The 58467-nt window shown below is 35.2% G+C and overlaps 2 protein-coding genes and 1 non-coding gene across 6 annotated transcripts; 2 read left to right on the forward strand and 1 right to left on the reverse strand.

Moving 5' to 3' along the window:
• Positions 1-806: 806 nt before the first annotated feature.
• Positions 807-23126, reverse strand: LOC149069241 (uncharacterized). Its single transcript, XM_089250559.1, has 7 exons — positions 22658-23126; positions 17445-17577; positions 12269-12384; positions 10529-10726; positions 9707-9876; positions 7998-8075; positions 807-4447 (listed from the first exon to the last, which is right to left on the reverse strand). The coding sequence occupies exons 1-7, from the start codon at positions 22925-22927 to the stop codon at positions 4393-4395; spliced, it is 1020 nt and encodes a 339-aa protein (XP_089106685.1). The 5' UTR covers positions 22928-23126; the 3' UTR covers positions 807-4392.
• A 7921-nt stretch (positions 23127-31047) lies between these two features.
• On the forward strand, positions 31048-53321 carry LOC149069242 (WD repeat and SOCS box-containing protein 1-like). Of its 4 annotated transcripts, XR_016195152.1 has the most exons (11): positions 31048-31173; positions 33700-33775; positions 34758-34929; positions 35681-35725; positions 35877-36100; positions 40555-40787; positions 40991-41163; positions 41707-41820; positions 42402-42512; positions 45074-45317; positions 50391-51520. XR_016195152.1 is itself a non-coding variant. In XM_089251366.1 (10 exons), the coding sequence occupies exons 2-10, from the start codon at positions 33739-33741 to the stop codon at positions 50557-50559; spliced, it is 1278 nt and encodes a 425-aa protein (XP_089107492.1). In that variant the 5' UTR covers positions 31054-31173; positions 33700-33738; the 3' UTR covers positions 50560-53314. The 4 variants fall into 4 exon arrangements, 3 of the variants coding, with proteins under 3 accessions (XP_089107492.1, XP_089107493.1, XP_089107494.1); XM_089251366.1 differs by lacking the exon at positions 45074-45317 and having other exon boundaries at positions 31054-31173; positions 50391-53314; XM_089251367.1 differs by lacking the exon at positions 45074-45317 and having other exon boundaries at positions 31057-31186; positions 50391-53312.
• LOC149069243 (U6 spliceosomal RNA) lies at positions 33433-33540 on the forward strand. Its single transcript, XR_016195165.1, has one exon. It is a non-coding gene; the product is annotated as a U6 spliceosomal RNA (small nuclear RNA).
• Positions 53322-58467: the final 5146 nt, after the last annotated feature.

Genomic DNA, 58467 nt, shown 5'->3' on the forward strand with positions numbered 1-58467 from the left:
ATGTAAATGCTTGTTATAGTGCTGACATCTACTACATATTTTTCGAACTATGAGTGAAGTGTGATGTTTGAAGATATCATCGTTTTAGACCGGTTGCAATCTGCAGCGGACTTTTTAATGGGGAGATCAGCTTGCATTCGCACCTTGAAGTTGGGAACCACAGAAAACCACCACTGTAGCGACGGTGCTGTTCGAACCCGGGACCTCGCGATGCGAGTCCGTCACTATGACCACTCGACCACCACAGCGGCAGTTTAAGAAACCCCTGGTATAACTTGTCAAATCTGTTCCCATTGTGAAATTAGTTTTTTTGGCAATATTAGGTTGTGTTCCCAAGGCCAGTTTGGCTTGTTCGCAGTCTTGCCTGCCATATCCAGCTGTAAGGGAAAATTGCTTGTAATTGATTAAAAAAAATAGCAGACAACATCCATATCAGATAAAGGGCTGTATTCACCGCCATGGTTTAAACTGTAGTCACAATTTTTGGATAAGAGATGAACATAGATTGGTTAAAACCTGAATTTAACCAATCTGTATTGATCTCTTATCAAAAAATTGTGACTGCTATAAACCAGTTTCCCAACCTTTTATGCCCCATCGCCCCCTTCTTCAGAAATGCTTTTCTCCCATCACCTCCAACTCAATCTAACCCATAGAATCCTATGTTATACCCGTAGCTTCTACCACCCCCCAGGGAACATTGGGCCGCCCCCATTGGGAATCACTGCTATAAACCATGTCTGTGAATACTGCCCTTAGACACTTTGATTTAATTCTTATTTTAGAAAAACAACTCATGAACCTCATTTATTTTAATTTTTGTGTTTAAAACTTTTTATTTTTAAAAAATCATCATATACAACAAAAATACAAAATTTTCAGTTTCAGTAAAATATGCAATATATGCATGTATCATATGTATTTTATCCATACAAAATCATTTAAAGAGGGACAATATCAGAAAAACTACTGAAAGAACAAAAGAAATCTGGAACCATGTATGTGCAGTTCTGTCATTGCCTAATAGCTAATTCATACTTGAACTTTGGTCTTAGAAGAAACTCGCAATTGCAACAAATGTTTCAAATGTTGTTAACTACTTACAGAGATGGATTAAGGATCGCTAAGGCCCCAAAAGCAAAAGGTAATATTGGGCCCCTAAAATTTTGAGAAGCCTTTTGGAAGTCGGCACCTGGTGTGCCTGCCATTAAATTTGCCTCTATCTATTTGGGATGATGCACAAAAAAACTTGATACATTTTTGTAATTGGATGTTTCCTCGAGGAATAGGCGATACAGATCCTCTGGCTCCAAAAGTTGTTGATACAAAAATGTATCTATCCAAAGAAATACAAAAATACAGAAGTTTGTGGCCAGCTAGCAGTAATTATGTTGTACATCTGGCTCGCAGACAGAAAATATAGTGCATCCCTGTTCTAGTGTTTAGGAATTAGCTAATGGAAAACATATATATGATCAAACGCTTATATAATGATACTCAAGGGAAACGAAGGAACATATTGTTATAAAGGAATCATCTTTATAAAAGGAATATATTAACACTGTGGAAAGTTAGAATATCAAAATTTGCACATACCAAGACTACTACCATTACTTGACTGTACATGCACCTCACACACATTCCTCTATGAAATGTCTAACGAACTGGTGCATGCCAGAATGTGCATGTATATGGTGTGAACCTAACGTTAAGTTTGTTTCTGTATAATGGTTGTTGTATGTAGTGCTGCCATCTGCAATCAATTTTTCTACCTATAAGTGAAGTGTAATTGTATCGTTTTAGGCCTGATGCTCTCTGCAGCAAGACTTTTTAACAGGGAGATCTCACGCACACATACATAGAAAGACTAAAAAAATTCCTTATATCAAGCAAACGTTTAACTGAGCCCTCAAGAAAAGGATGCAAGTTTCAATGCAATCAAATGCCCAATTAAACACGGTTCATTGTTCCACAAATGTTCGCATTAAGCGAGTTCAACTGAATGTTATAAAAAATTCATTAGAAAAAAACAAATATTGAACCAAAACACGGGCTAAAAAAATTAATTAACACACTATAAAATGATATTGAAACAATAATTCTAAAAAATGAAAGACAATAGTAGAAGCAAAACATATTCATAAAAAGTTCAACAATCTGGCACACAATATATATGTTTCTAATTATCAAAAAGTACAAATAAGTTCATGAAAAAATAGACGATTTCAATTATCGTCTTTTCTTCTAGATATCACATCACCAATTATCATCATATCAAAATATGAAAAACGTCAATTTCTGTTCGTGGGTGTATACGTCATACTATCAAAATTCACAATATTTTTTCAAATGATGGTGAAAAATTACATACATATTTTAGGAACAATAAAATTATTTGATTAGGAAAATTCAAAAATATTTATTTACTGTCATTGATTGAAAGAGTTTCTTGGGGGCACACAAAAAGCGGTTAATTTTTTTTCTCAATGTTTCTCCAATGCTAATAGTTTGCATCATCAAGAGTTGTTGACCTCCTCAATTCCTGTTATTGGACAGAGAAGGTGGTGAATCTGAAGATGTCACTCTCCATTGTTCATAAGGTTTTAACTGACTGATGCAAAGATGAATTTAGGAAAGAAAATACAACTGCCTTTATGGAGAATTGGACCACCGTCTCCTTGCAATCCCAGTAAGTATGCTAGGCCACTATGCTACAGTAGCGATGAACCTCTTTCTTTAGAGCACATACACGCTGAACGAGACTGTACATTAGTGTTTCCCAAAGTGGGCAACATCTGCCTCTGATGGACAAGTGAACTGTCCGGGGGGGGGGAGTAACAGGTTCACTTGAGTTGGGGGAGGGGAATGAGAGAAAAAAATTCTGATGAAAGGGACGCTGGAACAAAAACTTTGGAAAACTATGTTGTACATGCACAATCAGGCCAAACTCAGCTAATACTGTAGTTGATATATACTGACATTTGCCACCAGATAGCAACTTATCTGAAGATGTGTGTTGTGATGTCACTCTCCACCGTTTATGTGAACTCCGACTTTAAAGAACTTGACACCCTCCTCATTCTGTGACTGCCAACAAAATGAGCGAGACAACCAATATAATTTGGTGGCTCATGTCCAACTACAGCTTTCTAGACACACAGATGAAGATCACAAGATTCAGTCGTTCAAGTCCAGAATGTCCAATTAGAGCAAAGCAGCAGTTGACAAAAAACTATAAGCAAACACTACAATCTTTGGAAAATCAGACAAGTAAAGATGTCAAAAAGTCTTACACCGAAAAGGATAGACAAATTGCAAAAAAATAGTCTAACCACCAGAAAGCTTTTTTTAAGGAGCCAAATAACTTTAATTTTTATAGAAAACAGGAGAGCCAAAGAATAATATTTCTTTCAAATTTTCTAGGGCAGCAATCCCCCCCCCCCTTAAAATTTTTTGTGTATTTTTGTGCTCAATGTACTAAATTAAACTAACCTCAATGTAACTGAATAGTCCAATTTCGTAACCACATTTTGAATAATTTTAGGCACCAATACCAATTTTTTTGGTTCCCATGGTGACCTGACACCTGGGATATGTCAAGCCCTGCTAGCAACTAATCTTCTCGTATTTAGTAATGCAATTCGGACATCTCCAGGTGATGCTAACCATGGTTAATCCATAACCAATTATCCAGATGATGCATTGGGAGAAGCATTCAAAAAATGAACTCATACCAACAACAGCGCTATGCTCAAAGAAACTAAATTAAAAAAAAATAACCTTCTGTCCAAAAAGTTTCAATAAGATTAGAGTACATTCTTGGAAATTCATATCCATAATATACATAAATTATGTTATGTCATACAATCAACACCACAATTTTTATTATGGAATTAGTTTGATCATAACCAATGGACTCATAACCTGGAATAATGAGAACCAAACCTGGAATTTTATAAATTTAAGATTTTATATAATACATAATGATTCATACAGGACTGCACTTGACGAAACAAAGTCTTACCACATTAAATTAAATAAAAACTGGATATTATAAAGAGAATTACTTAATGATAACATAAGTTTGAGAAAATAGGAACACTTAGTAAAATCCAAATTGATAAAACAAAGATGAATATTCACACCCAAATGGGTGGCCAATAAACAAAACAATAGTAGAAAAAATTAGAGGTTTTTTTTTAAGAAATATGTTGTTCACATACGTAAAATATGTTGTCCATTCATTGTATTGTCTGTACATTATTTACACACATTCATGAAGATTACCTTTCAGTTAATGAAGGCCACATGAATGCTGTGTCAACACTAAAGAAGTTCTCATCTTCTCTCAACTGCGTGTCATGCATCAACACTGGAACACTTTCCCCATTTTCAGAAATAAAAAGCTGTTTGATCCATTGTGACAAATTCGAGAAAAAAACGAAAGCTGAGGAAGAAAACAAAATTGAAAATTAGTTAAAATTTTAATAACTTGAGAAGCAAATTTGTGTTTATTTCATTCAAAGCAGAAAAATACCAATTTAGTGAACATTAAAATTATCACTGAACACTAAAAGTTATTATAAACATTAAGAAACATTAATGGGGGAAACATTATTTTTTTTAGAAACATTGAATACATATACAGACAAATTCTTGAAATGAATGAAAAATTCATTCCTATGAATAAACATGGTGGGTGAAAAATGCTGCACACATTTTAAAAATTAATAAAATATAAAGAAATTGACATAAGGTGTCATTCACGCTAAAATACTTATCATGGCCTAGAGTTCTTTTTTTTCTGATGAATTAAAAAAATAGCTCAAAATTTCACTCACAGATGGCACTTTATAAGTCTGAACTGAACATACATAAAATGCAACACAAACTGTGCACAATGTTTCTTTAGATTTCTGTTGCATGAAACTACCATATACCAATATGAGCATTCTTTGTAGCTCATGCTAGATCTGAACTGATTTCCCAAACTATTTTGTTCTCCCGCCCTCTTCTTTGGAATTTTGTTTAGTTTTCATCGCCCATCAACCATTTATTTCACTTTTTATGTGTTATGTCAAGTTTCTTGTGATAGTCACCTGTGAGTGAAATCTTGAATTTTTCTTTTTTTCATTTATCAAAAAGAAATGCTGGGTATATTAGTGCAAAATACATCTTTTTATGCCAATTAGTTAATTTTCTGTTAATTTTTAAATGTGTTCAGGACTTTTTGCCCACCCTGCACCCATTTATGAAGACAAGTCAATAAATTGACTGAAACAGCATTTGAAGATGGCTTTCCCCTCCAAACAATAGGATTATATATTACAAAAATAACTTTCAAATTACTCTTCACAATGCAATGAAAAGATAAAATGGATACAGAATAAAATTTCAGTATTTCACTTAATGTAGCTTCACACTGAATTCATCTGATTTTTTCATTGCATAGTAAAGTAATTAAAAATAATTCTTTCTACAGACTGGAGATGCTTGTCTAGGCTCTGAGGTAAAAGTATTTAGCATGTGGTTTTTCTGCTACTAATTTTTTAAACCAATTTATGAAAACTCACACAGATAGGCTGAAACTAAGATAACTGAGCAGGTTGTACTGTATTTATCAAAATGAAATACAGTCTACCATCAGTATTTGCAAAGTTCAGATTCAGTCTCTTTCCCAGTTTTCTGAAAAACACTGTTGCAGTGCTAATTCTTATACTGGGACAAAATACACTTGAATCCTGTTTTCATGGATACTGTTGTAGCAATAATTTTTTGTGACAAAAAATTTTCTAATCCTTAAATAGATTTACACAGGAACAATGCGTTGCGAATTCTGATATTACAAATTGAAAAATCAGTTGTAGCAAATTCAAAAACAAGTTTCTGAAAATCAACAAAAGGATACAGAACGTTCCAAAAATGATCCTGTAAAATCGGTTTCAGAGAATTGATTTGCAGAACTGTTGGGGTAGAAGGGTTTTTCTTTTATGTCTTGTGAAGAGAAACTTTAACCAATACGGTGCATGAAAAAGAAAAAAAAAATGCTGGTAATCCAAGTGGTTACATGTTAGGAATGTTTCCTAATGATCATTTCTTCTGTTTCAAAATGAGTGGCCTCAAAAGTAAACAGTTTTCAATTAAAGAAAAACTTAAGATCATTTCTGAAATTGATGCTGTAGTGAATAAAGCAACGTGGCATCAAAATACGGCGTATCTCAATCTACTACACTTTCAACATTTTTGAAAAATTAGAATTTCAAATTCAAACAGCATTTAGAGGATCCCATATAAAAAAAGACTAGACTTTCTCAAATTTTCAAGATGTGGATGTAGTTCTATCTTCAGAGGACATTCGTTCAAGAAATTTTCCTGAAACACACATGGTTTCAGGACACTCATTACCGAAATCCGCCAACTACCAGCCCACTCATATGAGAAAAGACTTTGGAATTTGCATGTGCTTTTAGATGTAAATCTTTCAAGCATTGCATGTGTTTGAGCATGTGTATACTTTAGAGGAATTTGTTTCCTCAGTAGCTGCAATGTTTGTACAAAAAATATATTTTACAGATTATTTGCCTCAAGTATGTTAAGTAAGTAAAATTATCAAAAAAAATCAATATCTAATTGATTTGAGTTATTTTGGAAATTTAACTTCATTTTATTATCTAGAGAACTAAATCAGTAATTTTTCTTCAGAATCAAATTCACAACAATGAAATTTTTTTAAAGAATGTTAAAATTTGTGAGATTAGAAATTCCTTTATAACAAAAATTTGTTATAACGAAGTAGATTCTTTGGTCTCTTAGTGTTCATTATAATGGGACTTGACTGCATAAGTTGTAAGTGTTAGATAAAAATTTTAAAACCTCTCCTAAAAGTTATTATAATGTTTCTTCAATTGTCTGTAAAAAACTGTACTTTAAATGTTTCTGAAAGTAAAAACTTAAGAAAAATTTGAAATATTTTGATTATGATTAGCTTAATTGCTGCAGTTTTCTGTTATTACATTATCAATAAATCTGTGTTATCTAATATATCAGGGATAAAGAACATGAAATTTGATCGGGCATTGCTGTAGCTACACATGCTACTATATAGCTTTAGATCCACGTAGAAAGTGCTGTTCTTTTAAGGGTACGATTAAAAAGTTATGCAAGTTATATATTACTTAACTTGTATACTATAATGGTCATTTTTAAGCCATCTGCAAATCTACAAACATTGAAGAGAAAGAATACGTCAATATTTTAATTGATTTCATTATAATCTCCCGATATTTTGTATAAACAATAGAAAAGCTTGGGATAAGAAAACACTTTTTCTTGCAGTGGATTAAACCAGTGTTTCCCAAAGTGGGCGATGTTATTATCCAGGGGGCGATAGAAGCTATGAGTATAACATAGGATCCTATGAGTGCGCTTGAGTTGGGAGGCAATGAGAGAAAAAAAATTTCTTCTGAAGAAGGGGGCAATGGAACAAAAAGTTTAGGAAACTGGTTTAAACAATGTTTCATTATGGAAGTCATAATAATAAATCAGCACTGGATTGTTTCCATGAGATAGACCCATCTTTAGTATGTTTTTGAAGTGTGTAAAACTTGGTAGATATAAAGCCTTGTTACCATACTCTAACAAATTAACTGATGTAAAGAAGATATGGCTAACATTTATTATAATATTCTTTCAGAAAACATCCCCAAGAATCACACAATGTCCCTTTATATTTTTGCAGCAAAAATCAGGAAAAAAAAAAGATTTCTAAAAAAACAAAAGTTCATTTTTTGTGTTATTTGCAAATTTTCCGTATCTGCACACAGTCACCTTCTGAACATAACCCCTGTGAATATGAGGGATAACTAATTAGATTTTCAAAGATAATCAACAACTTATATCTCACCTGATAGTTTAATAAACCTAAGAATTAACTTCAAATGACTATGAATTTATTTAAAACCTAAATACTGTACTGGATAATTCCATGAATTACTTACAGCTGACGTATTTTCCTTGATCCATGTAAGGACCCTCGTCTAGAATCATCACAAGAGATCTGATACTTCTGCTTGTACCTTTGTAATATGAAAAAAATGCAATAAAAATTACTTGAGCATTATAGAAATAACTAAAGACAAGTTATAATAAATGCATCTTGAGAAACTACTAGCTGATGTGATGAACAAGAATTTGCTTTACCATTCACTATGGAAAGTTTCTCTTAGTGTGGCAACAGTTTGTTAAATAAAGCAAAAGCTGTAGGAGCACAAGTATACACTGAAACATTCGGATGAGGAATTTCCTACAGTTTTTCCTCATAACAACACATAATTGACCATTTTCTTTCTTGCATGTAGCTTTATCATGCAAGTTAATCTTTCTCACATATATTTCAAATAAGGAAACAAAGAACTTATCAGAATAAGAAATCCTTTCTCTCTAATCACCTTCTCTCTCACTCTTAACAGATTTGTGAAGCTAAATAAAGAGATGACGACTTGTCAAATTGCAAGCAACATCTAATTTTCATGATAGATTCTCAGCCTTCACTGCATTCTGAAATTTTTTCCTTCTTATTTTTACTGTGATTTATCATTTAGACAGCAGTGTTCTTTTACCTTTTTACAACAGCACACTGGTGAAAGTAGTTTAACAATTTCATGGACAGGTGAAAACAGTAGAAAAAATAGAGGAATGAAAACTAATAGAGATGGTATATAACATTTATTAAATGTAAAACTATGTAGCAGTTATTTGAATTTTTTGAAATATTTTGCGAACCAGTGTTTGAAGAACACCAATTTAGAGGAAAAATTCATGTATAAAACCTTGCTACAACAATACTCCATAGGTAAATTCTGTGACAGAATTTTTTCAAGTCCCGTTCGAAAATATCCATACTCCAATACAACAATGATCTTGCCTCTCAATACAACACAATGATCCCTCTACAACTATATTTTTTCTTTGTCCGCAGAGTATCTTTATATCGAGGTTTTACAGTGTAACTAAACTTTTATAGCATACTGTGTAGTAACTAACTTTTGTCTGCACACACTGAAGTACAGGAAAAACTGGTATAGGCAATCCCATGTGAATTTCATTGAAATATCAGCTGCACATGTTTATAATCAATGGTTTAGGAAATACTCACCTGAGATCATGAATGAGTCAACATTTGTGGGGGCAACGCAGTGCACTGTAGAGCAAAGAAACCCCTACATCCAGAATACAATCCAACTGTGAACTTCTTTTCAGGATGCGAGATGCTAATTGTCTACAGCAGCGGTCTTAACCTTTTTGGATTCATGGGACCCCTTTCTGGTATACAATTTCTATGGCACAGCCTCATAGGCTATTTTTTTAATTATTCATTGAAGTTATTGATTTATTTTTAATATTCAAAAATATTTATAATTATTATTTTGAAATTTGTTTTTTGTTTTTTTATTTTCCTTGAGTGACCGGTTACCCTTGGGGAGTTCCCACAGAGCCCTGGTTGAGAACCACTGGCCTACAGAATACTTCCGTAAGCTTATGAAGCCAATTCCCTGTCATGCTCTAACACATAGTTTCCCAACCTTTTTTCTCCCATCGCCCCCCCCCCCAGAGCAATCTAACCTATAAACTATATAGCAATATCTTAATTCAGGAAAAAAATTAAAATGAATGAACTCTAAGCAAATTTTTAAAGAAATCAACTCACTCTTCAACTTCCCGCCTGGAACAATGCAGTTGCTCTTCCAAGTCAGAGATTGTGGTCAAATAGCTCTCTCTGTCATCCAATAACTTTCTCAAATAGTCTTCTGCATTCAATTGCATTGAATGTGTTTCTTCATTTAACATAGATTGGACATCTCTATTGAAACATACGGCCTGGGGAAAAAAACTAATGAGAATCATATTTTTCATAAATGCTTAGACAAAATATCTAGAAATATTGGCTGTATGAAATACTTATATCATGCTTATGTTTAAAAATCACAAAACAGTAATTATACTAAGCCTTTTGTGAGACTACGTTCATGAAAATCACTAATATTACATGGCTGCGAACTTTGGAGAATGAGAATTAGGGGAGGTTTTAGCACGGGTTCAAATTATGCACAAAAAATAAATATACAAAAGGGATATTTGAGAAGCAATGTAGGGATTTTTAATTAACTAAAGTAAAACTGTAGGGACATTTCTCCTTTGAAAAATGTGAAGTCATGCAAGCCATTGCGATTAGCACCAAGTCAGTGATTTAAATAGCATGTCATACTACTCTCAAATGAAATCATGCCAACAAAGAAATCACCATCGGGCTAGAAACAGGACATATGGTCAGGTCAATCTGCATTTTGCTCATCAATGAGAAAATTTCTCTAGTATAAATCATTTTGCTTTGTTTTTGGAAAAATAATTTTAGGTTTTTTTTTATTTAAAAAAATTCTAGTTGAAAATACTAAAAACTAAAGCGATTTTTAAAACAGCGTGGTAAATATGCAAATTTATTTTTTTTTAAAAAAGTCATTTGTAAAAATACCTCTTTAAAATATGCTTTCTGTTCATTCGCCTCTTTCAGTTCACACTGCAGTTTTCTAACCGCCTCATTCTGGAGAGAAACCTCATTCTTCAGACCTTCTTTCTCTTCCCATAGCTTGCTGATGAGTTCTTCGGACTCTTTAACTTTGTTCTTGAGGCTTTCACATAGTCGTTTTTCTTGTTCTAATGCTGCTTTCAACTTAATTTAAAAAGATATAATAATGATCGCATGATTCATTCAAATAAGCATGCTCTAAGAGTTCAAAACATAACTGAATATTTGATTATCCTGTTAACATTTACTCAATGCAATCAATTAAATATCATTTAAGAATAAACAATTTCATAAAAGAAAAATAGTAATGTCGTTTTCAATCTATGAGAAGTTCTTTGTCATACAATTTCATCAAAGAAAGGAAAATATAAGTGCTATGCACTCATTTTGAATAATAGGCTCAAAATTTGAACAATAAACTATTATCACAAAAATTATAAACTTTGCCTGGTTTTAATTTATACAAAAATTACCACGTTTTCAAGACAAATAAATTCAATTGGTCGAATGGTCGACGCATTTCGGCTCTTCAATGGAGAGCCGTCATCAGGACCTCGTGGTTAGAATTCTCACGACTCAGTCGTGGAGGGGTGATGTTTATGTCTGGTCGTCCGAAGATGTTCGCCTTTGTATTTGCTGCGTCCAAGTGGTCTTTGGATGCGAATTGGGGAGCCATCTGTTGCAAAGTGTTGAAAGTTTTGTCACGACTGTTAATAAAGTCTGTTCAAACTGACGAAATAGGTGGCGTGTTTCTTCCATCATTAACGAGGAAATTCTGGCATGTTCTGATGAATTATCCCTCGAGAAAATTCAATTCAGAATTGTGTGTTGCTTTTTTAAAAACAAAGGCTTTATCAAAATCAAAATAATGTGAACGTTGCAAACAGTGTTGGGCAATAGCCGAACTATCCGTCTGTCCCTTCTCAATATGCTTTTGGTGTTCGAGAACTCGAATATTTAGATTTCTCCTAGTTTGGCCAATATATCCACTTTCGCAATTCTTGCATGGGATGAAGTAGATACCAGATTCTTTGGAGGGTGAGATAGGATCTTTCAGATGGGAAAAGGTGAGTATATTTGTTGGCTGGAATATTGTATGGAAGTCAATGTATGGAAGAAGCGTGTCCTTTTTTATGAATAATTACCAACTATGGTTACCTTTGGCATTATTTTTGGTGATTATTGACAATTTCCCATATTTTTATTGAGGAAATATGGTCAGCCCATATATGCAACTGACATTCATTAATTCAATAGTTAAAAATATTTTGAAACTATATCTTAAGAGTAGTGTTTCGCTGTCAGGTTTTAGGCAACATCTTTTTAAGTGCAGAAATACCTTAGATATGTGTGACCATGTCTTTTTTGTGACATTGCCTCGTAACTCATCATTGTTGCTCTACACGCTTTCATCCCAGTGGAATATAGTTTAGAGGGGGGATTTAGTTGAAGGGGCGGGGGCAAAAATAGATGGAAGAAATTCACACAAAAAAAAAAAAAATTTCAAGCACTTATAAGCTGAAAATTATTGTTTTTTTTAAGGGCTGCAATGGTTTTTCCAAAGGTCTGTCATTTTCAAGAAAATGAACTTTTTTTAAAGAACTTTAAGAACTGTGCAAACCATCAATTTTATGTTTTTATAAATCAATAAACACATAGTGATCAAGCAATATCAAAGTCACTTACCCCAATTATGCATGAGATATGGCTTTCAAACAATCCATTCTTCTCTTTCAACTGAGAACTTAATGATTCTATTGACCTTCTAAGCTGCTGTATAAGGCACTGCTCCGAATTACTCTCTACAATGAAATAAAAATATGAGAGAAGAAAATTTTTAAACTTTCATGTTACATAAACGCAGATTTTTGGCACATGCATTTCTTGCTTGTAGTTTCTGTTTGTTTATTGTTCATTTCTTATTGTTTGCTAGTTTATTCATTAATGCTAAATTAAAGGGATTAGATGAAAAAATATGCATTATTAATGATTAACAAGATTTGTTTTAATTAATATAAGCAGTCAGATAGCTTGTGGCATACTCTGTGGAACACGAGGAGTTGTTTCTGAAGGACCCAATTAAAAAAAAAAGCAGTCAGATAATTTAAATTTAAAAAAATCATATTTCTTTTTATTTAAAAAAAATGGTTTTTTCATACCCTGTCAATATTTAATATAAGCAATATTATGTGCACAGAACTCATTTTCTATACTTTCTATGACAATATGCTAATGGTGATGATTGATTTCATGTGCGCAAAAGAATCCTCTTCAGCACATAACTATAACCAATAATATTTCTATAAGCTATCATTTGTCCTTTTTTTCAGTTAACTCATTGGGAAATTTACGTTTGAGCATATATTTGCACATAAATTATGAATTTCAGTGCATATATAGGTTTATATTTTCTTCTGAGACAATTTTGAACTCATATGATATTACTTTACATGATAATAGTATACATGAATCTCATATTAAACATGTTGATTCTTCCACACATATTTCCTTTCTCTCAAACTATAAAGTATTGATTTTGCCTTTATTACACTCAAACCAGATATTACTCATTGGATATTGGATCTTTCGTCTATTCATTCTGAACTTGAAAAAAAAAACAAAAAAAAAACTTTCCTGTTAAAATTATCTCTACGATGCTCACTGATCCATGAAACTACAAGACAGACAATTGTTTACTTGCTTACGTATTTTACATTTGTAATAGCTTGGGAAAAAACACAAAATAAGTAATTACAACCAAAACTTCACAAAGCATGAAAAAGATGACGCAAACTCTTTTGGTTTCCACCGAGAAGGTAATCATGTTTACATCTTTCGATGCATAAAAATTCTGGTTTCTTCCAGAGGAAGGGGAAAAAAACAACAGGAAAATGTTTTAAATGATGAAATCAAGACTGTATTTTATAGTCCTCTACAAAAATATGATACCTAATTTAAGGTTAAATATACCTTGAGAAAATTTCTAGAGATTTTTATAGTATAATTTTTCTAAAAAGGTATAGTAAAAAGGTATATCAAAACTTTTTTCTTTTTCTCATTTTATTGAAATTCATTTCACAGAGCATTTGTTGGAAATTTGGTGAAAAATTCGATTGAGAGGAATATGTTCAAGATACAACAATAATAAATAAGACAGACTGTTGCAATGCAGCCAATGTCCGAAGTCGAGGCACTTCACAAAGTAGCCAGTCCAGAGCCACTTTGGGAACTGGTCAATGTCTAAAATGCCCAAATTCCAAACTTGATCATTATATACAAACAAATGTTTTTATTTTGACCTTAGCTTTCCTCACTGCACATGAAAACGTCATTCACAATCATATTCTGATAGATTTGAATAAAATTCCTCCAGAAAAGTTAAATGGATGTGATCAACTGAAAACTTGAAGAATAGGCTTATAACAAATCTCAGACACCAGGTCCTTATGCTGCTAAAAAATTGATATTGGTACATAACTTTTTTTGTGTATTACTAAATTGCAGGCTGAGAGCAACACAAAATGTTTGGTATTCATAGCAGCATATCTGTCAACATGAAAGAGGGTCACTATGCTCTGACAGTCAAAAGCAGCATTATTTTGGACCTTTTTCTTCGAGTAAAATTTATTTTCAGCCCTATAAATGGGGACCCCCACAAAAATGTGCACACATTTTACATAATAATGACTCTTTTAGTGAGGGCCCCAAGAAAAAAGTCTGCTACAGGAAGGCTTGCTACAGCCCTAACACGGATGGATCGGGGGGGGGCGACCATGGCCCCCACAAGAGTGGACTGACAGGGCTCCAGCCCTAGGGCCTGGGACAAATACCATCTTTTTTGTCATGATATAAATTCACTATAGAAGGACCTGTGAAAAGTCTGGGTTGGGGGGGGGGGGCTACCAAAGATTCCAGCCTAGGGAAAGTGCCCCGGGATGAGGGTGACTGCCCTCCAGAGACAAAAAAAATAAAATAGGTCAAGGTTTGTTGAGTCTTCCAACTTCAACCAACCCCACCCACAAAATTACATTATCTGTCACTGGATTAGGAACCCTAGGCGGCCCCCAAGACAGACTTTACATGCCCGTCTATAGTAAATTTATAGCATGGAAAAACATCATGGTAATTGCAGTGTTTGTCCATGGACCCCTTAAAAATTACATTTAAACATATATTATATATTCACTGACTGATCTTAGTTTTGCAACTCCCCATCATGTCAAAGTCATTTGCTGGCCATAGGAGGATATAGAAGGGGTGACCGCCCCATTCATTAAAAAACCTCCTCCCTACATGGAGCCTTAATCTGCTTATGGGTTAGGATGGCATATTGCAGAACTCCCACATTCCCTTATTTTTAGTAAAATATCCTACTTGTTAGGTCTTACCTTACTTTTCCTACTTTTTTTACCAAATCTTGTCAACAAAATTTGTATAATATTTTTTAAATGAAAAGGGAAAATCACGCACACATCAAAATATTGTCAAATAATACAAATGCAATAGATTGCAATTGATGATTTCACCAAAGCAAAGGTTGTACCTTTTTTTTGGGGGGGGGGGGGTGGGACTGTGTCGGCCATGCGATTTATTAATTTTTCTTTCGCTTGGTTTGAGAGTTCAAAAACTCATTTTTTGTCAACGTCATTCTTAAAACACTTACAGGTCTTCATAATTTGCTGTGCATTGTCGAAGGGAGTTGACAGACTGGACTGTGGAAGACTTCAAAAAAGAATATAATATATATTGTAAGAAAAAACAAAAGAATTATCTGCGGTTGCTTGTACACCATTTTGGCAAGAAACTATTTTTATTACCAAGTCATTTCTGTCATTTTGCTTTGGTTCGAGTCAATCTTATACGGTACTGAAATTGTGCTTTCAAAAAAAAATTCAATTTAAAATGTTTTAAAAAAATATATATATTTTATAAAGCTATAATTATGTTGTCTTATGGGGTATGCCCCCCCCCCATCCTACTCTTTCAAATTTTTTGAGTGGAAGCCCTACATATTGATATATCATTATATCGTGATGTAAGGTTGACAATGTATCACAATATAAAATTTTTGATATCACCCAGTCCTAGTGGTCATAGTGACAGACTCACATCATGATGATCCCCACTGCTACCACAGTGGTGGTAAGTTGAAGTTGGTTTTCTAATTATTCCCAACTTTGTAACTGCAGCTGATTTCCCTGTTAAAGTCTCATCACATAGAGCAACAGACCTACAACGGTACAAATATTCAGTCATTATACTTCACTCATAGTTTGAAATATAGGTGGCAGCACTATTACAAGAATTACACAGAAACAAACTTGATATTAGGTTCAATACATACATACACACACTGCCACACTGCTTCCAGCATGGCCCAGATCTTCTCTGACCACCTTCTTATATCTCTTCACTGAGACAGTGCAGCTAGCCACAATCTGGTTAGGAGGGGAAGGGTGCTCCTTGGCTGGAGCTCTGTCAGTGACACTCATGTGTGGGCCAATTCTTAATCCAGGATGTCTATACATGTCTCAAGACAAAATAGAGGAAAGGGGGGTGAGGGGTAGAGTTCACTAATTTTTGTCATCATCAACATGACATGCAGATGTTTTGAAGATTTGTGTCAGGAGGGGGAGAGATTTTATTGTTTGCTGGGGGTGACCATGAAATGAAGATGCGTTGACAACATATAATTCACTCTTTGTGCATTATGATTGGATAAACTGGTGGTTTGAAAAATGGTATGATGCATTAGCTTATTGATAAGGCTCAGTCGAGAGTCGATCAAACTCTATTTTGGTGAACTGTTGTTTGTCCGCCTTCCTCTTCACAATGTAAACAAAACTGAAAATAATGTGCTTGACAAGGGAATGGGAAAAAAAATTGGAATGACATCGTCAAATTACATTGAGTTCTCTAATCAAAAGTCACCAAAAAATTGTTTCTGCTGCAAATGGTTCCAGCAGCGTTCCACGATCCCAAAAATATTTCAAAGTGGGATTTGGGTGGAATATTATCCTACATCAATTCATGGAAACCTAAACTTACCACAATTTTGTGATAAAGCAAGCAAAAAAAAAAGTGATTTTTTTTTTTTTTTTGGAAATCATCAATAAGACTGGTGAATGACTAACTCATTTTTTATATTATTTCATCGGCTCTCCCCTATTTATGAAGTTTTGATTTTATGACTTTATCAAGTCCACATGCGGGTTCATAAAAACGAGTGCTGACTGTAATGTTTTTTTTCATTTTACTTTTTTCTGAAAATTGATGACCCCTTTTCATGTTGGAAGACACATCATTATGAAATCTGAAAATTCATTTGTTATCCTTTTGTATCATTTTTATTGCATATTTGTTCATGTTTGTAACCACAGGTGGCGTCACTGGAATATATTTGTATGTCTATATATATCCAGTGTAACCGTGATGCTGGGCTTTTGCCTTCCAGTATACATGCCTTTCATTGTGATACTCATTTGTGTTCGTGAGCTAGTATGTTTAGCTGAACAGTTGTTTGTTATCTAATGTATTAATTGGTTCATATTTAACTCTGTAATGGATTAAATTTCCGTTGTGTTCTTCTGCATACAATGATGTCGAGTGCTTCCTTCTACTCTGTTATTCCAATTTTAGACTCTGACTTAGCAATCAAATGCAGACATTTTAGGTGCCAATACTGATTCTATAGTCGCCATGGTGACCCGGTGCCTGGGATTTGTCAAGCCCTGATTATTCTCTGAGTAATCAGAGCATGTGTATTATGAACCCACCTTTACAAATAAGGTGCAATTAACACAACTTCACAAAAAAAAGAACCTTCTTACAAAGTAGCAATCACAAGCTTGTAGAAACTTACCCTTTTCTGTTTGAGTATTTATGTGGTCATCGAGTAAACGTTGAAGCATCCGATTTTCTTCTTGAAGTTTTGATATCGTTAACTGGAGATGATCCAACTCGTTTTTCCACGTTTTTTCAACTTCCTGGATATCCTATTTTCAAAATATTCTACGTAAGCAATATTCTACGTGAGCAAATACACAAAATCTATTTCAATCTGCCATTAGTGATTCACCATTTAATCTCCGAGAACAGATTGTAACTGATTCAAATACACTGCTAGCCACCGTAAATGCAACACCCTGAAGGAAGCATGCAAATAATATGAAATTTACAACATGCATTAGCGGAGGTGAGATATGCAAATGATTAGAATTTCAGCGCAGACGCACATCACGCGCGCCTGTGGCGCCACTTCAAAGCGCTATTTAAGGCTTGGAGATTTCGACGATTTGAAGTACTGCAATTGTGTTTTTCTTGTGGTTTTTTCGAAAAAACGATCAATTATGCCTCGTAGAAAACAGCGATCATCTTTTGATCAAGTATCCGAGTTCGACAGAGGAAGGATAGTGGCCTACCGAGATTGTGGATTATCTTTCAGGAAAATCGGTACTCGTGTTGGACGAAACCAAACAACTGTAATGCTGATATGTGATCGTTGGATGCAGGAGGGTACGACGGACCAACGTGTTCGATCGCATCCACCTCAGTGCACCACTTCACGTGATGACAGGCGTATTGTGCGTATGGCAGTGACTGATCGCTCAGCCACATCACGAACCATAGCACAGCACATTCAGTCTGTACCGCATCATCCAGTGTCTGCGCGTACCATTCGACGCCGTTTACAGCAGAGTGGTCTGTCCGCAAGACGTCCATTGCTTCGTCTACCCTTGACGCAGAACCACAGACGTCTCCGCCGCCAATGGTGCGATGAAAGAAGGATGTAGACGGCACAATGGAATGAAATTGTCTTTACTGACGAGTCACGCTTCTGTCTGCAACACCACGATGGTCGGATTCGAGTCTGGAGACACCGTGGAGAGAGGATGCTGAACAGCTGCGTTATGCACCGCCACACTGGTCCTGCACCAGGTATTATGGTATGGGGCGGTATTAGATATCACTCTCGCACTCCTCTAGTACGCATTGCCGGTACTTTAAAAAGCCAGCGCTACATCTCCGAGGTGTTGGAGCCAGTTGTACTTCCTTACCTTCAGGGCTTGCCCACAGCCATATTTCAACAGGATAATGCGCGACCACACGTGGCACGCATTGTCCAAAGGTTCTTCGTGAATCGCCAGATTGAATTGCTTCCCTGGCCAGCTCGCTCTCCGGATCTTTCGCCGATAGAAAACATGTGGTCCATGGTTGCTCAACGATTGACCCAGATTACATCCCCAGCTGCCACACCAGATCAACTTTGGCAACGCGTGGAAGCTGCTTGGTCTGCTGTACCCCAAGAACACATCCAAAGTCTCTTTGAATCAATGCCGAGGCGTGTGGCAGCGGTGATCTCCAACAATGGCGGCTACACTGGCTACTGATTTTGGCAGGAACCACACTTCACAGAAGTCTATAAATTTAATCATTTGATGCTTGGTCAACATGCTATCTACAAAATAAATATTGTTGCGATATCTCTTGTCTTTCTTGGTGTTGGAATTTGGGTGGCCAGCAGTGTATGATTATATCATAGTTAATGAGGGCTCAGTAGCGCAATAATTTACTATGTCAACTTCATAGCTAACTTGAAGCATAAATTTAATGTTAAATATTGAAAATAGTGTTGATTTATATAGTCTTAAATCTGAGTTTTGTGGCTAGCGTTAAGAGACTTTGCCAGAACCATGGCTTAATAGCCCGAAGCTTCATATATTATATGATAGTTTGAATTTAGCAATAATTAAATGTGGGAGAATATTTTTGGTTCCAGCAGTAGATCAAGGGGAGTGCTCTGGTGAGTGCAAATTGAAAAAAATTAGCATCGGTCACATGTAATAGACTCATGGCGAGTCTATTACATATGGCCTGCCTAGATCTTTGGTAAAACATATACTATAGCTTAAGTAAACGGCAGTTCTCAAAATAGAGCCACCCTTAAGGGTGTGCAACAGGTGAAATTACACTGTGCCCTGTGATTACTGTAATATAAGTGGGAAAATATACATACATCCAACGACGATATTTTCCGCACACAATTCTGTAATTTATTCATCAATTCTAGATTTTCTCTCGTTAATCCAGGATTTTCATTAATTCTGTGATTTTTCTGTTCATTAATTCTGGATTTTAATAAATTTTAAGATTTTCATGAGTAGATATTTTTCAGCATTCCTGTATTCTATGATAATGCATGAATCTTTGGATGCCTGAGTACCCCCCCGAAGCAGAAATATGCCAAAATCTCTACATCGCAGAACCTGGATGAATTTTAAGAAAAGTATAGAAAACACTATTATGAGCCTTTTTACCGCAGAACATTTCTGGTCAGCCAAAGGTATAGCAGAACAATGCAAAACATTCTGCTTTGGGGCCTCCAATTCCCTCCCCCTCAAAATATATAAAATCTGGGTTAAGGAGCCCAAAAATTATTTTCACACTGGGCCATAGGCATGAAGTCATTGGAAACAATTTAAATTATTTGTTGATGTAATCCAACAATGAAAATTTCATTCACAAACAAGAACTGAAGACACTAAACATTTCAATTGTTGACAACTCAACGAAGTATCGGATTATAAAAATATAATTGAAAATGTCCTTCATTATTTTGTTTTGAAATTAAACTGGAAATTAAAAGGGTGGAAGCGGTCGGGGTATGATCTTGGGTGTTGTAAGTTGGAAGGCGGAGATTCTTGGATGAGAGACCCGTTGTCCTTGCCATTTCATTATCATTATTAATTACGTATAATATTAATTTTATAAAAATACTTTAACCAAAATAAATAGTCAGAGATCGGCGTTTGGTGTAAGGTGATGGAGTGGGTTGTGGTGAGTAGATCTCCCATACAAAAACGCTACTAAGTAATGAATTTACACTTGGGAATGGTTGGTGGTGGGAACGATGAGATATGCGTGAGAGTGGTTGGAGGGCGATCTCAGATAAGAGCCCGTCTGAGACCATTATACCCATCAGCTAAATAATATTGAAATATTAAATTAAAACATGCGGTGTTTAGTGTGGGAAGGTTTGGGAAGTGGAGAGATTGAGCTCCTAAACAACGCGTGCGAATGGCAGTTAAAAAATTTGTTATCCTTTATAATCGTGAATTGACAAAACTTTTCAAAAACAAAAATAACAATAAAAATTTCAGGTTGAGTGAATCGCAAATTACAATATGAATCCAATTTTTGAAATAAAATTGTAATGTTACTTTAACCTCCATTGTTGACCAGTTGTGCGACTAAATTTTGGAGACGACAAATCAAAGTCCTGTATAGCTAAAGAGAAATCTGACTTCTTTCTTTTCCCTCTTTGGTTTTCAAAACTTTTTTTTTTTTTCATGTGTTCTTGGGGTCTTGGATCATATTAATGTCAACCTTCTTTTCGCATTTCACTTGGTTGTTTCAACAACAACACACACAATTGTTTAAAACAAAAATTAATGGTGACTGACTTGACTCAGTTTACTTTTTATCATATCAACATTTGTAAGTAAACAATTATTACAGGACAAGACGGCAATATGGGGAGTTATACAATTATTTTAGGTCAGTACAAAAAGACATAGAATAAGTCAAATCAGAGTTGCCAGAGATTGGCAGTTTTCCCGCTAAATTTAGCTGGTTTGGAACAAGGAGATTAGAAGCTGAGAAGAGAAGTTATGGCAACCCAGTGGCATTAAACCAGCCATGGCACCTTTGGTAATCTGGATTATACTGCTTTGACAATCTGGATTATACTGCTTTGACAATCTGGATTATACTGCTTTGACAATCTGGATTATACTGCTTTGACAATCTGGATTATACTGCTTTGACAATCTGGATTATACTGCTTTGACGATCTGGATTATAATGTTTTGACGATCTGGATTATACTGCATCTGTTCCATGTTATCCAGTTTCCAAAATGCCAAGTTGTACGTTTGGTGAATTTGGAAATGACATTATCAATTTTTGAAGCATTATAACTCATTAATTATGGGTCAAAATGAAAAGACTGAAAACATTTTTCCGTATTAGTTTTTCACAAGGAGGCCACATGTGTAATTATTGGGTGATTGGTAGTTATCGCCCTCTGTGTGTGTAGCACTGCACGAAAAAAAATCACTATAAAAAGTAAATTTCTTTATTTTTTTAATGTACATGATCCTTCAAACAAATTGAGATTTCAAGTAACGCACATCATTTGAAAACTCTTTTGTAATTTAAATAATGTTTCTGAAGGAAGCCAGTGGTTCAAAAGATATCTGCTGACATACATGGAACAATTCGGGACAGCTCATACTGGCACCTGTTATCCTGTATTTCACTGCTTGTCGAAGTACTGTTTGTGTACTCTCTGGATTTATTATTTTTCTCAGAGGTTTGGTGATGAAATTGAAGGTTTCGTTGACGAGAGTGTTTCAATTAATACTTTCCTGGCATTTACAGGGAGTGTAGGGCTCCCCAATTTTAAAATTAAATAATTCGGAAAAGGTAATCAATAGCAGAACAAAACAATTGGTATGTTTATTATGAAAGACGCAAAAATCTGATACAGAAGTTTAAGAATTAGTTACAAATGTCCCTTCTTTCAAACCAAGCACAACTTCTGTCTATCACCATGGGCAATTTACCACTGAGTGAAAGTGAGTTGTGCACCTAACAGTCTGAATACGTATCTAGTGCCGTGCCTGATTTTTCAGTGCTGCCATCTATATTTCAGAATTGAAGTGTAATGACTGCTTAAGATCATTATAGATGCACGTATATAGATGCATGATCATTATACTGCTTAGATTTTTATAATTGATACAGTTTATAGGCCTGTTGCTCTCTGTGGTGAGACTTTTTAACTGGAGGATCAGCTCACATTCACGTCTCAAAGTTGGGAACCACAGAAAACCAACTTCATTCGACCATCAGTGGGGTTCAAACCCATTTCTTGTGATGCGAGTCTGTCACCTCGGCCACCACAGCGGTTAGCCTGTCATGTTTGTTAAGACTGGCCCTGTTCCAAAGGCCACATTTGGCCCACGAGACATGGGTTGATCATGTGTGTTAAAGACATCAACTGCCACTTACCATGTCCAATTTCTCAACGCTGGCATGTTTCTTACTTTGCAGCAGTTCGTTCTCCAGCTTTAGGTAGCGCATGTCTTTCTCAGCAATGTTCAATTTCAAAACCAACTCTTCCAAATGCTCTAAAATATTGATGACCCTCAGCACCACGGGCTGTAACACCTCCGCTCCACAAATCTCGGACACAGCCTCGAATTCAGAAGCTATTTCCTCGGCGAAGCTGTATACATCATTCACAGCGAGTTTAAAACTAGAATCTACAATGACATCCATGATGTACAGCAACTAATAATTTCTTGCAACAATAATCTCGTGTATTGCCAAACCTACTAATTACGCCACACAAGGAAAAATTGCAAAAAAAAAAAGGGAGAAAAACGTCTTTTTTCCTTCTTCTTTAATTTTTCACGGCTGTTTGAGGAGGGAAAAACGTCAACAAAAAAAAGATCACAATTGATACGTCTAGCGTGACGGCCTTGACCGCTTAAATATCAAATGTCAGGACGAGGATATTTTTTCGGATATTTAACACATAAATATGGAAAGATATACAGCAAACTGTATGTATGAAGATATGTTTTTTTTGGTTTTTTTTGAGATGTTGATTTTTTTAAAGAAGGAAAAAACTCAACTCTGCCTCTACTACCTGGGTCCCTCGTTTGCCGGAGGAGTGCTCTCACCACTAAGCTACAGAAGAGATGGAGATTTACCTTCATTGGAGCATATACGTATATGCCAAACGGAACCGCTCAATGGACAGTGACGATCAACTAATAGCTCATGGACGACAAGACACCAGATGGCTATACATATATATGACATGATGTCGCTCTCCACTTGTTAATGCGAAATATACAGAAAACTGGATGTTGTGAAGGTATTTATATCTCCAATAAAGAAAATCCTCTATCTCCTCTGTAGCTTAGTAAAGAGAGCATTCGTTCAGCAAACGTGGGACCTAGGTTCGACTCCCGGCAGAGATAAGTTTTCCCTTCCTTAAAAATTTTTCTGTATATCTTGCATTAACAAGTAGAGACCGACATCATGTCATATAAATAAAAATGGATCATGTAAAGATTTAAAAAAAAATCGATTTTATTGCCATTATATCTCGATTTGACATAATGATCAGCCAATCAAATAATTTTGTTCAGTCCATACCCATTTTTTCAATTTTTTGGGCAACGCAATCGCGAAACAACGGTATTGCATCCCATGTTTTTAATCCCTATGAAATATAAGAATGGAGGTAATCTCAAAGAGGTGGGAATGCTTGCATTACATAAACCGTTTGCTAATGTATACGCGAATTTGGAGACTCGTGTCATTTACCACTAATGAGCATGCGTTCTCATGAACATCATGCATATGCTGGACTCTCATCATGAATATCGGGTTTGAACCTCTTTGGCGGCACAGTGGTGATCGACTGAAGTTGGTTTTCCAACTTCGAACGTGAATGCGAGCCCGGCCACACTGTCCACTATTTGCAAAAGTCTCTCCGCAGAGTGCAAGCAGACCTTCAACATGATACAGTAGAGTCACTAATTCAGCGCATATCAGACCAGGGTGCGCCGGATCATCGAAATCATTGGATTAATAGAAGTCAACTGGAAAAGCCCTTTTAGGAATACAAACTTCTGCACACAGTCATACAGTGACAAGTTCTCCTCTTCTAAGCTGAAAGGAAAGTCACCTAAAAATATCGGATTATTGAGTCCACTGTACTTGCATCAGAATGCGGTTCGCGGACCAATTGTTGGCTACCCCTCATTTAAATAGTTTGCTGACGTTACCCAACAATGAAAATTTCTGACATGACATGAATGTCGCTCTCCACTTGTTAATATAAGATATATAGAAGACTGGATGTTGTGAAGATATTTATTATTTGAGATGTTACTTTTTTAAGGAAGGAAAAAACTCATCTCTGCCTCTACCGGGAGTCGAACCCGGGTCCCTCGATTGCCGGACGAGTGCTCTGACCACTAAGCTACAGAGGAGATAGAGATTTTCCTTCGCTAGAGCGTATATATGCCGAACGGAACCGTGCAATGGACGGTGAAACCAATCAGCTAATAGCTCATGGACGACGAGCCACCAGAAGGCTATATATATGACATGAATGTCGCTCTCCACTTGTTAATATAAGATATATAGAAGACTGGATGTTGTGAAGATATTTATTATTTGAGATGTTACTTTTTTAAGGAAGGAAAAAACTCATCTCTGCCTCTACCGGGAGTCGAACCCGGGTCCCTCGATTGCCGGACGAGTGCTCTGACCACTAAGCTACAGAGGAGATAGAGATTTTTTCCTTCGCTAGAGCGTATATATGCCGAACGGAACCGTGCAATGGACGGTGAAACCAATCAGCTAATAGCTCATGGACGACGAGCCACCAGAAGGCTATATATATGACATGAATGTCGCTCTCCACTTGTTAATATAAGATATATAGAAGACTGGATGTTGTGAAGATATTTATTATTTGAGATGTTACTTTTTTAAGGAAGGAAAAAACTCATTTTTCCTTCCTTAAAAAAGTAACATCTCAAATAATAAATATCTTCACAACATCCAGTCTTCTATATATCTTATATTAACAAGTGGAGAGCGACATTCATGTCATATATATAGCCTTCTGGTGGCTCGTCGTCCATGAGCTATTAGCTGATTGGTTTCACCGTCCATTGCACGGTTCCGTTCGGCATATATACGCTCTAGCGAAGGAAAATCTCTATCTCCTCTGTAGCTTAGTGGTCAGAGCACTCGTCCGGCAATCGAGGGACCCGGGTTCGACTCCCGGTAGAGGCAGAGATGAGTTTTTTCCTTCCTTAAAAAAGTAACATCTCAAATAATAAATATCTTCACAACATCCAGTCTTCTATATATCTTATATTAACAAGTGGAGAGCGACATTCATGTCATATATATAGCCTTCTGGTGGCTCGTCGTCCATGAGCTATTAGCTGATTGGTTTCACCGTCCATTGCACGGTTCCGTTCGGCATATATACGCTCTAGCGAAGGAAAATCTCTATCTCCTCTGTAGCTTAGTGGTCAGAGCACTCGTCCGGCAATCGAGGGACCCGGGTTCGACTCCCGGTAGAGGCAGAGATGAGTTTTTTCCTTCCTTAAAAAAGTAACATCTCAAATAATAAATATCTTCACAACATCCAGTCTTCTATATATCTTATATTAACAAGTGGAGAGCGACATTCATGTCATATATATAGCCTTCTGGTGGCTCGTCGTCCATGAGCTATTAGCTGATTGGTTTCACCGTCCATTGCACGGTTCCGTTCGGCATATATACGCTCTAGCGAAGGAAAATCTCTATCTCCTCTGTAGCTTAGTGGTCAGAGCACTCGTCCGGCAATCGAGGGACCCGGGTTCGACTCCCGGTAGAGGCAGAGATGAGTTTTTTCCTTCCTTAAAAAAGTAACATCTCAAATAATAAATATCTTCACAACATCCAGTCTTCTATATATCTTATAAATGAAAATTTCATTCACGAACAAAAACTAAAGAGACTAAACATTTCTATTGTTGACAACTCATCAAAGTATTCGAATATTATAAAAATAGAATTGAAAATGTGTCCTTCGTCATTATTTTCTCTTGAAGTTAAAGGGTGGAAGTGGTCGGGGGTATATCTTGGATGTTGTACGCTTGGAGGAGGTGATTCCTGGACAAGAGACCCGTTGTCCACGCCATTCCATGATCATTATTAATTAGGTAAAATATTAATTTTTATAAAAAATATTTTAATGAAAATAAATAGTCAGGGACCGGCGTTTGTTGTATGGTGATAGTGATGGTGAGGCAATTGCGGCGAGTCGAGCTCTCATACAAAAAACGCTACTAAGTAATGAATTTACATTCGGGAATGGTTGGTGGCGGGAACGATGGGATATGCGTGCGAGTGGTTGGAGGGCGATCTCAGATAAGAGCCTGTCTGAGACCATCATACCCATCAACTAAATAATATTGAAATATTAAATTAAAGCATGCGATGTTTAGTGTGGAAAGGTTTGGGAAGTGGAGAGATTGTGCTCCTAAACAACGCGTGCGAATGGCAGTTACAAATTTTTCTATCCTTTATAATCGTGAAATGACAAAACTTTTCAAAAACAAAGATAACAATAAAAAAAATGAATTTCAGATTGAATCGTACATTAGAATACGAGCTTAAATTTTAAAATAAAATTGTAGCGTTAATTTAACTGCCATTTTTGACCACACATGTGGTTGAATTTCGGAGACTATATGACATGAATGTCGCTCTCCACTTGTTAATACAAGATATACAGAAGACTGGATGTTGTGAAGATATTTATTATTTACACATAATATGCTCTAGCGAAGGAAAATCTCTATCTCCTCTGTAGCTTAGTGGTCAGAGCACTCATCCGGCAATCGAGAGACCCGGGTTCGACTCCCGGTAGAGGCAGAGATGAGTTTTTTTCCTTCCTTAGAAAAAAAAAAATTAACATCTCAAATAATAAATATCTTCACAATACCCAGTCTTCTGTATATCTTATATTAACAAGTGGAGAGCGACATTCATGTCATACATATTTTATAGATTTTCTTCTGTTATACCGAAATCAATTTTTGGGAAAATTTTTACGTGATACTCAAAAATGAGATACGTTTAAAATCAGTGACCAAAAATGCATCACGAAACTTCATGGTTTCCAAAATTTTGCATGTTCATAAGTTTAAAGACAATTTTCCAAAATTTCAATTCTACAGGCCTGAATAATCAAATTTATTATATTAAATTGATTCTAAATACGAATTAATATGGGATTTCTTGAGTGGTTATTAATTTTTTTTATTAGAATTAAAAACGAAATGAGCAGTAACTAATATATATTTTATTGTGGTCTTTTGTTTCTATATTTCATTCCGTATATTTTTTTATTGCGGTACGTGTAGTTTAATAGAGTACCGCATTTTTTGGAATAATCACAACATGAACGTAACTGTTACCAATACTGGTTATAAAAATGGTGTTATCAAATTAATAGAGAAAGAAATAGGCCATCCCTTGCAATGGCTTATTTGTCTTTTTCACTTCACATCTAAGGCATCTTGTGAAGGAATTTAGATGAATGTTCCATCAGTCCACACGGGTTTCAAGGTGATATCGGAAAAAGTTTGGAAAATTGTGAAAGATTACTATTACCTATTGTGAAATTTAAACCAATCTCTAATAACCTTCTGATAATGGACAGCGATAACAGTGATTTAAGTGCAGATCAGAGATATCTTGTGGAAATAGTACGAGCAATAGAAATTGGTGGTTTACCTGCTTCGGTATCACACCGTGATCCAGGTAAACTTTCGCATGCTAGGTGGCTCACAACAGCGAACGCTATTTTAAGGTTATACTCTGCAACAGAAAAGCCCAATGGAAATGTCATTTTACTGTCATTGTCTTTCGTTTGACTCAGTACATAACGAAAGTTTACGCACCAATGTGGTGGTTCAACATTAAAATAAAGTGCTGAGGAATTATCCAGGTTTTTACCTGACAAAATAGTATGCATCATTGGCCCAGTTATTCAAAGAAACGCTTTCAACGCCCACCCAGAATCATGGACATCAAAAAAGCGCGGACTTCACTACATTTTTAATCCAGTTCAACCAAGAGTCTTCCTCGACCGCGTCCTGGGGGTTGCTGCAGACAGCGTGCGACTTCCGCCTTGGGCTGCTGCTGCAGTCCATCCGTCGGGATCCTGTCGGCTCTAGCAGAGCCATCGTCTATCTTTTGCTGTTCGGCAATCTGCTGCTGCTGTTGCCGTCCCCCATCGACGTAGGAAACTCCACTTGCTGATAACTGACCGGAACCGGCCGCGTTCTGGCCCGTCTCCCGTTGGGCCTGCAGATGACACCTCTTCTCGGCCTGCTTCTGTTTGAATAGCTCTTCATTGAATCTGTCCAATTCCATTAACACCTGGCGTTGGAACTGATTGTGCTGAAATTTGTGGCGAGTACCTGCGTCGAGGGTCAGGCCCAACACCAGGTTCTGGATCTTCTTTAGCCATTCCTCGGTGCTGTAATCCGTAGAGGTAAACTGAAATCAGACATATAAGCGAGAAGGATATCAGACACACGAGCGATTGGAAGGTACTATGCAATTATTTATTTATACAATATTTATTTATTTATATTGTTGGCCTATACAAAAGGATGCGATTGAAAGTGACAAAGATATTGTTTGATATTGGACAAAAACTAGTGATAGTGGGGGAGTCGACAATAGAGCTGGGGAGTTTGTTCAACTCCCCACTATCAAAGGCGGAGATACACTTGGAAGTCTGGGGGTGGGGCACGATGATGATGATGATGTCAATTCATATATACACATATGCATTAGATATGCCCACTCCACTTTTCACGGGCCATGCCCACTATCACTAGGTTTTTGCACAATTTTAAAACAATATCAATGTCTCATTCTGTATAGGCCTAGTGTGTATAAGGCCCAACTGTACAGGCCTAAGACCAACAATATTGTATAAATAAAATAAATGATGATGAGGATACAAATACAGATACAAATACAACGCCACAACAGGCAAAATGCCCCTGAGAAAAAGATGCCCATAAAAGTATGGTGTCATATATTTCAAAAATACAGCAACCCAATTAAAAATACAATTAACAAAAATTATAAACAATATATACACATGATAAAATATTATACAACGCCCATAAAGAATACTTATGGTTGTCTTATTCTAAGTATGGACAGAGTTTCTCGATTTACCCCAACATGTTTATCGTATTTCTTTTTAAACGTGTCAATTGTGTTACAATTTACTACCTCGGGGGTAAGCTATTCCATTTGTTAACAACCCTAGTAGAGAAAAATTCCCTGCGACACCATAACCTTGCATTGTCCCTCACCAATCGATACTGGTGTACCCTTGTAAAAGCAGTCGATTGGCGGTGTACTAAAAGTTCATGGTCCATCCTATCCATCCCATTGAAAATTTTGAACACTTCGATCATATCTCCTCGACACCTGCGTTCATCCAATGTGAACATATTTAAAAAAAGAAGTCTATCTTCATAACTCAAGCCCTGTGTGCCAATAAGGACACGCGTAGCTCTTCTCTGCACCCCTTCAACCAAGTCTATGTCCCTCTGTAGGTATGGTCTCCAAAACCTTGCAGCATACTCCAGTCCAGGACGAACTAAGCCTCGAAAAAGCGGAAGAATGACTTTAGGAGAACGCGAAGAGACTGAAAATGAGACCAAGCATTCTATTCGTTTTTTTGACCACCGCTGAACAATGTTCAGAAAACCTAAGCCGCTTGTCAATGAGAATTCCCAAATCGGTGACCCTAGTTGCATCCGGGATAGTGACACCATTCAACTCGTAAGAGAACCGTGGGTTGTTCGAACCAAAATGAGTGACCATGCACTTATCAACGCTAAAAGTCATGCTCCATTCATTTGCCCATACTGCAATCCTGTTTAGACTGGTCTGGAGCGACTCCTTATCGCTTTGATTCCCGATTACCCCCATTAACTTCACATCATCTGCGAATTTTCTAGTAATCCCATCGATACCCTGATCAAGTCTATCGATAAAAAGTGAAAAAAGTATGGGGCCAAGGACACGCAAATGAGAGACAATACCAGCCAACGTGCGTAATCATTCGCATCAATCTGGAGACTTAATAAAATTCACTTGTATTAGTCCCGTCTTCAACAGATGGCACCACTGTAACAATCAAATTTTCACTACTGTCCCTGAACTGAAGAAATGTGCTTTTTTTTTGCTCACATGACATTTTCTTTTCCTCGATTAAAATAATACCCATTTGATCATTTTTGTCGCACCACGGTCATTTTCTGCACACGAGGGCTAATTAGACCGGGACCTACAATTTATTGCCGATTCCGAACGGCAGGCTTGTTTTTCCTACACATCGAGAGGTTGGTGAGCTAACCCCTCGATGGGGGACTCCCTGCGGCAGAAATTTTTTGCTGCGGTCAAATCGGCGTTTTTTGATGTACCCCTGTGTCCGGAAAGTTTTCTGACAAGGACGAACCGGGTATCGAACTCGCGATACCTCTAAACATCCTTTGGTACTTTAGGCGAGCAACAAACCTATTTTTTAGGAAAACCCGGGCTTAAAATGCCAAGTACGCTACGACGGCCTTGACCACGTAGATATCAAATGTCAGGAAGGAGTATATATGTTTTTGACATCTTCCAGAAAGAAAAACAATTTTGCAAAGAATTTTTGTATATATAAATTTTATAAATATTGATTTTTTTTTCATTATATATTCTTATATATTCTTTGCAAAATTGTTAATCAGATTAACCAATGAAATAATTCGGATGAGTCCACACCCATTTTCTTAGCCGTTTCGGGCAACGCAATCGCCAAACAACTGTGTATTGCCTGCGTCCTATCTCTTTTTTTTTCATCTCTGTTGTGAATATATTAAATAATAAAGGAAAAATACAAATAAACAATCTCAAAGGTCAGTATTGAACGTAAGTAAATGCGATTTAAAGAAAGATAAAAGAAGAAAACTTCGCTATTTCTCTTTTTTGTTGTTTAAGATAAAGCTTATAAATAGTGATAAACAAAATTGATGTTTTTATATCTCCTATATCGATTTTATTAAATGCATAATATTATTATCAATCATTCTCCAACCAACGCAGTTTTTTCTAATTATATCAGTATTTTCCTCAAAGGATGAAAATGATATTGTAATTTCATATTAATGGTAATTAGAGAAGTGTTTGTTTGGGTTAGTAATGGTAGATGTGAAATCGATCAGGGCATTGTGTAGATATGCAAACATGGAGGTGATTATATTATCATTATTCCTATTGGATATATTTGTTTTTTTCTTTGTTAGAGAGGGTTGTGTAAGGTTGTTATTTCATGTGTATATTTTTTCAAATACAAACATAAAAAGGTGGCTGAAAAAAAAAGATGCCTGTAAAGGAAAAATGTGATTTAAAGTCATATATCACTAAAGAATGGTGGCTGTCTGTGTACTAAATGTGGCCCGGGAAGGGGGGGGGGTTATCTGATGTGACCTACCCCCTCCCCCAAAACTAATTTTTGTAAAAATGAACTAAGCGGTAGCTTTACAGATTGCTTAGGTGACCCATGGCGCAATTCCAGAGCATTTAAAATGATAACATTTGGTTACTCGAGGCCAAAAGCAATAAGTACCCAACTGTTAAAAAATTTCATTAATTTTTGGTGGCTTCAATAACTGCGCTATATCGCTAATTTTTTTATTTTTTATGTGTTTTTTGAAATGAAACTGAGCATTCCATTTGTTTTTTTTTGTTTTTTTTACCACCGCTGAACAATGTTCAAAAAACCTAAGTCGCTTGTCAATGAGAATTCCCAAATCAGTTACCCTAGTTGCATCTGGGATAAGTGATGCCATTCAACTCGTTAAGAAAAATGTTGGTTGTTTGAACCAGAAAGATCGACCATGCACTTGTGAATGCTAAACGTCGCTCCAATCCTGTCTAAGTTGGTCTGGAGCAACTCCCTATCTCTTGGATCCCCGACTACCCTCATTATAGTTTCATGTCATCTGTAAATTTGATAGTAATCCCGTTGATGTCCTGATCGTGTTTAACGATAAGAAGTGAGAGTGCCTTATGAATGCATGGATACTATTTAGAACAGTTGAATTAATTTGAATTGCAATTCATTTTCATTTGAGTAAAGCTATAGTATAATCCTTTTTTGGAGATTTTTTTTTCTTCTTTGGCTTGAACAGTGTCAGAAAGCATGGCAAGAAGTTGTCAAGAGAGAAATGGAGTCATGCTTTCTCACGTTTTTCTTGCTAAAGAAAAGAAATAGCCAAAATAAGGGATAATACTATGGTTACGAAAGACAAAAACAAAATGTTCTTAGACTGAATAAGGGATCGAGATTAAAATGTATATCCTTAGACCAGATATCGGATTGAAAATAATAAAAGAGCCAGGACACTCTCTTTTGAATAATACAACAGTCCCTTCTGATGCATAAATATACAGGGTGGCTCTACCAAACAAAAAGAGATGAATAGACGAGCCCAAGTGGAACATGAAACACTATATACCCTGTCCTATATTGACCCATTTTCGAGTTATGGTGAGCAATTGATTATGGGGGAAAAAGTCAAGTTTCTGAGTGACCTACACACAAACTAAGCACATATTTGGAAAGCGCAGAAAAAATCCTATAAGATCACAGCAATTTCATTGAAATATCTGGATTTAATGGCAAGCTACAGAGTCGCTAAAAGATTGGCGAAGTTTAAAATAAAATTGTTACCAAACTTTTTAATGGCAAAATAATTATCACTGCAAGATTACTAAATTAATTTATACAAAAATTGCCACGTTTTCAAGACAAATAAATTCAATTGGTCGAATGGTCGACGCGTTTCGGCTCTAATTAAAACCAGGCAAAGTTTCTCATTTTTGTGATAATATTATTAAATTAACTTGAATAAAGAAAAGTAAAAAAATTTCCAAGGTTGAAATCATTTGACTGACGATCAGTTTTTTTTGCATGCATGAATTCATCAATAGGGGAAGGCAGGAGTTGCGATGCCATAGCCTACTTCATTTATTGAGGTCATATTTTTGCTTTCCCAAGAGTGGCTCGTTAACGTTTCTTTGACCGTACTAATTTTTGAGATCTGCTTTATATTTTACATTCCAAGTCTGAAGGTGTAAAGTCTTTGCTTTGCAAAATGGCCAATCACTGTGCAGTACCTGCTTGGGCAGTACATATTCTAAAATTGGAATGATACGGAGAAAATTAGTGTAGTCTCTATGCAAGGAATGACATGTAAAATTGTAAAGCATTCCACATTGAAAACCTGGGCCATGTCTGGTCATCCATTTTGCTCAGATGTCTTAGACACCAGTTTGTTGGCCATTTTGCAAAGATACTAGACTTTAGATATGGACTCTTAACACATATATAAATAATATTTCTTCAAGATCTGAGTGGTTTTTTATTTACATTTTCACAGAAGAAAGGAGGGAAGATTTGACATTCTTTCGCTCATTGAATGGCAAGTTTCAGGAATTTATCAAGAGATGAAATACGTATGTTTACTACAGTTTTTTAAAATCAACTCTATTCCAGTATTGGATGATAAACGTAAATTTTATATGTATAAATTAGCTGTTATGCCCGTGTCTTCACTCACGTAGAGTCGGTAATCTGAAAATTACTCACCAATGATTCCCCTTCCCTGTATAATATTTTAAGTTAAAGTTTTTTACACCTTTGGGGTTGAATTTTCAGAAACCCTGCCTTAGTAGGTATCTACATTATAAGATAGTATAATACTGACCAAATTTCATATTTATAGCTTCAGTGGTTTCGACTCAGCCATGATTGCCCCCATATAACCTTTGAAGTGCTTTATGACCAAGCAAACCCTTAGAGGTTGAAATTTGAAAAGTCCTTTGTGAGTCTTTAGATCATAAAATAAAACTACTGACTAAATTTCAAATGCAGTTGAATCCGTTTCAACGAATACTGTTATAGCAAAAATCTTGTTTTAATGAACACTTTTCTAATTTCCTAGATAAGTTTGCATAGGAACAATGCAAAAATCTGAAATATTAATCTTTATAACAAAATTTTGTTATAACGAAGTGATTTCTCCGGTCTTTTGGAGTTTGTTATAATGGGATTCTACTGTATTTTTATAACTTTTCAGCGGTTTTGGCTCAGCGTCATTTTCTCCATGAAACTTTTTAACCTCCCCCTTAGAGGTCGAATTTTAAGAAACCCCTTATTAGTAAGTTTTTACGTCATGAAATAAAACTACTGACGAAATTTCATATTTATAGCTTTAGTGGATTGCTAGGCAATGATGAATCAGTGTTATTATTTATATATATATATATATATATATATATATATATACACTATATATATAGATTACTCTAGAGTTTAAAATGATTTGATCTTATTGAAATATATATTAAGATTCAGTTAATGCAATGAATATGTGTTTATGTTTATCATCATACTCATGATTGCATATGATATTTTAATTTTTCTCCCATAATACAGCATCAGCCACCCTCGTTACACATCTAAGTCCATTAAGGAGTGAAATAAAAACCCCTTTGTGGGGTTCCGAAGCTTGGTGTTGCGCATTCTCGCCTGATGAAACCCTTTTCGCATGGTCATCTGGAAACAGCATTGTCACTCTTATACCATGGAAATACTGCAAATCAACCTTGTAAGTGTGCATTCATTCAAAAAATGAAATTAACGACATTTCTTCTTTTTTTAAATTTTAAAAGAAATTATGCTATTGATAAAAAATAAATCTGTATACCATTAATGTTATGAATATTTCTGATTTTTCTTCTTTACTGCTTCTATCCTTGTCTATTAGCCATTAGTACAGGGGTTTTCAGAAAGTTTATAAGATATACCCCAAGAGAGAGCTTTGATGAGAACAATTATCTTATTTTTCGTATCATATACTCTTCTTCCTAACCAGATCATGACCTGCCGCTCTGTTTCAATGAAGAGAGATATAAGCAGGTGATCAGACGTACACAGGGGTGAAAATAAGCAGACCGGAAATTAATATTTCTGTGAAAAAATTTTAATATAGAAAAACCTTTTATATGCTATTTTAACCAATTTCTGTTGATTTTAATGCTTTTTTGAAGGGAGTTAAGAGTTCAAACATGATAATGTTTGAACAAATATATGAACATCAGGGTATGACAAGTTCCAGGTTGTCGTGGTGACTAGAAAATTGTTATTTACTCCAAAATTTTTGTATGCATGATTGCTGAATTGAAGTGTAAGGATTAATGCAAAGTTTCCAGATTTTATGATAGCGCATCTTCTAATATGGGAAAGGATCATCACGTCTCCTGGAAAAGCATAAGAAAACATTTCAGACAGCTAGTCTTTTTTTGCATGTAGAGATTAGATTGCATCTGTTGTTTTGCAACTGAATTTTTTTCTTTCAGGTTCAGCTACCCTACATTCAACGCTCCTTCAAAAACTGGATTCAGGTAAAAAATGCTTAACAATTTTCATCTATCACGTATCTACTCATTGGTGGATACGAGTGACACTCGTGTAACTAACACTGTTAAGTATTTGCATGATTCATATTTATTAGCTGCAATTTATATTTTTGTTTTTACTATTTACATCTCACAGGATATCAGTCGAAAAACCATATGAAGTATCCCACTATTTTGGTCCAAAAGCTCTGTCAATTTGCACTGGATATACTGTTAGAGCAGTTGCTTTTGGTCTATTGAAGCCATCCAAAAACAATAGCAGCACAGATCCATTCTGGAAGAGATTGGGGAAATCGAAGGATATATTTTTTAGTACAGGACATATCAATGGAAAACTAAGATTATGGGATGTTGTTACAGGTTGGTAGATCATCATTCTTACTTGGACCGTATAAGAATAAGTTTCATAGAAAACATCGAAACCCAATGATGCAGCTGTTTGGCATGCCAAATGATTTGATTATCTCAGTGTTCAAAACGATTGGATTGCTCAGGGCTGCAACTACCATAACTTCTGCCTATAATCTCTCTGTGATGGCGTCTAATTCACACTTATGAATTTCTCTTGAATTGGTAAGGTTGCATGTATGATGTTCATCATAGAGTAAATAGGGGTGGGGATCACCCCTCCTGTTCATTAAAAAAAACCCTCCTATTAACTTATTGTATTGGCATAGGTGGAAGGATCGGGGGAGGCCCTTCCCCTCCCTCCTTCACTCTACATAATAGCCTCTGTGATCAGCCTCCCATTCGAACAGCCTGTTTAAGCTTATGGTGCTTATGAATTACCCTTGTACTCATACTTTTCCCAAACTTTGGGCATTTGACATGCAAATCAGTGGCATGTCCAGGATTTGATAAATCGGGGAAAAATTTATGCACCAGCCAAATTTTTTAGGAGCGTAGAATGATTTTAGTTTTAAGAGAAATGGCCAAGAATAATGTTTTTTAAACTTTTCGGTGACTTTATATCCTTTTCCTATGTCAAAAGACACACTGTCTGTCATGAAACTAGAAAATTTTGTGTCAATCAAAGACTCCAATTTAGCAATCACATTCAGAAAATTTTAGGCACTGATACTGATTTTATTGTTGCCATGGCGACCTGGCACATGGGATAGCCGTTACAAAGGCAACCATGTCCTTATCCTATTTGTCAGGCCCTGGACATCACTACTTGCATATACAGTGGAACATTGGTTAACGAGCTTAATTCATTCCACCATTGTGCTCGTTATCTGAATAGTTCGTAATTTGAATCAAACTTCCCCATACAAAACAATGGAAACTCAGATAATGCATTCCATAATTATTCATTCACATAAAAATGACTAATAAAAACGGCATTCAATCGATAATTAAATACAATAGTAATTATACGTAATGCAATAAAATATACGTAATATAAATAACTCTATAAATAAACATACAATACGGTAATGCTTACAAATTAACTTACTCTAAATCACGGGGGAGAGAGGGGGGGGGACTATATTGTTTAGGAAAATTTACAGACTCCTTGTTGTTTGCAAATTTATTCTTTTTGCATGACTTTCAAAAAGAACCTTATCCAATGACACTTGCTTTTGCCTCTTTCTTTTTAGGATTTCTGGTCATTGATCATTTTTTTCGCACCACTGTCATTTTCTGCACATGAGGGCAAATTAGACTGGGACCTACAATTTATTGCAGATTCCGAACGGCAGGCTTGTTTTTTATACTCATCGAGGGGTTGGTGCGCTAACCCCTCAATGGGGGGGGGGGACTCCCTGCGGTAGCAATGGGTTCAAGTCACTGTTTTTTGTTGTACCCCTGTGTCAGGAAAGTTTTCTGACAAGGACAAACCGGGTATCGAACTTGCAACACCTCTTAACATCCTTTGGTACTTTAGGCGAGTATCTTATCGACCGGACTACTGTGCCCCTCAGGATTTCTGAAAAGTGCTAAATTGTAGTGTTCATTAAAGAGATTGCACATTTCTACAGCTATATTTGGCTGGTTCTTTTCTACAGAGTTTTGCACAGATTCTAACTACTACGATGTTCTACACATCTCTCTAATCTTATTTTATGTGAGGGACTCCTCCTTACTTCTCTTTTCCTCACATGAGATACCATCCATGAACTCTTGCTGGTGCGTGCAAAAGAATCCATCACTTCATCTACCGTAAACGTCTAGATATTTTTCACCACTAGTTCTTGAATGCAATCCTCATGCACCTCTAGTCCATGGTTTTCCCCAAGCACAAAATCTCTTCAACAAGTAGTGGCTCTTGTTAATGCGTTAGCCCCCTCAAAGTCACGCTCAATAATGCAATCAGCCCACGGTGTTTTCCCATGCAGAATTTGAAAAAAAACTGCACATAGACATCGCTGCTATACTACATCTAGTTTCGTATTGTAGATATTCGCACTCTCACTTGTGTTAATTTTCCAACTAGGGCACGCTTACTGGAGATAGCTGGGGAGAATATTACCCAAAATTCTATAATAATATAATAGTGGGTGAAAGCAAAAAAACATCAGCTCAGTTGTGATAACGTGAAAATAAATAAAAAAAGCGATAGCATTTATTACGTTTGAAAAAAGTTTTTACAGATTTTTTTCCATACATATTCAATTTGATTCCAACTGAAAAATAAAGCTGCAGATGCGCAGTAGTCCATTCTAAGCAACTCAGATGGTTTTTAAATATATAAACAACAGATTATATGACTGAAATTAAAGTAGATGCACTTTGTCAGCTTGTGCAAACATGACATGCATTTTAATGACCTTCCACCCCATAATGTTGAACAAGAGGACAATGAATTTTGAGATTCATGTAAGACCCGTTAGCCTTCCTTCCCTGTAGTTGCAGTCCTGAAATCATCTAAGATACAGGTGAAGTGGAACTCTTTTTTTTTTTTTTTCTTTTTTTTTTTTTTTATTGTCAAATCTATGCTTTTGTAACACTGGTCTACAAGGTTTTCTTAACATGGAAAAATTTAGTTGCTGTCAATTAATTTTTGAGTGCTGATTCCACATCTGACCTGAAAAAAATGGCCATCACGTCTAGTTTTTTTTTTTTTGCTATATGGTATTTCATTTTGAATAACTTTAAATATTTACATATTCAAGCTATACATGTGAAATGATACTAGAAATCGTATTTCTATTTTTTGCCTTCAAAAACTTGGGGAATGGCAACACTGATTTTATCTCTAATTGCAACTGGGTTCTCAGTTTTTTTAATTGAAAGAGAAATACATGCTACATACAACCCTTTAGTCAAAAAATGGAGCTAAGTCAATGCCGCCACATCAGATTAAATTGGGTTTGATCAGAGGTGTATGCCAAAGGGTAAATTTTTTTTCCGTAAAAAATAAAATATCGAAAATACATTTATCAGCTGTTTTAATCAATTTCTGTTAATTTAAATGTTTTTCGAGGTTAAAAACCTAATAATTTATGCGGAAGAAAATCAACCCCCTGAAACTTTTTGTGACTCCCTTCATAATGTCCCTGGGACTGATGGAAAACATTATGAAGGCTATGGACAAATCTGGCTCAGATTTCTGGCACCTAAAAGAAAATTTTTCTGAAAAATTAAATGAGAATTTCTTCTAAAAGAAGCATTTGTAAGTCCTCAAATAAGGAAACTCTCAAGTGATTTTGTTTTCACATAGAAGTTGCATGGCAATTATTCTTATGTGCAGTGAAGGGTTTTTTTTAGGGGAATCAACACAAGGTGAGACCCTTTAATGATGAGTGATTGCTACTACTTAACTGTACATGCACCTCGTACACATTCCTCTAAAGAATTTCTAACAAATCGGTACATGCCGGAATATGTGTTTTGAGCGTATGTGGGGCCTCCTAGAGTGATTGCTGTTGGTTTTTGCAGAAAGAAGACAACACAATATATAAGATAAAGAAATTTATTTTCTATAAAATGCTGGGAAAATTAGTTTAAATTTCATTTTGTGTATATGCATGTGCACTATGTGTATATTACATGCATGAGGGAAGAAAAATTATTTTTGTTATTTTATATATAACGATCTATGAATATAATAAAATAACTATCGTAAAAAAAATATTATAATTTTTTATTAAAGATATGCCAATTCTCTCTAATTTCAAGACATAAGTTTTTCATAACCATCGTGCATACAGAAAAAACTGTGCGTGATGGAGATTTTTTTACAATCATATTTGAATTCAGCGCACCCCTAAATTAGTCTAAAAAAACTTTTTACTCATGTTAGAAAAAAGAAGTTAAAAGTTGTTGGCACCAGTGTAATTAGTTAAATGATGAGATGTTAAAACCACATGTAGATAATTTATGATTAGAGCTTCCCAAATATCATTTTTGCACTAAGATGGGAAGATTTTGGGCTTTTTTGCTATTGTGAATGAAGAATGGTAATAGTAAAACTGGGTGTGTTTTTTTCCATTTTCATGAGTAATGAGCATCTTCAGGAGACACTAATCAAGTGTTGTAAAGTTTAAAATGAAGCTTGCCTAGATGCAATTGTCTGGCGAGCTTGCACTGCTTTGCTGTGATTGGTCAATGACACTCAAACTATTTTATTGGGTGTTTCAAATCTGGCCATTTTTTATGCTACTTAGTGCTGGAAACATCTTGGGTTTTCACATGGAGCATCTATTTTCATGCCCCACATTCGATAATTAAAATTGGATCTAGACATTTAGAAATTATTTGATTTTGAATTTATTGTTCTCAAACCTGTGTGAAAAAATTACCAAAAATTTGTTATTTTCTGAGATGCATATTGTTTAGAATTTTATTAATCTTTTTTTCCCCTTCAGGAAAGTTATTGTTGGAATTACTCGACCATTATGACATGATCTCGCACCTTTCATTTTTTCCTGATGGCTCTTCATGTTTGTTGTCTGCATCATATGATGGTACATTAAAATTATGGGATCTTGATGATGACGGAAATATGTTCAAGACCATGAAAATGAACGGGAAACCGATTTACTCCTGCTGCTGGTCTCCAAGTGGCAAGATGTTGGTTTCTGTAGGCATGACCAAAGAAGTAAGATAATACTCGTATAAAAATTGTAAGAATAATACTCGTATAAATAAAAGTAATATTTATTTTATCTACTGATAGCATGCCAGTTCAAGTAACATTACAGTTTGTGTTGAAATTCAAACGTTATCATTATACTAATTCAAAGAAAGGTATTGAAGATTTGCGATCATCTCAAATAATATTTTAACAATAAATTTCTTCAGGCGTATCTCTGGGATATGGAGACACACTCTTTGAAATCAAAGCTGAAAGGTCATCTTCATGATGTTATTGCTTGTGCCTTTTCACCAGACAGTTGCCTTATTGCTACAGCATCATGGGATACAAGAGTGATACTTTGGAATTCATATTCAGGACAAATGCTCAAAAGTTTCGGGTAGGAACTGTAATATTTTTAAATTGTCCACATTTGCATATTTTTAGCTTTGTAAAAGTAAAAGAAAGGAAGACATTTAAAAAAATTTTCATTCAGCAGACAACTGTCTATCTGTGACAGGAGTTCTCAAACTGCGCACCGCCAATCTTGCCGGGAGGCATTGCGGAGTGACGGCTTGACAAAGACTTTTTGAAGAGATTCTTTGTTAAACTGCTTTGGGGGAGCTGCGATTAAGTATTAGTTAGGGTAAGGGGCGCCATGGCTAGAAAAAAGTTTGAGAACTGCCTGATCTGTAAGATATCGAATGATAACAACCTTTTTTCAAGTTTTCTATGCTATTTGTTCAAGTTGAATCATACAAGTAAAAAAATTATTCTGGTTATATTTGTAATTGTTTATCTACTATACTGTATGTCTTATTTCAATTAACCAGTCTGAGTACAATTTATTTTCAGTTTATTATATTTTTGTTTGATTTCTTATAATGTGATGTGTGAAATTTGTAAAAATTCATTACTGATCCCATTATACGTTAATTTTCAGCCATTTATATCCTTTGCCACATCTTATATATGTTGGAGGAGAAAATGGAACTTGGATCAGAGGAGTTTCATTTTCTTCAGATGGTATTCACATTGCAACTGTTGCTGATGATGGGTGAGGTTCAGATTATTTAGTGAAAAATATGTATATTGCTTATGATATAATTAATTAAATTACAAAATTAAAATTTTTTCCTTCTGCATAATACATTTTTAAATACATTATTACTATCTTTTTATCGGGACCTTTGAGTTGAAACTTTTGAATTTGGGAACACTTAAAATATGAGAAGGGTTATAGAATTTTCTGAAAAATTAAAATACCAATCCCTTGGTGACCAAATTAGTTAAAGATCAAGTAGTATTGTGCAGCATTTCAACTTTTTCAGCTTAGCCAGTATAAGTAAAATTTAATGACCATCAATTTATATTACTTTAAAATATTCTAGAAGAATAGTTAAAATACATAATTAGAATGTGATTCTAATAAGTAATTTTATGGAAGATAAAAAAAATTGTTAAAAATTAGAATTTTCGAAGATAAAATGGTTATATTTTAATAAAATATTTTGTTAAAACAAAGTCCTTTATTTAATATTTTAAATAGCCATTAATTATTTTTATTAAAAATTGAAGTTTGCTTCAACATATGACTAATTTTGATTGTTGCTTACTCTTCTCATATTTAATCCATAGATATGTACGTTTCTGGGATGTAACTTGTGAAGACAATCCAAAGTCTGCAGCTGCAGTGGATGGTGCTCTTTGCTGCAGCTTTGCACCCAGTGGTGGTATGTTAGCAGTTGGGTAAGTTTAGCTTATGCAGGCAAAGTGAAAAATTTATATTAGTTATTTTTTTGTTTTTGAGGTAGAAAAGGTAACATGCTGCTGATAAATAATAAATCATTAAAATTTCTAGTTAGGTTAAAATCACTCAGTTTTCATATTTAAAAAAAAATTGTAGAACTTTTGGATTCAACCTCTAGAAAAATTGTCTGAGGAGCAAAATTTTTCGATATTATTCGATGGATAAGAGCTGGAAACTAGGAACGTTGAAATATTTCTATATATTTTTTGTGGCATCCAATTGATGAAGTATTCAGTTCGACTTTTTATTTTATGATTGATCAAAGGCATTTCTGTTGCTTGGTGACCATGGCCATATTCAGATGAGCAATTTCAGTATTGTATTCCTTTCCTTTTAACTTCCTTATGAAAGTTTCATGTTTATGAACCTGTCATTTATAGAATTTCAAATCCTCATCATCGAAGTTTCACTCAATATAAAAATTGTTATTTTACTCATGCATCTCGTGCAAAAGATATGACAGAATATTCTAATGATGGCTAGTATAATAAAGCTTGTCATATTCAATTTTATCTCACATATTCTCATCCTTTTCAGTCTTCACTCAGAAAAAAAATTGTTTTATGTTACTGTAAAGTTAATGTAATTCAATTCTTTCATATGAATTTTTTTCTCACATTTTTGTGAAATCAGATTTAAGTTGCTGAAAAATAATGTAAATTAGGTGAAAAAAATTTAATCAAGGTTTTATTCTGTGTCAAAATGGATCCCACTTGGCAGTCTGCGAATATATTCTGTGGTTGATTCCCCCCCCCCCCCTATTTGTATTCTTAGCTCTTTATTCTTCATATACTTCAAGTCAGAACAAACTTTAATTGCATAAATCAGTATTATAAGACAACATCTTTCATTTCCATTAATTTTTGTTTCAAAGTACAGAGCAATGAGGCCCTTACCTTCTCCATACTGGTTCCTCATATCAAACAGGATTAATATATTATACCAGCAGTTTTCAACATTTTTTTACTCGCTGAGTCGGTTGAGCCCTTTCTTTTTATTGTCAAATTTACTGATTTATTTAATTTTCCTCAAGCAGCTGCAGAGCCTCGGGGAAGTGCACATGGAGCCCAAAGGCTCCACAGAGAACCGCTGAATTACACAGAATCTTTCTCTTCTGTTAGTATGTTTGTTGAAAAAATATTTCTGCTAGCATCACTAGGTATATTGTCAGTGCCAGTGGATTGAGTTTCTGGTTCATGTTGGAATTTGTTTTGGTTATACAGTGTGTATTATTTGAATTTTTATTATAAGTTATATAAATTGCAAATAAGGAAAATTTATTGATAGGAAAGAAATTTGTAGGCAAAGGTGCATTGCTGTCCCATTTTAATTTTTTGCTATCATGCTTCATTTAAAAAACATTTAGTTGCGCAATGAAGAATTTCCCCAGTGCCATTATTTTGCCACATTGAAAATGTTACTATTTTCTGTATTTTAAGTACTCAATGATTTGCTTTGCAGGCAGCTGTAAGTATGTTTTTTTAAGATCTCAAAATATATTGTTATGAAAATCTTGAAGCCCACAGTAAACCACTAAACATATATTTCGGATTCATTGAAATCAGTTCTTAATGTCATAGATAATTATATTAGCTAAATTTATGCTGTTAAGAAAATGATGATTTCAATCCGATATTTTTAAATAGATGATTGTTAATTAGATTTTTGCGTGAATGATTTTCATTCAAATCAATCTGGATCAAGACATGCACAAGTTTACATTAAAATATTATTCATTTTTATTTGCAATTTAAGAATTAGGAGACAATGAATTTAACTATCATTTTCATATTATGTTGTAATCCATCATTAAAATATTTGCAGTCACAGAATTTAATTCTTCGGTTTTCTTAAATTTTTGCTTAGATATATGCACTTTTGCCTTTCATAATCTTAACAGTTTCAATAAACTGCAGCAGCAAGCTACCTGTCATACATTTGTCTTGTTTTCCATTCTAGTATTTATTTTAATGTAACAATATAATGTTTTTCTTGATCTAGGTGCAAAAGGTCATGCGATTGGCTTATAGTTCATATTATATCAATCAGACTGTTCAATTGATTGATCAATAAATCAGTAAGACCTCATTCATTAGGGCTCTCCATGAAAAATTTGCATAATTCTGAGTGATAAAGTGACCAAAAATATTTTACAAAAAACCCCTCTTTTTATTTAAATGATTGACCGTATCCAATGAGGCTTTACTGTATTTTTAGTTTCTTAAAAAGTAAAAAAAAATGTGATAATATTTTTTCAAGTTAAGTTATGAAAACAAATCTTTGTAACATTCTACAAAGAATTTCAGTGATTCAGCTGTCTTCATTTCGATCAGTATATATCAAATTTCTAATAGTAACGAGGGTAAAAGTTTGAGATGACAAAATAAAAACCTCAACCAAAACTGTAAGCCAATTGTTCCTCCAAGCATGCATGTCTAGATGGATGAAAATATATGTATGGTGTTTGCCTTGTGTTTTCTCTAATGCTTCCTATTTGCAGTGGATGACAACAAAATGGTGTGCTGCGTCCAATAATGCAGAACCACTTCTACACGTCATGAACGCTCACCCCTGTTGCTGGCTTCAGCTTCTTTGGCCCAGGCTGAAGCCGGGAGGAAGGAGAGAGATCTCTTCTCCCCAGTCTCAAAGCGTAAAGGTTCCGATGCATTTTTTGTGATCTGCGGGGTTTTATGTCGTATCAGCAGTGCTTCCCTATGTTTGCGGTCTCTCGTTTGTTGTCAACAGTAATTTCCATTCAATATTTTTACTTGCTTGATGTGTGTCTTCATGTGTTTTTTGTGCATTTTTTTTTATGTGTAAGTAAAACAATGGCTGTAAGATTCAATACCAGAAATTAAGCATCGTATTATATCAATTTTTATTAGTTCCAATATAGTACCTCTGTTCACAGTGCGAGTAGGTTCATTAAGTCATCCTCCCCTCAAACTAAGGTTTTTAATATTGCTATAAAAGATATAGAATTTGCTTAAGTATTATATCAGTTTTTCGTTGAAGTAAAATTCATGGTTATTGTAGCTATTGTTGTATATTGAGGGTTGTTTATGTTAATTAACTGCGAAACTACTTACAAGCTCACTATTTCTGTAAATCTAAGTTTAAATTTTTATAATTATTTTATTTTATTTTTTTTTTTCATTGCAAAGTGGTTTTAATGATTAATTTTCTCTATTAATGTGTTAAGACCCTATCAGAAATAGGCTAGCTCACTTTGTTAGTTTGGTGTTGCTACTCACAGTGACCTTGTTTAAAATGTCTTGTAGAAGGAGGGTGGAGATTGCTTTTCTTCTGTTGATATGCTGTTTCGATTTTTTTTTTTCGCTTAAAAATATAAAGATAAAAGCTACTTTGATTTTGATGGGGGAAGAGTGGGGCTACAGTCATCTTCGTTAATAGAGGAAAAACCCTGAAAATGTAGAAAGCAGCCTCTATATTGCAGGTAAATTTATTTTGTCTTTGATGTCTTTTCTCTGTGTATATCCCAGCTCTAATCCAATGCTGCTTCATAAATTTGTTGATCCAATCTTGGTTTGCTGTGAGCACAACTTGTCACAATCCGGTTTTCATTGAATATTATGGCAAAATGGCACTACTCATAGGTGTAGCTTGGTCATGTTGCTGTATAAACCAAATAAGAACTGCTTCATTGAGCTTGTCAAAATCTAGCTTTTCTGCCCCCCCCCCCCCCCCAACCCTTTTTTTTAAAATCATGTGCTTTCTTTTTGAGGTCTTTTCAGGTCAGCTTTGGTATAAAATTCTTCAACTTCTACTTGGTGTTATTTTCATTTTCTGACCATTTTTCCAACACTGTTTTCCATTATGATTCTTTTGATTGATTCAACATTTTACTTTTATTGCTGCAATTTGTTTTCCTATCGACAACAAATTTCTCTTTCTGTTGCAGAAATTTGGCATACTGCGCTGCAATAGTGAAAGATATGTTGCCACACTTACATGCACAAGTTGTATATGTTTCTATTTATAGACACTTCATTATTCAAGGTTCTATTCTACTTTGTGGGGAAAAAAAACTGGGCTGTTAAGGAAAGCATGAAAAATGTTTTTAAAAAACTTTTGTTCCCCTTTAAAACTGAGCACAAGTCTATCGTCATGAGCAATTTACTACCGATTGAGTTGTGCTGGAAGTGTGAGTGTGCGTATAGTATTGTCTGATTTTTCAGACTGCCATCTATATTTCAAAGGGCGCGGTAGCCCGGTCGATAAGATACTCGCCTAAAGTACCAAAGGATGTTTAGAGGTGTTGCAAGTTCGATACCCGGTTTGTCCTTGTCAGAAAACTTTCCTGACACAGGGGCACAACAAAAAACAGCGACTTGAACCCAGCAAGAAATTGCTACCGCAGGGAGTTCCCCCCCCCCCATCGAGGGGTTAGCGCGCCAACCCCTCGATGAGTATAAAAAACAAGCCTGCCGTTCGGAATCTGCAATAAATTGTAGGTCCCGGTCTAATTAGCCCTCGTGTGCAGAAAATGACCGTGGTGTGACAAAAATGATCAAATGTATTTCAAATTGGGAGTGAAATGTAAATGGAATATTTGTACCACTGTAGACCTTTTGCTCTTTGTGGCGAGACTTTTTAAGAAAGATTGGTTTCATTTGATGTGAATTAGCTTTATAGCAATTTAAACAGATGCTGTAAATATTAATAACTGACTCTGTGCCTGTTGCAAAAGATATCTACAAACAATCATTTTCTTGATTTACTAATTTTTTTTTGTAACATTTTTTCTAGTTTAAAAAAAAGCTGGAGTGGATGAAGGGAAGTTTTTTTAGCATAGATTAATGAAAAGGGAATGCCATTAGTGCTAATTACCATAACGCCTAATTGTGATTACTATAACTGCTAACACCGTGTTTGCACCATTTAAACATTCCTCTGAGGAATTTCTAATGAATTGGTGTATGCTGAAAAATGATTTATGTATATGTGTGTATCCTAATGTATGAATTACGGCTGTCTGAGTTGTGCCTGTTATGTGTTAGAAGTGAAAGTGGTGACAGATGCTTAAATTGTGTTTTGTATGTACCTGCTTGGCTTCCTGTGTGGAGAGCCGTATTTTAATTGTGTGATGAGCTCCCATTCACTTATGAAAATTAAAAAACCATAGAAAGCCAACTTCATTCAAATGCCAATGCACTGTTTGTGTTAATCCAATTCAAGCCATCACAGTTTCCAAGAGACTGCACAGCATTGGTGTCTACCAATGTAACTGGGGTGAATGAATGTTGAATTATATTGATATATGCAGGGTTTTAGCAATGCTGAAATACTTTACTGCCGAGCATAATCACGGCTAAGGATATTTACAGTTACATTTCTAAAGAGGTGGCTCTGTCAGAATATTGTATTTTTTTGGAACCTAACAGTGGATGCGTGTAAGTGTTGTACACTTAAGGCATTGGTTAAACACGACAAGAGATTTCGACAAAATTAGTCATTTCTGTTCACGTTGATTTGTATGAAGCAACATTTCAATTTGTCTAACTAACCCCCGCATGCTCTAATTTTATACAGGTTTACATAAATTACTGCAATAAGTCTATTTTACTAACTTGTGAGATGTCTTATTATTTTGGACTATTTCTCTCTAACCATGTTTTGCAGAGGGTATATCGTGCATCTCTGGAAGTTAGAACTAATTATAAACTAGACAAGTTTACAGATGTGTAAAGTTGGCTAAGCATCTTTTTTGGTTTTTTTAAATACAAGAATTATACAAGGTGAACGGTTAAGTCCCTTGGCCACATTTTACTCGCAAGCCATTATAGGCGGAAACAGACTTGAAAGCCTGGGGGTGGCTCAGTGATTGCTGGGAGACATGATGATGTCAATTGATATGTACAAAAGTACATTAGATCAGTCGGCTTTAACTTTGGTGCTGGGGGGTGGTGCCCATTCAAGCCATTGATCTTTAGGGGCCATACTTCCAATTAGAAAATTTATCCAAATAGCACATGTAGCTTCAGATACTGCATTCATATTGCAAGGGGTTGTATAGTTATTTTAAAAATATATATTTTTTTTATTTGATCACCCTAGCCAGAAGAAACCCCAATTAGAAAGTTTTTTTTGCCCTGTCTTTTTTTGAATTCAAAAATTGGAGAAAAGTTGGGGGAAAAAGTAGCATAAACTAAAGGAAAATGTTTTTTTACCCTCATTTATGCTGTTATAATCAATCATAATAAAAGCATTTCTTATTTCTCAAAAAAAATTAAGTATCTAATTGTTTGTTTCAAAATACTATGCATAGAAGTGGAACCGCTATACATCGTCACCCTCCTCCCTCCCTATCTTCAACCATCACTCCATTGATATCGTAAATTTTTGATAGTCTTGACTGAAGAATAGGACAATTAATGTTAACAGTACCCTGATATGCCATCAATAAATTGAAACTTTACCCTGATAACAATCACTTTCGGGTGAAAATTCATCCCCCCCCCCCGCTAAATCATTAAGGATTAAAATAAAATAATGTGTAATAAATGACTCTTGGGAAAGAAAGCCAGTTTTGTGATCTTTTGTGAAGCTGAATGACAATTAGTTGAAAATTCAAAATCTTGTCTTTTACAGGAGGGGGGGGGGGTAACACATTAATACCATGCTAACATCGTCATATGTCATTAGTTCCTTATTCTTGTGTTCGTCGTTTTTCATTAGTTACCTTGTTGTATTTTTCTTGCTGATAAGCAATATCTGATAGGAACCCAGTGTAGTTTGTCTTTCCATAATTTTTACTATGTGTGAAGATTGTGAAATTGGCAATTCAGAAAGCTCTCGCATTGGGAGACCCACTAATTTTAAAAATTTTAAATAGGCAAAGCAGTCATAGAGAAAACTAGAGATGTCTAGAAACAACCCTAAACAATATTTTAGTATCCCTAGATCAGGTTGAAAATAGTGACAACCAACAAGGGATATGGTCTTGTGTCACAAAAACAATTGGACGACATTTTTTTTTTTGACTGAAACACAGCAAAGTACAAAATGCACTGGTTTCTCAAACTGTATTGAGAAAGACCTTAGAAATTACTGCAGAATTTTTTCGTCTTCCAAAATTGCTATATATATATTTTTTGGTTTTTTTTTCACTTCTGTCATTTGTCATTCTTTTTCAAACATCACTGTTTTTTGGTTCTCCAAAGGTGACAGTATAAATAGGTTGCACTGTATTATGTTTTTAGATGTTATTCTGTTCGAATTTGTTTCTCAGTTTCATTTTACCTCAAAACTTATTATGCAGAAGTTGTGGTTTGTTGTCACTATTTATCGGCCTTAACATTATAATGCATTGAATCAGGTTCTACTTCATGTTACTGAACTTAATTGAAAAAAAAAATGGTTTTGTGGTTTGCTGATCAATGTGAATTACCCCGCCCTCTTTTTTTAGATATTTTCTCGTCATTTGATACAAAAAAAGGTGCTTTCTCATGGGATTGAATTTAAATATTGTCATGAATCAACATCGTTAAACTGTTAATAGATCAAATTTTACTTAAAAATAGTTCTTTGTACCTGTAGGTCATGATTTTTGAAGTATAAGTGTATTATTTCTCTAATCATATCAAATTTATTTTCTTGAAAATAAAATAATTCATTGTATATATAATTTATCAATTCAAGGCACATTTTGTGTTTTGTAATAACTCAACGAAATATATATTCTAAATCTTTCATTCTTTGAAATTGTCTTACAGAAATGGATTCTCAAGTACCTTGTTTGGATATGTAAGCTAAATCTGTTTTATTTTTGTTTTGGTTTCTTTTCTTGTAAATAGGTGCAGGGACGGAACCGTTTCATTCTGGCGACCCGCCCCATTCACCATCAAATCACTGCAGTATTTGTCAAGAATAGTTGTGCGTCGTCTAGTCTCAGAAGAAAATATCTCTGATCTTCCTTTGCCAGAACCAGTCATGGACTACTTGAAATATAAAGAGTGGGACTGATTTTATGATTGTAAAAGCTCAAGGAGAAAGTCGTTTTCCATGCGGTTTTATAGTGAATCAAATAAGTATTTTTTCCCCCCTTTAACCTAATAACTTTGAAACAGATTTTGATTTCAGCTGGTATCTGGTTTTATGTGAACAGAAGGTTTGTCTTCGTATAGCTGCGATGTTTCTTTCGTAAAAATTTCTCTGCATTCCAGTTACCTAAAAATATTCTGGATAGTGTCGAGGTTGTTTTTCCCGCTTATGAACTTGATATTTTATTGGTTTGTGGGATCAAAGAGAACTGTCGCTTGCCAAAGTACAGGATATATCCCTCCACTCCCAGTCACAGATTTTTGCCAATGCCCTTTCAATCTTTTTTCATTTGCTCGAGTCTGTGAGCAAACATGTTGATTTAATATCGTGGCTAAATATTCAATTTTTTACAGCATGATTTTATTATCACTTATTATTTACATGCCAGCGTCTGCAAGCAAATATGATTAATTAATACTGTGTCTAAATGTTTGATTTTTCTCATAAACAATCAAAAATGTGTAGCTTGACTGTAAATGTTACGTATCTAAATGAAATGGCCAAGATGTGTTGGTAAAGCGATGTTTACATGATTCAAATGTATAATCCAGTTTTGGAAGAAAAGAAACATTGATATGTTTTTGGAAAGATTGTTTTACATAGATATCAAACTGTTTTCACTTCAGATCTTTTTGCTTAAAGCGTTTGGGTTTGTAATGGATTTTTTTAGTGTGTGATCTCAGTATGAATATAAACATAGGCGGAGATAGACTTGGAAGTCTGGGGGGGCATGATGATGATGATGTGCATTCATATATACGTATATACATTACATCAGTCGACTTCACCCACACGCCCCCGTATCTCCGCCCGTGAATATAAATATGGTGCATTATAAAATCTAATGTCCACATCAAGTAATTTGGAAGAAGTTTAATCTAGCAAAAAAAAAAAAATGACCATGATGTTAACACTGGTATGAAATTTATGTATTCCAGTTTTATATGTTTCAGTATTCCTGTAGCTACGCTCGCCTCTTAAGCCCTGTTTACATGGGAAATAGAAAAAGCAGGTTCAAAACCCACTTCAAGAGTTTTCACCAATGACTGCTCACCATTTCTTTCCTTAAGAAGGAAAAAAGTAATCAAGTGGGTGCTAGAACTCCCAACGCTACCGCAATATTGCACATGTAAACTGGCCTTTAGAGATGAGATGTGGAGCTGGGTGTTACCAGTCCATCAATGTCAGTGTATTCCTGTAGTCACCAACCGTTGGTCTGTGGCAAAAGTTCATTATTTGTAGTTTTCATGTTTAATATATACTCCTGAATTATTTGACAAATTGAGAAAAAAAATTTAAGCAGGAGCCAAATTTCTTGGATGCCAGACATATCTTTGCAAAAAGCAGTCTAAAATAATAGTTTTTACTACTTTTCCTGAGGCTTAGTTAGCAGGAAAAGTTCTTTTTATGTTGGCAAACTGGCCGATATAATTTCTGAAAACTTTGCTATCTTAGGCTTCCAATTTAGTAATTCCTCAAATAAAATGTTAGACGCCAATGCCAATTTTATATATGCCATGGCGACCTGTCATTTGTCAATTTCTGCATTAAATTCTGATTTGATGATTTTCTTAAAAAATCATTTATTTGCAACATATAAACTATATTATTATAATTACTGGAATGCTTTTTTGTGGGCCGGTTGGAACCTCATTGGCAGCCATATTTGTCCCATGGGCCAGAGATTGTGCATCCCTGCTAATAATTTGTCAAACACATGCAAAACTGATAAATGAAGAACCTGAAGCAATTGAATGATGGCCATTTATTTTTCTGTAAGGGAATTGTTCGATTTTTTTCAGCCACACAAGGTATAGGCTTTACACCTATTGTGGCCTTTGCTTATTTGTAGTTCTTTATAAATATTTTTGAAACAATATCTAGTCATGTAGATCAATATACACTTACTTTTAAAAAAGGATGCATCCTAAATGAACGAAATCGTGTTATGCTCAGATCGTCTTTGAATAATGGAATATGATTCTGTCTCTGATCTCCACATTTATTTCTTAGTCATAACTGTGATTTGTCGCACCTGGTAATGTATTCTAATTTCATCATGAAGTTATGATTAATCATGATTATAAAAAGTACTCTTCTTGCTCATTTGTTTTGATACTATTTCAAATGGGAAACTGGTAAAACCTTATGAAATAAACTAGTAATAAAAACTATGTATATTTTATAAATTACGATGTGTATGAATATATTTTAAGAACTGTCTTCCCCGCTCGTATGCATATACTTCATCGATATTTTAGGATTCCCTCTTTTCTGGGGGAAATGTAAATAGAGTCATGATACAGATGTCAGTTGGAAAAAGCGTAAAGCTTGTATTAATTTTTTATTGTTTTCGAAGTCAGATTTTTTTTTTCTGTTCTATGAGCTAGTTCATATATCTTGTATACATATACACTTATGCTTGCTATATACTTGTGTGTGTGTGTGCATGTTATAATATCCATTGTGTTTTGTTTGATACAAGCTCTTTTTTTTTAATATGTATTTTTGTTTCGAATGTGAATCTAGTGTTACTTACACCAGTGTGTTCTAATATTGAGATTTTTTTTCTTTTCTGTATATGCCATATATTTATTTGTATTGTTTAAGGAGAAAATATTTTTGTTTGGATGATGCAGAAACGTTTACTGGTCAATAAAGTGTCTAGTTATTTTATAAGCTTTAAAGTTTTAGTATGTATTGTTTGTAATTTTTCTACTGATTGCTCTCGTATAAGAAAGCATCTTCATTAGGAATGTAGTCTGTACAGTGAAACCTGTCGGACACTGTGTGAGACGGAAACCCGTCTTAAATGGAACAAATATAGTCTTGGGAATAATTAATGTGTTTTCAATATTAGCAAACCTCTTTAAGACGGAAGGCATAATATTTAGTCTATTTATAGATATAAAACCTGCTAAAACAAAGAATTTTTGGCTAAGTGCATGTTTTTGTCCTTTGGATGGAAGGAAAGTGATGACGTTCTGATCCTACATTTTGTTAGGTGAACTCTTTCACTTCTTGGAAAAACTATAAATGTGATTATTATCTATCTGAACTGGTTCTCGGGGGTCGGGCTTGAGAGGAAGTGGATTTACTATTCAAAATTTAGTAAAAGCTTGTTTAGCATTTCATTTATTATGGAAATGGTGACTTGTTAGAAAACACTCCTATTTCTTCGAAAAAGTTTGATAATTTCAGGAGATTAATCCGCGAGGAAGTTATATTATGCACAATTAGCGATGCCGCATTTTGGCTGCTGCAGAAATTTTCATTCAGTGTAGAGATGGAAAGCAACAAAAAGAAACGCACATTGTATTCGAACACAAAAATGGAGTTTGTAGAAGCCTTAAAAAAAAAAAAAAATTTTTTTTAAGTGCTCAAGAGATATGTAGAATCTTTTTTTTCACAAACGTTATTGGTTGTTGATCTCATTATCAAAGGCATGCGATTTCTCAATTTTTATTCTGAATAATGTGAAACCTTGCTACAACGATATCCTTTACTACGATAAATCCCTCTATAACGATATTTTTTTATATTCTGCTCAAATTCATTTTGAATTTAGTTTTTACTTCGTCACTTAATTTCCGCCTTCTGAAGGCATCTGATAACATTTATATTTTGCTCTAAAAAATCAGTTTAAGTGAATTTTTATGCTAAACTAATCAATTGAAATTCTTTGCTACGAATCACTGCACCATGACCCCCACATCCTAGAGTGGGCACCCCCTCCCCCGACCAGACTTTCACGGGCCCTTTTATGATGGAATTTATAGCGTGAAAAAGCAAAAAAAATTGTGAAAATTGTCCCGGGCCCCAGGGCTGGAGCCTTGTCAGCCCACCCCTTGTGGGGGCCATGCACTGCACATATATTTTTACATACACCTCTATAACACGGAAACCTTTCTGGAACGAAATATAATTTCTCTTTTGACCTTCCGTTTTATACAGGTTTCACTGTATTTGATTAGGGAAAATGAAAAAAGACCTTTTTTAATTAAATGAACAAGTAAATCACTTAATAACTTGAGTAAATCATTCAAAATTTAGTTTGTTAAGAAATATTTTATTTTTTATTCTAAATGCAATATATCATTAGTTACACCAATTGTTTTTTGTTTAGATGAGAAATTTAATCACCGGAGACGGTACTAGATCCCACGTCAAATATGGTCCAATGCAGGGCCGAGCATTGTGATTTGAAATAATACATGCCCGAAAATATTGGATTGATTTCATTCTAAAAAAACATTTCTCATTGTTGAAAAAAACGCACAAAATAGCTTCATGTAAGTTATTCACATAATCCTAAAAAAAAACGAATTCTCACAATTTTTTAATGAGAAAGAGAATTTTAATGAGAGGCAAGTTTTTCCCAGTCGTATTTATCTTGCCGCCCCTTGTCAGAAATTTCATTTCCCTATCGCCCCTCGCATGTTACGACATCGCATTAGATTCAGGGTCGAATTTATCGAACTTTTAGACAAATGGTTCTCAACCGGTATTCTGCGGAGCCCTAAGGGATCCGTGTGAACTCCAAGGGGTTCCGCGGCCGCTCGAGGAAACTAAAAAAAAAACCAATCAATTTGAAAAAAATAATATTTTTGAATAATAAAAATAAGTAACTTTGATGAATAAAAAAAAAATAGGCCTACACGGGGCTCCGCCATAGAAATTATACACTGGAAAGGGCTCCGTGGGTCAAGAAAGGTTGAGAACCGCTGTTTTAGACTATCGATGCTGAATCTGATAAGAATAATGTGGTTGCTAATTGAAAATCTGAGATCGGTCAATTATAATTTTCTCCGCTGTTGGTGTGCGGAAAAAAGACACTATCTTAGTTACTGTTCCACTTCTCATGGAATCGTAACCGCGATTTACGTTCCAGGACCAGACTTGGGCAGGTACGTCAGACTCATGAGCACCACGCCGCGAAATATTAAGGGCCCATAAAAAATACTTGCATCGCCGCCGATAATCGTGATCATAATAAAAAGCACGAAAGTGTTTCAATTTTTTTTTTAAGTGCCCGGATTATAAGAATTTTTTATATGCCACGGGGCCGACTCAGTCAATCTCTGGCTCATGGGACCTGTTTCTCTGCGCACAGAATTTCGATATCTGTGAGGAATTAAAAAATATGCTATATGTCTCATATACAATATAGGGAATTTTTTTTTCTACGCAGCAGAAACTATATACACACAGAAGTATATTATATTGAGAAACATTTAACTGGAACACCTTCTGCCACCTATCAAATAAAAACCACAACTGTTAATGATCCTTCAAAATAAAATTAAGAAAAAATAATGTACTGTATATGTGTGATATAAAATAAATATTTTTTTTGAGTAATAATATAAATTGAATTATCAAGTTTGCTGGAAATTTTCCACAGTTGATGTTTGTGGATAGTAAAATAACGATAATAATTGGCAAAAATTTGATTACCCTTAGCTTCTTGTTGAAAAGCATACACTAACGAAAATATGAATTTCATTCTTGTTTATATGCTTTACGATTATCATCTACAAGATGTCCCTTTGCGAGTATTACTAATGTTATTTTACTTTACACAAGCATCAACTGTTAAATTTTTGAAGCAAAATTAAATATTTAATATTATTGCTTATAAAATTTATTAATACCATACTACGTTATTTTTTGAAAGTAACATATTAATCAAAAATCAATCACAAATTTTAGTCATAACAGTTGTGTTTTTTATTTGTGGCAGAAGGGGTTCCAGTTTAATGATATTTCTCAATATAATATTACATCCTGCACTGTATAGTTATTTTCTAAAAGGGATTATATAGATATTTTCTGATTAATAAAATTTTATTTTTACCCGTTTGTTGGTTATGGACAAAAGGCACCAACTAAGGCTTAACCAAGAAAGTCACCATTTTTTCATGGTTAGTAAGTTTACAAAATAATTATGTACGTTTAAGGTCAGAGAATGACTGAGAAAGTATCTCTCTCTCTGTACACGGTTTTTTGTTTTGTTGCGCAGAAAGAAAAAATTCCCTTGCACAAGGTAGCCTATTATCAAAGTTGCATTGAGAGTTACCTTTCAAGCGGTTTTGCCTATTATTTTGAGATTCTCCGCAGGTATCGAAATTCTATGCTCAGAGAAACAGGTCAGTGCTGGTGAAATAAAAGATAATATGCCCCCTCTGGTAGAAAACAAAGTTAGAGGGCACATTTTTTCATGTAGAAATAAAATTTTTCCTTTAACCGCGAGCATTTCTGTGCTCATCATGAGCTTCCCCCATCCTGTAGCCAGGCCCCCTAGACTGAGATCGTCAGTGGGGCCTCCTCTACAGCAAATTTATAGTGTAAAAAACCGACAACTCAGATAATCACTGTGATTTAATGATTAGCATCATGATTAGTTAAAGCGCATGCCAAAGTTCTTGTACGGGAGCTCTGGTGATGGTTATAATCAAAGCTCTGGATTCGTGAACATGTCTCCTATAGGGTGACAGGGATCCAACACCTCTTTAGTCCCTACCATGAGTTCAATCAGGCACGGCGCGGAGACTCATGCCCCCCCCCCCTCCATCCTGCAGTGGGGTCCCTAATCCGAGATCTTTGTTGGGCTCCGAGATAAGACTCTTCACGTGCCCCCCCCCATTATGAACTTATAGTGTGAAAAACAAAAATTATGAGAATAATCTCGGGGCGCTGGTAGAAGCTCCGCCAGCCTACCCCCTCTTGTAGGACATGCAGTGGCTTCAGTTTAATAAGGGTTCCACAATAAGATCTGGGACAATGATTTATAACAATAAATATATGAAATAAAAGCATAGACCCCTACGCATGGGGGGAGTAGGGAGACCATGGCCCCCTCCCAAACCGACCAAAAATTAAAAAAAGTACAATGTTTCGGTTAAAAAATCACAATATCTGAAGAAAATACCTTTTATGGACTATTTTTACCGCTGCCTGTTAATTTTAATGCTTTTTGAAGAGTGGTAACTCAAAATTTCTCGGAAAACAATTTTTGTACCCCCCCCCCACCCCTCAAGAATTTTGTGCCCTCTTCAAAGGTCAATTCTACGTACGCCCCTGATTAGGAGGTGATGCTTAAGCCCTCTTTTCCTACGGCTATGATGAGACGGCAGTAGGGACAAACTTCTTTTTGTATAAATATTTAAAAAATTTGTGTCGTAGAACAGTCTCAATATCATAAAGGGTTCCGCGAACAACTCTATGTTGGAAACCCCTGGTCGGGACATCGTGCGAGTCATCACCAATTAGTGTGAATATATCCAATAATTGCCTAACTTCAAGTTAAAATTTCGCTATCACTACAATTGAACCAAAATCAAAAAGGGGGGGGGGGGAGAATTGCACCGGCACTGTCTAATTTGAAAGTGGACGTATGGTCTCCAAGCACGTGCATGAACTTACTGATTCGACCGTGGAAAGACCGAATGTTGACAGTTATACAATACAATACAATACAAATACAACGCCACAACAGGCAAATTGCCCAACGAGGTGGCTGACTTAAGAACATCATGGATCCCGAGCCCCTACCTACTACTGCTACACCACACATGCACACCCCCCCGCGGAACCCCCCAACGAATCGGTACATGCGGGAATGTGCGTGTACGTGTAGTGCAACCTGACGTAAAGTTTGTTTCTGTGTAATGCTTGTTATGTGTAGTGCTGTCATCTGCCCCCAGTTTTACTAACTATGAGTGAAGTGTTATGGTTGAATGATTTACCGTTGTAGGACTGTTGCTCTCTGTGGCGAGACTTTTTAACGGGGAGATCGGCTCGCATTTGCGCCTTGAAGTTGGGAACCAC

The sequence above is a fragment of the Pholcus phalangioides genome, unplaced genomic scaffold (assembly GCF_987345545.1).
Source record: "Pholcus phalangioides strain wild (caught in Gottingen) unplaced genomic scaffold, Ppha-v1.0 ptg000024l_1, whole genome shotgun sequence".
NCBI lineage: Eukaryota > Metazoa > Arthropoda > Arachnida > Araneae > Pholcidae > Pholcus > Pholcus phalangioides.

Excerpts from the sequence above, each read along its gene's own strand:
- LOC149069241 (XM_089250559.1), bottom strand. The coding sequence starts at position 22,927 with ATGGATGTCATTGTAGATTCTAGTTTTAAACTCGCTGTGAATGATGTA. Across the intron at positions 12,385-17,444 it reads AAATACTCAAACAGAAAAGG|AGAGTAATTCGGAGCAGTGC; the intron begins GTAAGTTTCTAC and ends ATTTCATTGTAG. Across the intron at positions 9,877-10,528 it reads AGAAAGCATATTTTAAAGAG|GCCGTATGTTTCAATAGAGA; the intron begins GTATTTTTACAA and ends TTTTTTCCCCAG.
- LOC149069242 (XM_089251366.1), top strand. The coding sequence starts at position 33,739 with ATGGCAAGTTTCAGGAATTTATCAAGAGATGAAATAC. Across the intron at positions 35,726-35,876 it reads CCTTCAAAAACTGGATTCAG|GATATCAGTCGAAAAACCAT; the intron begins GTAAAAAATGCT and ends TACATCTCACAG. Across the intron at positions 40,788-40,990 it reads CTGTAGGCATGACCAAAGAA|GCGTATCTCTGGGATATGGA; the intron begins GTAAGATAATAC and ends AAATTTCTTCAG.